We start from the raw sequence: 72,089 nt of genomic DNA, 5'->3' as shown, positions 1-72,089 counted from the left end.
TAGAGTGCAGTTACATTTCCATTTATGGGAGAGGTAGGAATGGAGCTGGGATTTGAAGTGTTCAAAGTTTTTATAGATTCATAGTGAGGATGGAAGTGAGTTCCATTTTTTGGCTAAGGAAAAGGATAGGAGAAACTGGCCAGCCAGATGTTTTGGTTTGTATACAGTAAGTAGATTTTGATGAGCAGATCTTAGGGGTCTGTGAGGTGTGTAAAATGGTAGGATATTTGTTAGAGCAGGGCAAGCAGTGAGTTTAAAGATTAATTTGTGGGCTGTAGTGAGTTGGAGATAGTCAAGGTGGTTAGGAAGCTCTCGCCAGTTTAGCATGTGGACAGAGGTACAATGGTGAGAGGAGTGGTTAGATTTAGTAGCGAATTTAGAGATTTTGTTGTAACAGATTTCTAGTTTTGCAAAGATGGTGGAAGAGAGGTTGGTTAGTAGTGGAGCACTGTCCAGTAGTGACGGAAGTAAGTAGGTAGTGGTGAGAGTTTGCCTTGTAGATGGAGAGAGAAAGTGAGAGTTTCTGTATAGCATACCAATTTTCTGGTGGGTTTTCTTAATATTTAGTTGGGCATGTATATCGAATTTCAGGTGTTCATCAATGATAACCCCAAGAAGTTTAGCAAAAGGAACAACTTCAATAGTAGAACTGGTATGGCTGATGATATTGAAGGATTGTTTTTTGAGAGGAAAGGCTTTAGAGGGGGAGAAAAGAAGGATTTTGGATTTATTGGCATTAAGGGAGAGATGGTTTTGAAGCATCCAGTTCTCTGTAGTTGTAAAGGCCAGTTGGGTTTTTGCCTGGAATTCGGGAAGGCTAAGGGCAGAGCAGACTAAAGTGGAGTCGTCTGTGTATTGCAATATTTGAGTGTTTGGAATAACAGTGCGGAAACCATTGATGAATATATTAAAGAGCATTGGTCCGAGTATAGACCCCTGGGGAACCCCGGTTGGGATTGGTAGGAAGGTTGAGGTACCAGTTTGCCATTTCACAGCCTGGGATCTGTCAGAGAGGTAACTATTGAACCATGTAATGGATTTTTGGGAGAGATTGAGTTTAGAAAGGTGATTCAGAAGATGGGTATGGGAGACAGTATTGAATGCCTTGGATAGATCGAGAAGGACAGTGGAGACAATTTCTCCAGAGTCACGGACATGGTTGACTATATCCAAAAAAGAGAAGAGAGCAGTTATTGTACTATGGCCAGGATGGAAGCTGTGTCATGTAGGGGTGAGGAGTTGATTGTTGATGAGGTAGGGCATAAGTTGCAGGTGGATGCATTTTTCTAGGATTTTTGAAATTGGGGAAAGAATGGCTATTGGTCGGAAGTTAGAGATGGTATTATTTTTGCCTCCTTTGTGGAGAAGCAAGATAAAGGCAGCATGCCATAATTTGGGGATATAAGATTCCTGGATAGATCTATTGATGAGAATGCTGATGGGGATGGTGATGCCATCTGCGGCGAGTTTGAGAAAGTGTGAGGGAATATGGTCAGGGGCATTGGAGCTTGGCTTAAGTTTAGTAAGATTTTTAATGTAGGAGTTTGGGATGGGTTTTAGATGAAAAATGGGGGAGGATTAGGAGTGGAGGGTTGTGAAGAGGAAGGAGCAGTGGGATGGGAAGGGGGAGAGGGGATGTGGTTGGGGAAGGTCTTAGTAAGTTCAGCTATGGAGCTGGTAAAGAAGGAGTTAAAAAGGGTGGGAATTTCAGTGTCAGTTTTACTGCTGTCGGGACAGGGATTGGATTTTGTACTAGAGTTCAAAAGAGAGTTGATGGAGTTCCAGAATTGTTTAGGATTCTTGAAGTGGGTAGCCTGTAGTTTAGTGTAGTATGACTTTTTATCATTAGTGACATACTTTTTGGTTAGATTGCGGAGTTGCTTATATTTAAGGAGGGTAGCAGGGTGTTTATTTTTGTTGTAAATTTTCCAGGTCTTGTCTCTTTGTAGCATAAGTGTTTTGGTGTCCTTTGTTAGCCAGGGAATGGAGTTGGGCTTTATTTGTTTTGTTCTAGATGGGGCTTGGGAGTTTAGGATGCTTAGGAAGGTAGTATTGAAGAAGTCTACGGCCTTATCTAGTGGAAGAGTTTTTACGTTGTCCCAATTTGTTAGTTTAAGGGTTTCGGAGAATATAGCAGGGTTAAAGTTTGTAAGGTTACGAGTATGAGTGTATTGGTGTTGGTGAGGGGAGTAGTGAGTAGCTCGGTGAATGAAGGCTGGGAGATGGTCACTCATTATGTAAAGTAGTATACCAGAGTGATCTTATTAGGGTGGGAGACTAAGATCCAGTCCAGAGTGGACCCTGGGGGGTTATTTCTGTTGGGTGTGGTAATGCTGTTTGTTAGTTGGGTGAAATTAAATAGATTGATAGAAAGGGTGGGATTATTGTTATTGATTCTATTCCAGTCAATACTAACATCACCTAAAATATATGTCTCAAGTTTTATGTTAGTTGAGGCCCATGAGAGAATGTTTTCTAGAGTGGTGGTATTATCTCCAGGGGGGATGTAGATGGCCATCATACAAATACTTTTATAGTTATTCATTTTGAGAATTCCTATGACTAGTTCAGCATTGTTGAACTGAGGAATGGGGTTCTGGTAAGGACAGAGGTTCAGTAGGCTGTTATAGATTAAGGCTACTCCTCCTCCTTTTTTATTTTGGCGGTCACATCAGAGTGCTTGAAAGCCAGGGGGTAAAAACTCAGAGTCAGTAATGTGAGGTTTTAGCCATGTCTCTGAGACTGCTACTATATCTGGTAGAGTATGATTTAGCCAAGCATGGAAGAGTGCTAGTTTGTTTTTTACACTCTGGGCATTAATGGTAATGAGCTTGAGGTATTTGTTGTTGGTACTGTTTGAAGAGTTAGGGGGAGTGAGATTGTTGTTAGTCTTGGGTCCAGGGTTGGGGTGAATGTCTCCTGCTAGAGCAAGCCAATTAGAGGTTGAATGGAGCAGGACCTTTGGTTTGCAAGTTTTGTTTGGTGAGACAGACAATTTTATTTTGGTAGTAGGAGGCTTTAATGAAATGGTTAGAAGTTTTAGTTTAAAACAGTGTAGAGGGTTAGGTTGAAGAAGACAGGGGGATATGTTGTGAAAGTGGGAAGTGATGGGGTGGGGAAGAGGGAGAGTGGAGGATGTAGGGGGAGAAAAGGAGGGGGTAGTTTGTAAGAGGAATAGGAGGTTGCACTGAAAACAGTTATTAGGACGAGAATGCTTATAGAGGAGATAAGTGAAGTTTGAGGAAGTGGGGAGTCATTTTTAATAAGAGTAAATTAAATTTGGAGCAGGAAGCTGGAGTAATAGGGGAGTGTTTAGTGGGAAGGGGAGGAGTAAGGCTGAGAGTATAGACAGCAAGGGAATAGAGATGGGGAGGGATTAATTAATTGAGGAATGTTGGGAGGGGGAGGGGTAGAGAATAGGATTGGCTATGGTGAAGGGGAGGAGATACAGGGTTAGAATAAAGGTAAGTGTACTGGGTGTGGGTGAGAATTGGGGGTAGGGTAGGGGAGCAGAGTGAGCCCGTAGGGCGAAAGGAGTGGGGCAGACCCAAAGGGCAAACACAGCAGGATGGTGCGAGAAACAATCAGTAAAGTCAAAGGTAAGTATAAGGGAAGATAAGCAGGGAAGGTAGGGGAAGGTGTTTGAAAAGAAGACTTAAGAGGCTTTAGTATAAATACGGACTGAGATATGAGAGAAGAAGAAGAGGAGAGTGAAAAACTAGGGTTTTAATTCTGTAGGTAGAAAATAACAAAAGGCATCAGAGGCAGGTAAAGTCTGCCATCTAGTGGTCAAAACCAGAAATTGCACAGAGAAGAGACACAGCAAAAGGCTGGAGATTAGAAATTCTGAAAGGAAGGCTTAAAGGAAATATAGCTACTAAAAGGCTAGGAAAACTTGGGTAAGGGGGGTTCAGACTAAAAGAAGGCAGAGCAGAGGGAGTATGGCTGCTTGCTATACTGGCGTGTTTACACTAGAGAGCTAGTAAGTTAGTTAACAATATCATAAGCATGTAGAGGGAGGTAGAACCTCATATGACATACTTTCTTTAGTTATTTTGGAGTTCAATACAGGGAGAAATTGTATCAGTTTCCCAGGAGGGGTGTAGGATAAGTAGGGATGGTGGGTGATGTCTGTAGGTCTTAGATGTCTAGCAGGGCATGACCAATGGCAGAGAAATTAGGTACAGCTGGAGAATACAAAAAAAATAAAGGGAGATGGTTGTAATAAGGAACACAAGGTGAATATCAGGAAAGAAGTAGGTTAGTCAACAAAATGCATTTTAGCTGGTTCAAAACATAAGCTATCTACAACAGATTAATTGTCTTTATAAACTAGGCACAACACATTGTACACATTTTGCACAAACAAAGCATCTTTCTTTGATGAGTTAAACAAGGCAGCTAGATAAAGAACTTTGCAGGCATAGAAATATGAGCGGTTTTCTTAAATTAACAGGCATCTTAAGTTTAAATAGTAATGTAAGCTAAAAAGCAGTTGCTTTTAAAACATTATAGCTGGTAATCAGAATCAGGTCGATCCTAGGCACAACAGTATGCACACATTTTCATTTACAATTGCTGGAGACTGCGTAGCAACAAGAACAACATAAGATACTATTACAGCTAGGGAGAGCTAGTAGAAATAGCAAAATCGCGTGGGCAAATCTACATCCACAGCATTGATAGTTTACAAGATAAATAAGGCTAATATGTAATTGCTGTTAGCAAGATAAGTAGCCTGGTGTTTTAGAGAGGTTATCTGCTACATAAGGGTTTGTGTCACGCTACTGTAGTTTACAAACGCATGAGTGAACCTAAATCTTCAGCGTGGATGGATAACAAGATAAATAAAGTTAATATGTAGTTGCGGTTAGCAAAATAAAGGAGCCTGGTGTCTTCCAGTGGTTATCTGCTACGTATGGGTTCGTGTCATGCTACTGCAGTTTACAAATGCATGAGTGGACCTAAATCCTCAGTGAGTATGGTTTACAAGATAAGTAAAGCTACTACTTATTTGCGGTTGGCAATCATAGTCATAATTGATATACTCTGCTGCCGACTATGATTTTTAACTCTGTTGACTGGCAGTATCTGCTCATTTCACCAGCTTTAAAAATATAGTAGTGACTTAAGATTAGACTCCCCATATGTATAGTTTTCATGATTTGCTTACTTTCACACATATATTATGTCTGTTTTTGTGCCTTTCACACTAAATGTGTATGGTTGCCTTTGTAACCAGCTTCCACCAGCATGCTTCTTTGCAATATATGTAGCTTGCTTTCTATGCCGCTTGCAATATCTGTAGCTTTATTTATATAGTTTTATGTTATGTAGCATTACTCTGTCTTACTGAGGATCAAACACTAATATCCCATTGTTGCCTTTATCCAAGTTGGACTGGCATTGACAATTTGACACTTAGTGCTTGGCTGTATTGCTGAACTGTTTTTACAATTTTTGTACACAGTGTTTACTTTCTGTGACCTAATGTGCTAATGTTCTGTTCTGTTCTGGTAACGCTTGTTTGGATTCTGCTTTTGCTCATCTTCTTATTTTTTGTTCTGTAAACAGTTGCTTGGACTAATACTGCTGGTTTGCACATCTAGCTAACTTTGCTGGAAATCGCCTACTGCAGAAAACTCTCAAAAGGTACCTTAATAGCACATGGATTTGCCTCTGTAATCACCCCACATGAATCCACCCCTTTTTCTACCACTATCCTCTCTACTCCTCCCTTCCCTACTACCATAACTCACTTAACAACTGCTCTGTATTGTGCCATTACCCTCCAAAGATATCCCAGTGTGTTATGTAAATTCATTCAAATGTTTTATTGTATATTTCTTTGCTAGTTTTTTCTTCAATGTTATAATTCCTCTTACTATATTGTACTGTGGAGCTTTATCTACATTTACTTAACTTTTTTATTGTATATTGTATTGAACTTCAAGTTTTGTAAATTTTTCTTGCTTACTTGTATTATGGAACTTTTCTCCCCGGGCTTCCACTGAAAAAGGGCCTTTTCTCAGATGGACTATCCCAGTTAACAAATGCCAACTAAATAAATAAATAACTATAACTCGGGACATACATTAAACACCTTGTATGTAATTTTCCATGCCTTCTCTCTTTCATTCTCTCACTTAAAGTACTCTCCTGCCCTATCAGTATATTATAAGCTTAATTCCAGTTCTCACTGTCTACATATGTACCATGTCTTCTTGACATTAATGTTGTTCTGTTTTGCATCCTTTACTTTTTATACATCTCTTTTTAGCCATTGTATTGTTTGTTATATTCCAGACAGTCATGGACAGCACTCTCCTGAAGACTACAGAGCTACAGGTTTTAGTTGAGTAAATGCAAGAACTAGCCCTGCAAAACTGACAGACCTAACATACAAACTTAATGTAAGAGGAATTTACTTGTTCCTTCTGTTATTGTTTTAGCCATGCTCTGCTCACAATGGTACCAGTGAAAGTTTAATGTCTCGACTCTGCTTGTCCTGTGCTTAGTGGTGTGCTGTTGGCAGTTTTACAGCACAAAATCAAAGATCTACTGCACCTCTGCACCTTAAGGTCCCCCTCCCCTTCCCTCTGTAATGAATGAGTTACACCCTACTTTAGCCCCCACTTCACCTTTGTACCTTATGGCCCCCTCCTCCTTCCTTCTGTAATTAATAAGTTACACCCTATTCTAACAGACAGCTTGTACTTTCTTAGTTGCTCTTTCCAACTACTGCATTTGTAAAACTCCCTTTTTTTCTGTATAGGCAGGTCTACGTTGGTTTGCATCTTTCATACTTTTCTATGTCTTGAAGATTTACTGATAATTACCTCCTCCATCATTATGTTGTATTTCTCCCATATTTTATTTTTTAACTTTAAATACCACATAGTCTAAGAAATGATTTTTGCATTTACACTAGTAAGCATCCTTATTTACTTATGAGCACACTCCAGCAGTGCCATTTCCATTATTTATTTTTGGTACCCCACAGATTCTAAGTGGCTGGAACCTACTCCTTTCAATAGATTTTTTGTGCCATGACTCTGCTCCATGGGTGGGCCCCTGTTTCATTAGCCCTTGCTGTGCTAGGGCTTGTTCCACTCCTATACCCTACCCCCATTCCCATACACCCCTACTTCAACTACATTTATACTTCATTTAACTCCATCCCTATAAAACGAATATCCAATTATTCTCAACTTCCCCTTTCAATAATGATACTCAAAACTCCCTCCCCTCCTCAGTCTCACTCCTCCCATCTCTCTCATCCACTATAACCACCTCCTCTTGATTAAGCTTTTACTTCACAATCTCCTCAATTTTTTAACCCCTCCCACCTGCCCTTCCCTCTAATACTCTTGAATTTCACAGTCACTTTTCCTAAAACTCTCTTACCTAGCCACTTAGTCCTATTTACGTATCCTTCATACCTTACTCCACCTGATGATGTTGCTGCTCCTCTTGCTTACCATCTCCCTTCTACTGCTAGCAAATACCACAGCAATTTACAATAAACCAATCTCACATAATACGCCCACCATTACTTCTCCTTTTTGTACTAAAAACAAAAAAAGTGAAATTTTACCAACTCTCCTTATCTGTACAATATTGACCTCATCTCTACCATTCAGAAAGTAAAACTTATCTTCAGAAGAACAAAATTAGGCAACACACCAATATTATGCTTCTTTAATATTTCACAATGCAGCAACATCCATCCAAAAGAAGGCCCACTTAACCTATCCAGTGCTACATATGCTACATCACCCTTAATGTTCCACTTATCAGATAAATACTATCAAGCAAAGCAAAGTCCTTTCTAAACCCTTCCATATATGCCAACCTTACACCCTCTCTCTACTCAACCAAATAAACTTGCTTCTCTCAGTCCCTCTATAGGTCCCACAGAACCTATAGTGACCTCTCATTCTTACTCTCCCACATTTAAATGTCCACCAAAAAACTTAAGTCTTATTCCTTTAAACTCAAATAGAATATGCAATAAACTTACTGAACTACCTGCCAGGGTCTCTTGCCACACACCAGACATCTTAGCAATCACTGAAACCAGGGTTAAACCCAATGTTAACAGTACATAACTCCTTCCACCTCAGGATAATGAGAAATGATCACATCAAAAAGAAATCAGGTGGAATAGCTCTACTGTATCCCAATACCTACTCCACTACCCAATACTCAGAACCTATTCCAAAATACCAGGATGCAGAAATATTCATCACCTTCCTTTATTTGAACAAGAGAAAGAGTATATATATTGTTGTACTCTATTTACCTCCAGGTAATAATATTTCCATACTGGAAGATATACTCTCCTGGGTATATAATTCCATTTCAAATGAAACTATCATACTAGGTGATGTCAATATAGACTGTCAGAACCTAAACACTAACTAACTACCCAACCACCAGTATAAACTCATTTGGGTTTACACAGCTCATTCACAGCCCCATTATATGCAACAAGTCACATGATAAAGGTACCATTCTAGAAGGGATATTGGTTTCTGACCCCTTAAATATTTGACTGCTGGTACACTTCATGGTGTTCTAAGTGACCATATCCCAGGATATGCCCTTAGAAGTATAACCCACCTGGCCAAATCACATCAAAATAAAACTACATGCACTGTATCAAAATTCAGCCAATAGGCATTTTTTAGCATTTGAACAGCCATGACCGGACTATACCAAAAACCCTCCCTTTAAATGATGCCATTATACACTTCAGCACCTTATTCTTAAACACTCTAAATGACTTCACTGTTCTCCATATAGAAGAATAAAATGTAACCACTCCCCTTGGCTTTCAAGACACACTAAGAAAATAATGCACATTAGAGTTAGGGACTGGAGAGATTGGCAAAATAACAAAACAACTAAGAACCTTCAAACCTTTTGGCAAATCCAAAACCAGGCAAAAAACAAGTTAACCTTCAAAAGAAACAATGTTATATATGCCCCCCAAACCAACCAAAAATATAATCCCAAAAAATTATGGCATTCAGATAATTCTTTACTGAACCCAAGTACAACAGAAGAACCTAGCTCATCCCATAATAATATCTCACGTCAAGCTGCAACAGATTTCAATGATTACTTAACTGAAAGCATTGACCCTTTAACCAAAAATCCAACTAACTAAATCAACAATTTGTTTGAAATACCCATAAATTCCATAAGCCTCCTAATGCTCCCCTGCATTCAGATATAAACAGTCTAAAGGCACTACTCACCCATCCTTCTCTCTAAGACAAGTACTCAGCTATGTAATAAAAACTACTACTTAAACTGAAATCATTCTCCACCTCCACAGATAACCTGCTGCCAGACTACCTAAGGTTAGCCACTGATGCCATGGCTTACCCAGTAAGCATCCTGATAAAGAGATCTATGCAGGAAGAGCATGTTCCCTCCATCTGGAAAATATCCTATATGGTTCTCCTACATAAAGGGGGAAAATTAAATTTCTGGCCCATTACAACAGTGTCCCCTCTAACATATTCACAAACAACTTCTCAAATATCTCCTTCAAAACCAACTCCATTCAACCCACACACAGCATAACCTCCACACCTCTATACTTCAAAGACACTGTAAATAAATCAAGGGACTCAGGCAATCTTGGCAACTCATAATTCATCTCCAAAGCATGTGATACAGTCTATCACTCTAAACTCGTATTACAACTATCCTCTCTTGGGCTATCACCCCTCACTATCAAGTGGTTCAATAGCTACTTGTCTAATAGACAACAATGCATAAAATGGCAATGATGTATCTCTCTCCATAGCTACCCAATCTCATTGGCATTTCCCAAGGTTCCATTCTTGGCCCCCTTCTTTTCAATAATTTCATTAATAACTTGCGCAATGCCTTTTGTCAAGTCTCACTAATCCAATACACTGACAGCTCTACTCTTTTATGCACATCTGATAACCTGTCACATCTCCAACAAATTACGCAAGAAGCATTCTCCTCCACTGAGACTTGGCTCACAAATGCCAACCTTCTATTAAATCCTAATAAAACCAAATTACTCCTATTCAGCCCAGAAAACTCGGTCAAAAAATACAACGCAATTTAAAATCTTTTCTTTTAATAACAGAAACTGAAGTTGTCTCCAATACAAAATTAAGATGCATGATAACAAATTACAAACTCAATCTCCACAGTCACAATAATATTAAAAAAAATATGCCAAGAACTAGGAATGCACTTCCTAAACATAGCTGCTAGAGCTACCCTTGCTGGCATATATCTCTTACCCTTTTATGCTTTATGGAGCTCCAGTTCTCACCAACTTACAAACTTCCCTAAAGACAAAAACTGAATATGCTATAACAAAATTGCAAAATTTGCAACAAATGCTTCTCACCTCACATGTAGCCTATGTACAACTACTTACAATACATAAAATTGTACGTATGCCATTGGGCTGTCCTACCCTGAAATCTCTTTTCCATAACTAACACCCAAACAGATCTCTATGGCCAGAAGACAGGTAACTCCTCTCTATTCATAAATCCAATAAAAGGGCAGGGCAAAGCCTCTAGTCCTGTTCCATAGCCAAAACTTGGAATAAGTCTGGAAGAGGCAATGAGATAGCAGGTAGACAGGGCACTGGGGTGCCAGGCCAGTACCAATGAGGGGAAGGAAGGACCAAAAAAAGCTTTCCTATTTTTAAACATACTCTAAACGACTTCTTTGTTTAACTCCTTGCTCCAGCCCACTCTGAACCCTTCCTACTGTAAAATTCCACTTTCCCTACCACATATAACCCTTCTCTCCATCTCTGCTCTGTCATTTTTCTCTGACATTCTTATAACAACTATTGTGCTATATAATCTAACTCTTCTCAAGCTGAAGTACTTTCTGATCTTTTCTATATCTGTGTAATAATATATCTGAAGTTTAAACACATTTATGATATCTTTTAATCTACTGCATATCCAGATTTTTTATATATGGACAGACAGACATTCTTCTTAACATCTCCTATCCATCTCCTTTATTTCAGACTCACCTTTGATATAGAAAGTTTTGCTGCTGTACAATATTTGTAAATAATGTTTTATTAATGTATTACATTTAATGTAATATATCTGTATGAGTTTGTAAAGTAAAATGCCTTTTGAAGTAATTATGTAATGTGTAATATTCATACAATGCTTTTTGTTTTGTAACTTGCAGCTTTCTCCCTGGACCACTGCTGAAAATGTGGGCCCAGTCAGACTTGCCTAGTAAACAAACAACAATCAATTAATCAATAAATAAATAAAGAAAGAACGGTTGCTAAATATGTCGTGTTTTAGTTTAGTGCATTATGTAAGTCAGGGCATTCCCCTGGGATCCGTTCTTGGACCTCACCTATTTAACATTTGCTTGTCTTACATAAGCTTTAACTAGACCATAATTTATGTAATTTATGCAGATAATATAAAACTGTAAAAGAAATAAATTCAGATTTTGATGGAGAAATTCTAAGGAAAGATCTAGTTTAATTAAGTGACTAGGCAATGTGTAATAAGAGGACTGTTGGCGTGGTAAAGTACAATGTATATTCTTTAGGTCAAGTAAATGTAGTAGATCATATACCTTAAATAATACAGTATTAAAAGAAGTAAAAACCTTTTGTGATTTCAGAGTGTTAGTTGATTAGAATTTGAACACTGAGAACCGTTCGTAAGTTCATAGGTTCATAGGTTCATAGGTTCATACTAGGCTATCTGTTCTAGGGCATTTATAAGCCTAGCCAGAGTGTGTTTGGCTTTCGCCACCCATTTTAAATTAATTTTGCTATGCCCTTTTTCGAGGTTAGTATACTGTGCCTCTGTCTAACAGTGACACAGAAGTGATACCCGGGGTAAACCTATGATCCCCCATCCACTCATCAAGATTCCTCTTGAAGACAGTCAATGAGGGACTCTGCCTAACCTGGACTGGGATTTTATCCCAGAGTGAAGGGAGCCTCTGGGTTATGAATCTGTCCCTCCAGCATGTCCTATTTATTTCAGTGCTGAGGTTCAAGTCTCTCGACCCGGAAGCGAGATGGGATTTGGATTTTCTGAGGTGCAGCATGTCCATTAATTCCGGTTGGACATGGCTTTATACGTCAGGCACAGATCGCCTCTGAGCAGGCGGTATGCCACTGAGTAGAGCTGGAGTTTCTTTAACCGGGCAGCATATGGCATCTGTTTGAGCCCTTTGATCCTCTTGGTGAGGTACTTTTGGAGTCTTTCCAGTTGCTGCAGGTGTCTGGTAAGGTACATCCCAAAAGGGGCATTGTACTCAATTATGGGCCTGATGAGGGATGAGTAAAGAGGCACAATGACCTCCCCTGATCTAGATGTGAATCCCTTCATGATTATGTGGGCTATATAAAATGTTTTTCTAACCACTTTGGCCACGTGGTTGTCAAATGAGAGATTGCTATCAACTTGGATACCCAGGTCCCTAATTACTTCTTCCGTACTTAATGGATTACCACCTATGTGGTAATTTTTGGGCACTTTGTTTTTGCCAAAGGGGATGACTATACACTTTATGGTGTTTAGCTTGAGGCCATGGCTCTGGCACCAGTTGTCTGTTTCTATGAGGCCCTTTTGGAGGATGCTTGTGTCGGCTGGAGAGTCAATTATAGCGCCCAGTTTGCAGTCATCTGCGAACTTGGTCAGCCACAGTCCTTCCGTGTTGGCCTGTACCTCTGAGAAATATATACCGAACAGGAGAGGTCCCAGGACTGAGCCTTGTGGGACACCAATTGTAACTGGTTTGGAGTCTGACATGGCTCCAGCAATTCTAACCATGTGGGTTCTGTCCTTGAGCCAGTTTGCAACCCATCCAGTGACATAGGGGTTTATATTTAAGCTGGTGAGATTATCTATAATGCCCGAGTGGGGTATTGTATCAAAGGCTTTTGCGAGGTCCAGGTAGGCTGTGTGGACCACCTTCCCCTCATCAATGGCCTTGGTGACTGTTTCAAAGAAATCAACCAGGTTTAAGAGGCAGGATCTGCCCTTAACAAAGCCGAACTGGGTAGGATCCAGTGTCTGTAGGTCCCCAATATCTTTTTTTATGAGGTCCATGATGATCCCTTCCATAGCTTTGCAGACCAAGCTAGTCAGGCTTATGGGGTGATAGTTTCCAGGATCCGTTGAGGCACCACCTTTGTGGAGAGGGATCACTGTTGCTGTACGCCACTCTTTGGGTACATATCCTGTGGTAAGGCTGGGATTGAACAGTAGTTTTATGTTTGGGTATAGCTCTTCTTGGAGTTCATGTAGGACGCAGCCCGGGACACCGTCTGGTCCCATTGATGCTGTGTTTTTTGCTTTGTTGAGGGCGGCTCTTACCTGAGCATCTGAGATGTCAGGGGGGCAGCACTCTGCTGGGATAGATATTTGCCCTTTTGGTGGGGAGGGGGGGGAGAAGTTTGCGCTGAACCTGTCAGCTAGGATGTTGGCAATGTCTGTGGGTTCAGTGTATTTTTTGTCATTTTGGACTAATTCTGAGCATATCTGGGAATTCCCACCCAGGTTCCTAACATAACTAAAGAAAGCCTTGTGATTATCCTTAGTGTCCTGTGCAATTTTTCTCTCAAAGCTGGCCTTAGATGATTTTATGAGTGCCCGTAGTTTTTGCTAACACTGATCAGAGATGCCTTCCCTTTTTGGGATTTTGCTCTATCATTTAGTAGCTTCCTCCTTCTATTGTATAGTTTGTTTATGGTTGGGGTCCACCAGACAGGACGTCTGCCTTTGGAGGACTGGGTCTTGGTTTTATTTGGGATTGCATGATCCATGCATTCCTGAAGGTGTTCATAGAATGCATTTATAAAGGATTCTGCGGGGTGGGGCGTACTTCCCACAGGCGCGGGGACTTTGAAGGATTCCACCTCAGTGTTGAGGAGTGTGAAATTTGCTTTAGAAGTTTTTCACTGTGGTTTTCTGGGCAGGTGGGGTCGGGATGTGAATATCCAGTGAGATTAGTTTATGGTCTGATCTTACCAGTGAGGGATACACTTCTGGTCTGGAGCATAGAGTCCCCATGTTGGTGATGATCAGGTCCAGTATGTTTTCCCCTCTTGTGGGAGTGGTAAGAAGTTGTTCCATAGCATTTGAGTTTATAAATTCTAGGAACCTTTGAGCTAGGGTGTTGTAGCTAGAGTAATGCTCCCAGTCTATGTTTGGGTAGTTGAAGTCACCCAATATAATGGTGTTTGGAGAGATCTTCATATTTTCCAGTGTTCTCAGGAAGGCCAAGTGGGGTTCCTGGGTTTGGGAGGGTGGTCTGTAGCAGGCTATAAACTGGAAGGCAGTTTTACCCACTGTTAGTTGCACATGGATAGTCTCTGATGCTTTGTGCTGTGCCACCAACCTGGAGGTGTGGGTATCTTTGACGAAAATTGATACTCACCCTCTTTTTCTGGTTCAGTCCAAGTTTTGGGGCCGAAAAGCATGGTATGAGGTATAACCTGGTAGTGCTGGGGTGCTCTCGGGAGCCTTGAACCAGGTTTCTGTTACTGCACAGATATCGATGTTCTCCATGCTAAGGAGAGTTTCGAGTGCATGCATCTTGAGGTTTAGACTTCTGGCGTTGAGTAGCATTACTCTTAGTTTCTTATCCCTTGTGATACCTATGGAGGTGGGTTTGTCTTTTGAGCCTTGCCTAAAAAAGGCACTATGGGGGTAGCAAGAGCCTTTGCCAATATCCGAAAGCCCAGGGGTGACAAGTGCAAGCCGTCCCTAGCGAAGCATCATGGCCTGTCGAGCATGTCATCCCAGGCTGACAGGCATTGGATCCCCTTTGAATGACACCAATACTTAAGCCAAGCCAAGCTGGTAGAATATTAAGATTATTTCAAGGAAGGGAAGAACAGTTGAAGAAATTGTCTATAGCTTTTGTCAGATCAAGATAAAAAAATAGAGCTTTGATGTGGTATCCTTGGAGATTATTTACATTCATAAAACAGAACAGGTTCAGAAAAGATTCACCAACAGAATCAAACAATCCATCAATATGAAGTACTAAATCAGTTTTCCTTGTTTCACATCACACTAAGGGGAGATTTGATTACTGTACATAAATGTTATTAGGAACCATTTTATCAGAAAGTATAAGACTGATGAGGTCTTTAGGTGGGAAATACAGGCTAAGACAAACTTTTTGTACACATAACTTAATTGGTTTTCTAAGAGTCATGAAAGAATTGAATAAATTATACCTGAAAAGTATTTCACATACAAAACAGTTTTAAAACTAGACTGACCACTTGCTTTAGTAAATTCTTACACAAAGAAGTGAACGGTGCCAAAGTCATGACTTAAACTCAATGCAAAAAATGTATTATCATCCCTTTCAGTAAGTGCAATGTTCCTGCTAGCTACCACATCAATAGCAATGCCCTAAGTACGCACTCAGTGGTGAGAGACCTGGGCACAGAGGTTGACAGTAATCTTACCTTTGATCACCATGTGTCCACAGTGGTAAGAAGGGCATTCTGTATTGCTCATCTCACAAGTAACATCCCTGCATCCAGAAATAAAGAAGTTATAACCTCTCTGTACTCTTCCCTCATCAGGCCAGTAATTGAGTACAATACCTTTCCAAGCACATGCAATAACTGGAGAGACCACAAAGGTTCCCCACAAGGAAAATTCAAGGTCTTCAGTATCTGTCCTATGTGGATCATCTGAAATCACTGTCACTTTATTCTGTTTCATACAGACTACTCAGAGGTGATCTCTGCCTTAAATATAAGGCAGTCTTTGACCCTGCTTTATTGGAAATGCATATTTGCAACTCAAATGGTACACAGGTTACTCTTTCTAAAGACATTAACCTGGTATGTGACATTAATAGAACCTGCCGGAGGGACAGATTTGTCTCCCAGAGGTTACCACACCTTTGGAATAGACTTCCACTTCATGTCAAACAAATCACCTCACTGGCCCTCTTCAAACGCTGTCTGAATGATTGGATGGGTAATCATTAAATCACCCCAGGTGTTCCACCTGTGTCCCTCTTGGACAGGGGCAATTTGTGCTGATCATTGAAATAAGGGTACAACTTGGCTAGACTTGTAAGGGCCTTAGGATCATTAGCCTAGTAACTTCTCATGATCATATGATCCTATGCTTTATGGTGTAATGGTGGGCAGTATGGATCAATTTATATTGATCCTTGCCCATATGTTTGTCTTACCTTACACTACTGCCAGGTTGAAAGCTATGAAGAACTGAAGAATTCTACCAACCTTCCATAGGAATTGTGTGTGTGTGAAGTGTGTGTAAATAATAACCTGCAAGACAGTTACCATCAGTAAGGAGCACTTGTAGACACTAATGTTCACACAGAGAGTAGTGAGAAAGGGGTCTGTGATGCAAGGACAAAGGTAGTATGTAGTTCTATTCTGGATGTGGATGTTGGAAGCCTATTCCCAAAGCAGCAGTGCATATTCCCTTTACGCTCTTAGGTTGCATTTGGTGAATTAATTAGTGAAGCAGGCTTATGTGCACTTTTTTATTTTAATCTGTTTGGTACTAGTGGTGTGACTTGAAAGACCATCCCTGTGATGTTCCACAGACCTGCTTGCAACATTGGAGTCAACCCAAGGATCATATCACCTGCACACGTATCAGCGTGACCATTGTATAGCAATCAAACACTTGTGTCAGCATGGTTGCCATGACTTCTTCATTTTGTTTTTCATTTTGGCTGTATAAAGCTTCGTCACACCTCCTTTTCAATAACATCCATGTGCTTTGTGCAAACATCTTAGCAGTATTCTCAGATTCTGTTGCTATAAGATCATTATGGTAGCCATACATCAAATTATCATAAGTTTCCTCTAAATATAACACCAAATTTTTCTACAATCAAATCCTAATCCCAGAAAATCTCTTTCATTCAAAATAGAGATGATTGTCTCTTCTACCCCGCATCTATCATACATACACATCCTTTTTTTTTTTTTTTACTTTATACTTTATGTTTTCTTTCACTGGAATTCTCTCATGAAAAAGTCTCCATGCGAAATACCTGACTGATAGTTTCTTCTATTTCTTCTACAAACAGTAGCTTGTCTTAACCTTTCATTCTCAGCTTGGACTAACATAAAATTTACTATTTCTTCGTAACCAAATCTTCCTGTTTTAAATGTGTAACTTGAGTGTATACGTCCATAATAACAACTTCTTTTCTATATCCATAGTGCATAGAACCTTTTAACTTTTTTCTTTACTTCCTTTCCTACTAGTTCACACAAAACAAAACAAACAGAAATCATTTTGAACAACTAGTGAAATAATCTTTCCTGTACTATCAAATTTTTCACAACCATTTATAAGTGTAAGAAGGCTAAAAATGCAACTTGACAGCTAATATTTAAACAATCTTTCTTTTTGCATATAACATGCCTCTCTTAAGTACGTTTAAATGTAGCACCAATGTAACATAAAAATGAACATAAATCCAATTTAGTCTCCAATTACATAGAATACAGCATGGCAAACTAACCCACTCTACCTGAAATAAAGAATTTTATTAAATAACCTTGTCTATAATGTACCCCTTCCACATAAAGAGTGAGTTTTCTTTCACCTGATTTTTCACATCTGCATTTGGTATAATCTCTTATAAAATGTCTTGTTGCTCTATAAAAGAGCCTGTCTCTATATGGAAGAAAGTCTGTCTCAGTCTTGCACAATTATAATAGTTTGCATATGACACAATACCTACTTTTCTATAGATAAATCTAATAAAACTTTTTGTCACCTGTCCAAAATTCATTTTAATCTCTTCCTTTATCAAATGCTATATATTTTTTTCATAGTATTCAGACAAAGAAGTTCTTAACAAAGTTGCTGTCACGTCAGATGACCAGAATTAAATAATAACTCATCTTGTAACTCATCTTGTAGTATTAATACCAAAAGTTTGTAGAAATTTGCCCAAGACAGTTTGCCTGATAACTCAGTAAAACATCTTTCATAACAATGTTTTTGTTTTCTACAGCTATGTCAAAATCTTTTAGTTTTCAAAACATCTCCTGAAATGAATGTCTATCTGGAGGGGAATCACAAAAAAAGTTAAATTACAAAATATTTCTACTTGGTTACAATGCCTCTTGACTGTTTTGCACACCTCTTGCATGGCTGCAAAGTAAATTTTGGCTCTTCCTGGTTGTCTGTCCACATCCTCTTGAGAGGAATATTGAGTATGCTTGCTAGTATATGCGCAGACACTGTTTCAGCCCCTTAAAATATGCCCCTCATGATGCTCATGTCCAACTCTGTTCATATGCAACCTCCAAGAAATCTTAGCTTCACTATGCTCACTGTCAGCCTGTTGTTTTAACTCCACATCAGAGAATACACTACATGATAGCTCCACTGTTTTTACTTCGGGGTCCAAAGAACATATGGAAGTACTCTCTATCTCCACATTCTCCCTCCGTATCTCCATTGTGCTTCCTCTTTTCCTTACTGAAAACAAGAGTAGGAGGGGGAATTTTCCAGGGATTTCTAGCCAAATTTCCTTTGTTATTATAAATACCACCTCAGGTCTCCCATGAAAATATACTATAACTAATTGAACTAACCTGATCAAACAATAAATAACTAAATAAATATAGTACAGCATAATCAACAAGCTGATGAGGATTGGCTCCAGAGTCCTAAACAAGCATAAAGGATACAAAGAAATCTAAGCTGAGCAGTACTACTTTATTATAACTCACACCAGCGCTTTCACAAAATATTTCATCAGGTGTATAAAATATTGCAAACACCTACACCTTAAATACAAGGTAAAATAATCACATGACATACTCTAATTAATTTTTAAAGGCACCATTATAAAACTCTATTATAAAAATAGTTACATATGTATTTAAACAAACAATAAAAATAAAATGGGTTGGTAAATAACACTTAACCATACATAAATATATATAAAACTCAATCGATAATCAGAGAAAAGCATCAAAAAACATAAGACATAGATTATCTAAATAGAGCTCTCTTGCTGAGTACAGGTTTCATGGGCACATGATCATTTAAACCATGTCCTTGATTTGCTCTTAACATCACTATCCACTTGGCCTCCGTCTCTTCAGTTCTAGCTCTAATATCACCTACCCTTAAATTCTCATACGTCCTAGATACAACCATAAACAGGAATCTATGTTGTTCCCCTTTACTTAAAACATGTTTTGCTAGGGCATTATTGCAACTACCTTTACCAATATGGTAATTATGCTCCCTTATTCTATCTTTCAAAGCACGATCTGTCTTGCCAATATAGAAACATTTGCAGATGGTACAATTAGCTAAATAGACCACGTGCATAGTTTCACAATCAGCCTGTACCCTAACTTCATATACTTTACCAGTGTCTGGATGTACAAATGATGTCTCTACATTGATGAACCTACATTGTGAGCATTTACCACATGGTCTGGTACCAAATGAATTAAATCTATTCTTCATTCCTTTAACATTACATAGTCTCCTTTTCAGATTTTTCTTGTTCTTATAAGTAAACTGAGGTCTAGGGCCTATGATCTCACTCATCTGTGGGTCTGTCAACAAAATATCCCAATGTTGATTAATAATATCAGTGTATCTCCTTACATCCCTTGAATAGGGTATACAAACCTTAATTTTATCATCCTTCTTGTTAATCTTGTTGGAAGGTCATTCTGAGAAGTATGGTTTGGCTCTAGATTCTCTCAGTTGTGAGACTTGAGTAGCATTATGTTCTATTAGCCTATGATCATATCCTCTCTCAGTGAGTTCATTGATTGTTCTAAGCTTCTGCTCTTCAAACTCACTATTCTTTAAGCTTAATCTTGACGCTCTATAGAATTGATTCTGGGCTACATTTCTAAAGACGTATTCTGGATGCATACTATCCCTTGCTAGAAGACTGTTAACATAACAGTCCTTCCTATACAGTCTGGTAGATACCATACTGGTATTATCCTTCTCCACAACTACGTCTAAAAAATTAATACTGTAGGTTCATCAATGTAGAGACATCATTTGTACATCCAGACACTGGTAAAGTATATGAAGTTAGGGTACAGGCTGATTGTGAAACTATGCACGTGGTCTATTTAGCTAATTGTACCATCTGCAAATGTTTCTATATTGGCAAGACAGATCGTGCTTTGAAAGATAGAATAAGGGAGCATAATTACCATATTGGTAAAGGTAGTTGCAATAATGCCCTAGCAAAACATGTTTTAAGTAAAGGGGAACAACATAGATTCCTGTTTATGGCTGTATCTAGGACGTATGAGAATTTAAGGGTAGGTGATATTAGAGCTAAAACTGAAGAGACGGAGGCCAAGTGGATAGTGATGTTAAGAGCAAATCAAGGACATGGTTTAAATGATCATGTGCCCATGAAACCTGTACTCAGCAAGAGAGCTCTAGTTAGATAATCTATGTCTTATGTTTTTTGATGCTTTTCTCTGATTATTGATTGAGTTTTATATATATTTATGTATGGTTAAGTGTTATTTATCAACCCATTTTATTTTTATTATTTGCTTAAATACATATGTAACTATTTTTATAATAGAGTTTTATAATGGTGCCTTTAAAAATTAATTAGAGTATGTCATGTGATTATTTTACCATGTATTTAAGGTGTAGGTGTTTGCAATATTTTATACACCTGATGAAGCATTTTGTGAAAGCGCTAGTGTGAGTTATAATAAAGTAGTACTGCTCAGCTTAGATTTCTTCGTATCCTTTATGCTTGTTTAGGACTCTGGAGCCAATCCTCAGCAGCTTGTTGATTATCCTGTTCTTTATTCTTTATTGCTGTGGAGGTTTCTGGTGCTTGGCTTTTTGTGTTTTTTTGCTAAATAAATATAGTGTTTCTACCTTCATACATACTGTATAACTGTAATCCAAGTGTGTGTGTATGTGTATTTGCATGTGTGTGTGTGTGTGTGTGTGTGTGTGTGTGTGTGTGTGTGTGTGTGTGTGTGTGTGTGTGTGTGTATTTGTTGGGGGGCTTACTAGACTGCCATTCGTTATAACGTGCTATTCTATTCTGTACCGCATGTGCTGTCATCCTGCAATTTCTGCTGTCAGCCTGTCATATCATTAAACATGACAGGACATCTTAATTTGTTTCACAGCAGTATCTCCTCTACTGCCTTACCTACCACACCACCAGCAGGACACTGATTAAAAAAACATGTTTCATGTATAATTATATACTGTGAGAATTGAACAAGTCAGCAACAAAGAAGAGCATTTCTATAACATCAGTCAAAAGAGTGTATTAATGTCAGACTAAGTGGGCCAGGCCACAATCTAATTTGTTTGTAGTTTACTCTATAATATTCCATATTTTATAAAGATCTAGCTACAGCCATGCCACCATCTGATTTGTTTATAGTTTACCCTGTAATATTTCATATTTTATAAAGAGCTAGCTACAGCCATGCTACCATCTGATTTGTTTATAGCTTACCCTATAATATTTCATATTTTATAAAGATCCAGCTAAAGCTAACTACAGGATATATTACCCATACAACTCTGTTAACTCTGTTGGACTGCAGCCAAACACAGTGCATATGGATGGAAGTGTATGTTAACATTTGTTTCATAAAGACTCACTGCTTTTGATTCCTATATACTGATAGTATGTCTTGATTTGTGATTTGAAGTAAAGCATTATTATATGATTCCTATCATGCCTCTCAGTTTTACATTTTTTTGCAGAATGCCCAGATTTTTGTCAAATATTTTTGGCCTCTTACTCATAAAATTGTGTTTTTCTGGCAAATCATCGCCAAATCTTTGAAGACTGAAGTCATAAAATAATGACAGACATTTGAGATTCAGATGTCATAATCATCAGAAAATGCATGCTAATTCAAAACCTGTTATTCTATCAATGTTCTAAGTTTGTAAGAGCATTATTTAAAAATTATCTGTATTTCTGCCCCCCCCCCCAATTATTTGTCTAGATTTCTTGCTCTAAGAGGTTGAGAGCTATGATTCCAATTCAACACCTGTAAGCAGTGGAGTAGCTGTGAATTCTTTTTTGCTCATGTTCTGTTGTAAACCACACATGGTGTGAAAGTACACTTTAGTGAAAATTGGTGACGGGTTACTCACAGACCTCAGAAAATGCTGAAAAACATTAATCAGTGCTCAACCTGCAAAGAACACAATTTATTAAAGATTACATTCTTTCATTGGGCCTGTTTTTATCCCTAGCTATATATACTGTGCAGTGCCTGATGAAGTTCACAAAAACATTCTCATGTGGCAGATAAATTGGTTGTGTTATTCTCCTAACCTACAGAAAATATATCCAGCATTGTTTCAATGAAATACTGATTTAAAACTTCAGTTACATCAGTCACAAGAGAGTTCTGACAGCTGGTGTGCTTAACAGCATTGTAAATGTACTCACCAAAAATGCATGCTTAATTAACTAATGTCACTCCCTATTAACCTTTGAAAATTAGACTAATGAATGGAATCATCAAAGCTGAGAGGCAACTTCTTAGCAGCTACAATTCCTCTGACTTCCACGCTTGACAGGCTTCATTGGATGACATGCTTTGAGGGTGTAATGGTACACTAGAAAAGGAAGAAAATCTTTCACTTTCAAAATTAGATATAAAATATTATGCTGTAAAAACAGATAAGCAGAAGACTACATACTCAAGTTGAAAAAAACGAGGGAGACCATGAATAGCTTTATTTGTTTCCTTCAGTCACAGAACACTGTGATTAAGTCTCTGATCATAATCAACATATTCAAGACATAGACAACATCAAGAAATTAAAAAGAGCGGAGCAAAACTTGTGAGGCAGTTCTTGAAATATGTGTCAAGAACACATAACTAGTGAGTTATGACTGGAAAGATACAAACAATTCTTTGTAGTATACAGAGCTTTACCTGCTTCAAAGTACTAGGTAACACAGAAAAAAAAAGGGTAGAAGCATGAATGAAGTGTTTTACAGCTGTGAAAGCTGTAAACACCTGGCACTGCCACACAGATAGCAGCTTGAAGCAAAGTGAATCTGCATGTCAGTTAATTGGCAGACTTAATTCTTAAAATCAGAATGCGAATATATATGCATTTTTTCTTGTTTGGAAAACTAATCATTTTGTAGTAATGTACCCAAAAGAGGACTATTGCAACTTTGAAGACAACTGTACCCATTAAATTGCAATGTGTATAATGCTGATCCTTTTTTTTTTTTTTGGAATCTGATAGCCATAAAGCCCCTGAGTGCCGATCTTTTTCTGGCTCCAGTTATTTGTATAACTGTCGGACTTGCTTTAGGTTGTACCCCTGTTTCTTTAATCTTGGGTAGGGCAGGTCAGTGTTGACAGGTTCCTTGCAGAGTTTATTTATTTACCATTAGTATTAGTTAGGAGGAACTTAAGAAGAAGATGTGGAAGTAGGATGCACAAAGTATTTAGCCGGAAGTGATTGAATTATATATGGATAACAACTTAGATTAGTTTTAGAACAGGTAGTGGTCTATGTTATGTGGAATGATTTGGGTACTATACTGCTGTTTTAACACATGTATCATCCAATTTATTTTTCTGATGTTAAGTGTACTTGATTACATTATTGCTGTGCTAGCCTTTACAAATTACCTAGCTAAAAACCTCCTTATGTCTTCCCTGTAGTGATGGTTAACTATTCTATTTAACCGTTGTGAAAGATTTTATGTTAATGTGTGGGCTGAATGTGTAGTAGGCCACAGAAAATGTACTACTGAATGTAACAGTATTTCATGTATAGGAAGGTTGTACAAACTGTAAAACTGTTGGGTTCATTTTTTTTTACCTTTAACTAATCCTTTCATAAATATTTAAGATTTACTCGAAATTGACTTTAATTGTTTCTTCTTTTTCCCTATGTGCCACACAATCAGTTGCTTGGTATCTATTGCTGCCTATCTGCATTTGCGCTGTACTATGTCTTACCCTGCACTCATTACTGACCTGCACTCCTTCCTTACCATTTCACCTCCTACTGCTGCATAGACTTTAACCTATTTGTCATCTTATAGTCTTACTTTATTTCTGTCTCTTTCCAGCTTTTCAGCCTTGTGCTTGAGTTACAGGCTGCCCCTTTTTCAGCAACCTAGCAAGGCAAAGGAATCCCATCTGAACAGGAGGGAACATCCAACCGGAAAACCCTACGTGAACTACCTAGTCTCTCCTTGCTCTGCCTCACAGTGTAGGTGACAACCTACAGTTATTTTAGGTATTTAAATTGTGAGTGCTTTAAAGTTGTACTATTTTTAAGGGCCAGCACACCCGTGGACCTACCCCTTAGGCTTCTATTAAGCTATTAATATACTACTTTTTTCCTCCCCTTAGAACTACCCCATAGGCCATCTATTAAGCTATTAATATACTACTTTTTTTCCTCCCTTTACCTCCTTTATTTGTTATCTCATGTAATTTCCAATATATTCCACTAGAGGGCAGCAGAACTCAGGGCTTGTAAAGTTGTTTCTTATTGCCAGCCAAACTCCTCTAGCCCTACGTACTAGCCTCTCACAGTTACCCCTGTTAGTACTCATACTACAGGTAACTACCCCCACCCCTTGAAGGATTGTAAAAAGAATTTAACCTTGCTAGCCTTAATATAAATAAACCAGACAACTTATTCTATTATCACTTACTACCCCAGTTATAGAACTACTCAATTGACTCTCTACATAACCTACTTTTCCTGCTATAGAACTCATTATTTTTCCCTTTTCCCCTACACATCTATACTAAAAACTCAACCTCTTATGTCTTATGTTAAGTAGATAAAGAAAGTGCCTCTTACCTACTCAAAGCTTGTAGAACACAGTCTCATTGTATAACTGATTGCTCCCCAACCACTCTCAGCTGTGACCCGCTCCGTTTGCCCTACAGGCTCACTCCACTCCCCTACCCTACCCCCATTTCCTACCCACCCCAAGTGGTCCTAAACTTATACTTCTTAAACCACACCCTCTCTCCCAATCAACCAATCCCTTTCTCCTTCCTTATCATGAAATTACCACACCCTTACATTTTTTTTCCCACCAGAAACTATAACCCAATACTTAGAGTATTTTACCATATCCCATTCCTTCTAGCAAACAAGTATTAATTCCCTGCTCTATACAATCTTCTTATACAATTACCACCTTTTTTAATTTTAGACTTAACTCCTAAAACTTCTTTACATATCTCTTCAAGATACCTTTAGTAGTAATAACTAAAATGACCAAACCAATACTCTTAGCTTTAATTTCAATTGCTCTCACCTCCACCTACCTCATCACCTCCTTTTAAAAACTGTACTATTTCCATTTCAATTATTCCCCAAAACAAACAGCTATACTTACTCCCATACTCCCTAATATTCAAACGAACATCACTTTTGTTCCCACCTATCTACAACCTAAATACCATAGATTCTCCCACATTAAATACAATAAACCCACAGTAAAGAAAGTAAAATATCTAACCAACTTTACAAATACTTCTACAATCAAACTAAGCAATCCATCCTTAAAAGACAGTGACATCCACCCTAACCCTGGCCCTACAAATCCTGCTACCCTAATAACCCACCCTAAACTACCAAACTCTTTCCTAATAGGACACCTAAATATCCGCAGTATTAAAAACAAAGTAGCCCATCTCCACGCCCTTCTAGATATTCACGGCTTTGACATCTTCCTGACAGAAACTTGGTTAAAACCAGACACTAAAGACAATGAAGTCATTCCTCAAGGATATAATATATTAAGACAAAACTGAATAAAAAGCAAGGGTGGGGGAGTAGCAGTCCTATTCAAAGATGGACTTCAAATCTCCACTTTACCATACAACCCACCTCAGCATAGTAAGGCAGAAGTCCTTATTACCAGATTTCAAATTAACCAAAATGAATCTTTATATATCATTTGCATCTACCTACCCCCGGTAATAATATCAATACTATAGAGGATATTCTAAGCTGGGTGCCCTCAACCTACCCTCAAGAAACAATAATACCTGGTGATTTTAATACTGACTGGAAAGCTGTTAACACTGATAATCCTACCTCACATATCAACCTTCATGGCTTTAGTCAAACCATCACCTCCACAACTAGAATCAATAAACCAAATAAGAAAGAGAGCACCTTAGACTGGATACTTATAAATAAACAGAAACAAGCTTACAACGTAGGAACTCTGCCAGACGATGTAAGTGATCATTCATTGACCTACATCCTAAGGCAAAAAAACGATATCTCTAACCCCCCAACATATAGGATTGCACATTCCAACAAACACTTTAACCCAGTACTATTCCAAGATGAATTTAGAGCCTGTGACTGGAACCCTTTAAAAACCCTACCACTTGAAGAAGCTGTTAAATACCTAAACTCAAAATTCTTATCGATCCTAGATAAGCACGCACCCAAACGGTCCATTAGAATAAAGTCCAAGCCTGCCCCCTGGCTTTCTAAAGAAACCAGACAAAAAATGTTACTTAGGAACAAGGCTTGGGCTAAGTGGAGAGCTAACAAAACTATCTCAGATGAACAAACTTTTAAGCATTTAAGAAATATTACAAAAAAGGCAATACTTACAGACAAAAAGAACTATTACTGTAAGTTACAGCAAAATCACCAAAACAATCCCCAAAAGTTCTGGTCTAGTATAAATAAACTCCTAAACCCAGGCCACTCATGTACACCTACCCCATCCCAGGCCGAACAAAACACCCCCCACCAAACTGCCAATACCTTCAATACCTTCTTCACAGAGACCATACAATCACTAGCCAGTCAACTAGTCCCTGACAACTCAAGCTTCCCCTCCACCATACCTGGCACTCTTCCAACATTCCATCTGAAACCCATCTCAACCACTCTCATCTATAAATACATCCAAAAACTTAAACCTTGTACTCCTTCTGCTGACCAGCTACCATCTGAATAACTGCAAAAGCAGCCAAAGTCATTTCTTATCCCATATCCATCCTCATAAATAGAACCATTAAAGAAGGAATAGTTCCAGACATCTGGAAAATCTCCCATATTATCCCCCTACACAAAGGGGGTACCTCTAATGATTATTCCAACTACGGGCCAATAGCTCTATTATCACCCCTAGCATAAATTATGGAAAAATGCATTCACCAGCAACTTTTAAACCATTTATCTCAACATAACATCATAGCAAACTGTCAGCATGGCTTTAGGCCATCCCATAGCACCACAACTGCCCTATTATCCTTTACAGAAGCCATCAATAGAAATTGTAATAACAACAACCTCTCTTCTGCACTCTTTATTCACCTGTCAAAAGCATTTGACATGGTAAACCATACCCTTCTTATCAACATTCTTGAATCCTTTTCCCTTGACTGCCTGGCAGTTACATGGTTCAAGTCCTACCTTACCAATAGGCAACAGGGCTGTATTCTAGGTCCACTTCTTTTCTCACTGTTTATCAATGACCTCCATGTAGCCAATCCACAAGCCACCTGCATTCAGTATGCAGATGATTCTACACTAATATGCTCAGCAAACTCCCCAACTGATCTACATTGTCTTACGCAGAATGTTTTCAACATAGTTGAAACATGGTTCACTAAACGTTGCCTCCTGCTCAATGCCAAAAAAACTAAACTCCTTCTCTTCACACCCACCAGCAAATCCTCCCCCATAGAATTCTCTGTCATCTCCAATAATGGCACAAGTATATTCCCTGATTCTACCACTAAATTGCTAGGAATTACTATTGACAATAACCTTACATTTGACAGCCACATAAATAACACCATCAAAATGTCAACAGAAAAATAGGCTCCTTGCATAGAATTAAACCTTTCCTAACACTAATAGCCAGAACTAAGATTGCACACTCCCATTTAATTTCAACTCTTCTGTATGCCTCACCAATATACACTAATCTAAAGAAAAATAATCTCATCAAACTAGCTAATTCCTATAATAACATTGCCAGATTTGCCCCCGGAAATCCTTTTAGAACTCACCATTGTCTGAATCTAACGCAGCTAGGCTGGCTTGAATTTCAAAACCAATTGAAAGTCTCCCAACTCACCATTGCCCACAAGATATTATATAAACCTAACAGCACTCCTATACTCTCCAATCTCATAATCCCCTACAAAAATCTAAATTCTCTTTGCTCTTCCAGCAAACTTCTTGCTAGCATAAGCAAGTCTTACAACATGGCTGGAGATTCTCTGTTTTCCAACTCTGTGGGAAAAAACTGGAACCTACTGCCTAATGACCTAACTTTAATTTCTTCACTGCCTCTCTTTAAACAAAACCTCAAAAGACACCTCAAAACACACTGGTTATGCCCCTGTAGCAACCTTGACTAATCTTCTCCTTCACTACAGATATTTCTCCTCTTGAACCTCTACCTATTTCACATTCTTTGAAGTAGGACTATAACTGCTTTACAGAATTCAACATACTGATGTAATCTATCCTGCTTAATGTTCTGAAAATCTCTATCCTGTTTAATATACTGATAGTCTACATGCATCTCACTGCATATTGAATTATCCTATACATATTGTCACCTCTACTATTGTAAATACCTACTTTACTCTAGTAATACTTCTGTATTTTTTTTGTATTCTAATTACTTCCTGCTTTTTGAATAATCTTCTATTGAAATCCATTCATTTATTATGTATTAATATTGATTTTTAATTTTTAACTGTTTTTTAATTTTTAAATGTTTAATTTCAATTTTTATTTGTTGCCACTGGAGCTTTTCTCCCAGGGCCTCTACTGAAAATGGAAATATATCCAGTTAGACTAGCCCGGTTAACAAATGTAAAATAAATAAAAAATAAATAAATGTTTTGTGCTACCAGACATAACACAGAAAAAACAGTATGGCAGTCCAAAATCTTCTACAGCCTTTAAAGATGTTTTAGCTCCAGCCTCTGTTATGCTGTAGCACAAGACCCCAGCTTCACAGTGCTATAAGGTTCTGTACAAAACCTTTCTATCAGAACAATGTTGTTTTTTTCTGACTCTGGATCATAACTGCATTACTCCATAAACTTCAAGAACATTATTAATAAAATGATACCTCTCTAAAGATTGCTAGCAATTCCATACTGTGTATCAGTGTGAAGATTCAATATAACAAAATGACAGTTTTGTAAACATAGTTTCAAATTTTAGTTATCTTTTTGTTTTTTGACTTTATATGTTTGAATGTCGGCTTGAAATGTTCATGTAGTTGTTTTTCTTTAAATATTTTGTTTATGTATTAACTATATATGCTTAAAAAGCACAAGTATCCATTTTCAACAGACTCAGAAGCACCGTCTGTTTAAATGTTTTGCTCAGTCACAAAATAAAAACAGGCAGGTTTACATGTAGCTCAGTAATTACAGTGATGAGCTATAAATCTGATCACAGACCAGGACTAGGTTCAAAACAGTCCTGTTGCATACATACTAAGATACCATTATGAAGCAGCTTCACTGCATCGTATCTCATGAATTACATTGGAAACAGCCTTTCAGGTTTAGTAAACATCATATAGCTAAACAACATGTCCTCAGGTTGCCAAACTTCACAACCAAATGTGACTTTGTACCTGAATTGATAGTGCCAATGATTCCTTAAGTCACTTCTTAGAGATTTGTTAAGATTTTGCACTTTCTTCTTCTTTAAGGGTCCATTTCTTCACTCTAAGTTCCATACACTTTCGGTCTCCTGGATGTATCGCATCTGTTACTACTGGACATATGGAACTTATATCCTTTCTCTGGACTTTAAATTACATTTGAAAACTAGATAATGTATAAAATACAGAAATGGTCATTAGGAATACAGATGTTAGACAATATACAGAACACGCCATCATATATCATACACACTATGCAACATATAGGGATTGCCATCTAATAACACAGATGGAGGTTTATCAGACAAATTGGCCACCAGGTCACATGACAAAAAGTTTTATATCCATATAGCACAAATGATTACTCTGAGCAACTGCTGAGGTTTACCATGTAGTCATGCAGTTTGCTTCCCTCAGAGTCCACTTACAGATAGTATAATTCTAAATAAGTCACCTAACTATTCATTGCATTAGGTTTTCCATGAAATAATGCACTTGTGCCTAGGTGGTTTAATTAGTGAGCAAATTAATAATACAGAAGTAAAATAACAAGCTCTCTGCAGGATTCATCAGCAAAAAAATGCAATTATGTATTATACAGCACAGGCAATGAGATAACAAATATACATACTGTGTGCTGCATATCACTGGCTTTTTGACTACAGAAATATTCATTAATTCTACATAGGATTAGCCACACAGAACCAAATGCTTTATGGATAGAATAAGTAAAAGAAACAGTAAGATGTTCAAATGTACAGGATATGAAACTGGATGATGTAATGGCCAAAGAAATTGAAACAAAATTAAGAAAAGCTACTAATTGGAAAACCCCAGGCCAGATGCAATACCTAACTTCTGGCTAAAAGTATTAACATCTTTACACAAAGATTTAACCTTGAGTAAGAACTTCTTAATATGTGCATCCTGAACAGACACCAACCTGGTTAACAGCAGGCAAAATGATAGTCCTCCTTCAGAGTGAACATAGAAGCTATAAACTATAGAGCAGTTACTTGCCTTCTGACAATGTATTAACTATATACTGGAATTGATGCTGATAGAGCTGATTATCCTTTGGAAGAAAATTCAGTCATAGCAATAGAACAAAAAGGTAATAAAAGAATGTCATATGGAACAAAGGATCATTTGTTGTTAAATAACGTCATAATGGAGAACTGTAAAAAGGGGAAGAATCTAAGTATGGTAAGGTATGGAAAGACTACAAAAAAGCATTTGACAGCATCTCACATTCACTGATAAAGGAGTGCTTACTGATGTATACGATACACCCTACAGTGATCAAATACATTACAGTGGCCATGAAACAGTGGCAGACCACTCTGCAGCTGAGCTATGATAAAGGACTAATCATTATCTCAGGGATAAACATTCAAATAGGGATATCCCAGGTGACTCTCTGTCATTGTTGCTCTTTTGTCTTGCCCTTAACCCATTAAGCAGTCTACATAACAGAATATGTCATGGTTACAATGTGTCTCCCAGAAAACAGCAAAGTGTAAAGACTTTTCATCTTTTTTTGTGGATGATTTAAAACTGTCATCTGATGAACTATACAGTTTTAAATCATCCACAAGTCTAAGATGACTTCCCTGCTTAGTTTCATAGAAGCATATATGTGTCAAGTGGGAATGGAAATCAAACCAGAAGCAGACAAAAATCAGGAAGCAACAGAATGTGCCAAAAACAAAAGAAACAATATAACATGAAGAATCAGAGGAGAAGGCAAGATATGTGGAAAAGGCATAAATATAGTTTCAAGTACAGAAAACTCCTGGAACAACCTCATGTCAATCAGGATATGATGCAGGAATGGTTAAGGAGAGGTAAATTTAAACAAAAGTTGAAAAGTTAATATTGGCAGCCCAGGATAGTAGACTGCATACACGTTGGTTTACAAAGTCCATTGAACATGCTGGAGAAACAGACAACTGTAGGTTTTGTAAACCAGAATTGGAAACAGTCACACATCTTGTTGCTGGGTGTGATACACTAATAGCAGAGGGTCTGTATACTGAAAGGCATAATAATGGGGCAAGACTGTTGCACTGGGGTTTCTGCAAATGCTCCAGTATTGAAGTAGCTGAGAAGATTTGGAAACATGAGCCACAAAGCAAATGATAAAGTTTATATCACATAGGATGATCCATTACCAACAGTTCAAAAACTGATGCAAGAAAACCAGATGTAGTAGTTCATGAATAGAAGAAAACAGTAGCCTTAATCATTGAAATTGCTACACCCAGTGATTAGTGTCTTACATACAGAGAGAGGGAGAGACAAAGTCATAAAACACCAGGATTTGCTGGCAGAAATGATGGCAATGTGGAAAAATGATACACAGACAGTTCCAATAGTAGTAGAAGGAGCCATGGGTCTCATATAAAGAATTTACAGCCGTATTTAGATATGCTACCAATACATGTAACTCCTTATGAATTGCAGGAGTCAATTCTGGGCACAATGCAGTTGCTGCGAAAAGCACTTTTGGCTACCTGACTGAGACAATACTAATTTCATGACCTTTAACCATATTTTGACTTAGGAATGGGAAGCATTCCATTATGGTATTAGAAATGCAAAAGTCTTGGACAAATTAAACTGAAGGAATCCAAATAATGTATGCCATACAGGCTGCTCACATGATAACACTAAGAATGAAAACTGTAACAACTTGGTTTCCAGTAACACAAATACATGCCTCATAGAAGTGCCCATCTGATATTGCAGATAATATGAACTATATTGGGCTGGGCATCAAATAATGCAAGTAATGCACAATACACAGAACACCCTCTGAATAGCATAACAATTAATTTCATCTCACGCTGAAATGACCATCTCATAACACAAATAATGCATAGCCAGAGCAAATAAGGTATAATATGATACTCACCATCTGACAACACAAAAATGTATTATAGAGATTAAAGTTATAGTAAAAAGACACACAGATGTGCTACCTTTAGTGAAGGACCACATTTTACAGACTTGTCTGACCATGACTGAACATATGAAGTAATCCTAGAAAAATACAAAGTGTTTTTTATGTCTTGTTTTGCCCCCACACTTTCATTTCTATGAGAGGTCCTCCTCCACTGATAACTTAATATAACAAAATAATTCTACACCTCATGGAAAATTACATAGCAACCTGAGAGAAAACAAGACTCTCACAAATGGCCATCAACACATGGGCTGCAACAAAGTAGTCTGCAACTGAATATGAGTTCTGGACTCCAGCATATTACCCTGACAGAGAACATTGTTTAATATCCATGCTCCAGCAGTTTCTAGAAAGAAACTCCAAACTGACTTTAAAAAATAAGTGTTGTTTTACACTATACCTAGACTACAGCCTGCTGAAGTCATTTAGAACATCAATGCCACTCCTACCCAAAAGTGGGTGATGTTACTATATTCAAACATGTAGACTTACACTGTACTTGTCCCATCTTTCTCTGTTTTTCAAGCAGTACGTTAAAGAGCACTGGTATACAGCTTGGAATATTCTGCTCTGTCTCCAGTTACCTTTCACTTTTAGTAAGAAAAACAAGTAGCTAGAATATGAAAAAAAATTATACTCCTAGTGGACTTCCAAGATGGCTGCACACTGATCAGTAGGTTGGTCAGGAATCTCCTAGTGTGAAAATTGAAACTAAGTGAAAATGCCAGTACAATTTATCAATCTGGGTAAAATTCTGTTATAAGATAGAGACTACACTGCCTGGATGACAGCAAAGAAGACATCTGGAGAAAGTAAGAGAAAGTAAAACCGAAACGGAGAAGAAAAAATTCTGGTTAGGTAGAATCTTCCAGCTGTTCAGTAGAAAAAAAGTTCAGGTTTTAGCTTTGATATAGGAGATAGCTTTCAGTAATTTAGAGGCAAAATGAAGCAAATGTACTTAAATGTGTTTAAAATAAGTAAAACACTGAAGAAATATGTAAAGTCAAATAAAAAGGCTGGAAAAATAGAAGCTTGAACTAGTTATTCTGATACACTGATAACATTGGAAATAGAGGCTGAATGTACAAAACAGGATGGCTGAGCATGACAGCTCTCAAAAAGAGCTATTTAAAGAAACAGCGGAACTGGAAGACAGCACACAGAAAACTTGAGATTTTCTGCTATATCAAAGAAACTAGAAAGAGCACATTGCATTAATTTTATAAAAGCATAGATAAGCAAATGAACTACCGTTTTACAGCAAGGTTTGTTAATTGAAAGGGCGCATCATGTGTATGATTCAAATCTGGCATGTATTAATAAAGATGCAGTTCTACCAGCAGAAAATTTACTCCTGAAATAAATATTGTGACAACAGGTAAGAGTATTAAAAATTGGGACAGCAGAGTGTTTGTGGAAAAAATGATTATTCACTTTAATTTAGACAAAAGAGAAACAAGTTTATTCAAGCAGTCAAGGAATGTCAAGAGGTAGGTGTGAGATTCGGGTCTATATCAGAATAGCGAAGAGGCATTTAATCGAATGCCTTTTCGCCGACACATAAACAGTGAACGCACTAAAGTGTGAATGCTCAGAACACCGATTTCTTTCCCCAGGAAAGAAATCGGTAGCACTAACAAACAAACACACACTATTTCAAACATTACAATATGGGGGGCTTTAACCCCCCACACCCCTTAACTTAATATACCAACACCGAGATCACACTACAGTGGGGAAAGAGGCAAACACACAGGGAAGGCCAAGCAATTTCTTTCCCAGGGAAAGAAATCGCTGTTCTGAGCATTCACGCTTTAGTGTGTTCACTGTTTATGTGTCGACGAAGAGGCGTTCGATTAAATACCTCTTTGCTATTCTGATATAGAACCGTGAGATTCATGGTGCTGTGTCCAGTTTTCTTCAGAATATTGTTCCTGGAGAATCAAATATACTTTTAGATGCAGAACAGGATAAGGAGGACATAAAAATTTTAGCCAAGAAAAAGTGAGCCTCTTCGCTATTCTGATATAGACCCGTGAGATTCATGGTGCTGTGTCCAGTTTTCTTCAGAATATTGTTCCTAGAGGATCAAATATACTTTTAGATGCAGAAAAGGATAAGGAGGACATAAAAAATTCAGCCAAGAAAAAGTGAGCCAGCAAGCAAAAGAGGGACTCTGAGTCTCATTCTTCTTACAATAATAAAGCCCACAGGGAACTTCTGCCAGTGAAACATTTTAAATTGTTCCAGAGGAAAATGCTTGAGTGGCAGAAAAAATATACAAGAGTTGACTAGAAGAATCAAGAGTACCTTGAACTTGAACCAGGGACTTGTGTTGGGAAATAGACAGGAATATGAAGAAGACCAACATCAATGTAAAAATTAGTGAAGAAATAGGAGACTATAAATCATCAATCCCATTATATATAGGAGTAAATGTGTGTAATGTAGCTTTGCAAAAAGAAACAGAAGAATAATTACAATTTTGTTGACTGTTTTCAACTTGTGGGTTGTAAAGTATATACCCCATTTTATGTCATTAATGCTTATAAGGACACTGAAGGGGAATGAAGAAGTAATTTCAAGTAAAACAGTTTTTGTTTTTACTAATTGTATAAAAATTGTATAACATAAATAGCATGTTGTATTATAAGTACTTGAGAAATATCATTTCAGCTTGTCTTCAATAATGACTCCTTGAAAATGTAGAATAGTTTTCAAAATATTAATAAAACCCAGCTGCCATACATAAAACATTCAATGTATGACTCACTTACGTTTTCCACATGAGAGCTAACGATCTGGTTGTGTGAATACTGGATCTAGGCAATTTGGTCACTTTTGATGTGATACCTTGACTTCCATGTACACAGTGGAAAGAAAGGGGTTAATGATAATGCCACCTGTAACAGATTTGTATAGTGTGCAATTAAGAGTATTTGAAACATAAGTTTGGTGAGTCTCATCAGTGGCTGTTTTATAAGTTAAAAATATTAAAGCGAGGAAGTACTTTTTCTTAGTTAAAAGGTATCTAGGCTTTATTTTTGTTAAAAGAATGCAAGAAAGGTTGGAGAGAAGAAAGTTAAAGTTAATATAATGTTGTGATATTGGGCTGGTGGGGTGGAGGATGTAAAAGTGTACTGATCACATTATATGTAGAATTAAGATATTTCCCCTATTTTTGTACCAGTGGATGTCTAGATTAATGTCCTTGGTTAAGGAAATAAGACATTTTTAAAAGATTATAGGCATGAAAATAAGAAAAAAATATGAAAGGCATGAAAAATGGTTGTTCTTTCTTGTGTATGCAAAGTCATTAGCTATTTTTTTTTCCATTAGCAAAGGCTTTAATTGGAAGAAAAGTCTAAATGTGCTGGCAGTTAATTATAACAGGACTAGACAGTGTATTCTGGGGGAACTTTAAAAACATTATTTTATGCATCTGCAGAGATAAAATCTATTGTCCCCATTACTACTTGTGGAGAATTATGAAGGTCTAAGCAATTAACCATGAGATGTTTGAATACTTATCTGCCAAATAAATTATTTGTGGTACAATATAATTTGCATGCAAAGGTAGATTGGCAAGCCATTCAGGAAAAAATTAATTAAATCTCAAACTATAAGAAGTAAGTTATACAAGGAGTTGATCCCCAGCAGCCTTTATGCATTAATGCATCTTCAATAACAATGCGCAATTTAATTTCTTTATATAAAGGTAGCCACTTTTTCTTACAGCTAAAAGTCAAGGTTTACTAAAAACAAGATAGCTGTTTTTCACATCTGGGAAGGGAAAAGAGATAAAAAACAACAGACAGGAGACTGTAAGTAAAAGTATAGTTATGTAAGCAAACTTGCCATAACGGTAGATGTTCAAATGATCAGTGCTACAATAGACTTAGGTATATGAGTTAAATACTGCATAGCATATAATAACTGGCCAGCTTCCAAAGCTTTAGGGCACCTTCAGCACACCCAAACTATCATTCAGCTTGAGCCAAGCCTTTCAGACCTTTCATGCAAGCAGACAAAGGGATGTTGAGCTATGACAGGACATTCTAGAAATCGATCCAGCCACAACCCCTTTCTTCCATTTTTTCACATGTGGTTGTGGTGTCACTTTAACAGTGATAATCATAAGAGCCAAGGTTCACACCACTGGGCATCTAGCCCTGTTGCTGCTGTTCTTCTGTACCACACACTCGCATGTGCACACACACTTATGGCCAATTTAGAGTGTACAACCACTTAAATGCATGTCTTTGGAATGTGGGATGAAACCTGAGAACCCTGAGGAATCCCATGCTGTCACAGGGAGGACATGCAGACTTCTCACAGAAGGCACCCCAGCCAAGAATTGAACCAGAAACCCTTTTGCTGTGAAGAGAGAACACTATCCACTATGCCACTTTGATAATTCCAAAAATAACAAAAAAATCAATGCCCATACTCTGGCGTAAACAACACATCAAAAACATGGGGATGGAAGGAGAGAATAGCTACCGCAGCATTGATCCCTCGAACTTTAACTACTATGTTAAGTTTACTTGCACAACTATTCTATGTTCATCATACCAACCACTGCTGCAGTAACCTTAGCCATATGGGTAGATTAGTCTAGCTTACTAAGTTTGGGAGGTTGAAGAAGGAGAGTGTAGGAACTCCTGGAGAATGGTCCTAGCAAAGCCTAATCTAGACCTAGAGACAGAATCAAGCTTACAGCTTCTAGAATACATCTAGTATGCAACCCTTTCCAAAAAGCCATAGATGAAGCCAAGGCCCTGGTAGATTGGACTGTGACCTTGCCAGGAATAGTTTTATTGTGGTAAATGTAACAAAAGATAATACCTTTAGATAACCATTTGGAAATAGTCTGTTTTGACAAAGGTTATCCCTTCTTCTTACCTTCACAAGAAATGAATAATTGCTCTGAAGATCTGAAGAAATTAGTTCTGTCAAGAAAGTACCTGGGTTGTCTATGGACAGCCAAGGTATGGATATTGTAAAGATCTTTCCATAATTCTCAGCAACTCCTTTTGCAAAGACATCCCCAAATAATTGTTTTATCTCTATGAAATGATTTACTATAAGTCAAATTTTGATAATGTAATTTCAAAACTATATGTAATTCTTATAAAATACAAGTCACTACTGTATGACAGATACTGGAATCATATAATTATGGGTCATATCTCTCATTTATTCTTAGAAGGTAAAACACAAATGTTATCTTCTCTTAGAAATACATCCTGGTCACAATATTGACATATATTTCCATGGAAATTTATAAATAGAGCATTTTTAACCCCAAAGAAGTAAGTTAATTTTGGAAAGAATTAAAAATATTATTTGTTGGTGATGTCTACAGACATGCAATGCTGCATTAAATCATCATTTCACATATTTCCTTGGCAGACTTGCATCTTCTAATTGCCCCTATAGTGCCATTACATTACCAATGTCAGGAGTGATAGCATCATTATATATCTACAAGCGTGGCTGCAGAAATTATGAGGTGGCCTAGCTGGGTGGATGTGACAAAGGTTTATGGGGAAAAAACACATAATAACAGGTTTCTTTGGTTTGTACAAATTTCTCTTGTAGATCAGATGGACATATAGATCAGTCAATATGCTTAGACCATTATAAAGTTTACTTTGCTTGAATCATACCTGTAAACCTGATAAAGAAAGAAATTTGGAATAAAGTCAAAAATAATGGGTGGAGGGGCAAAGGCCTAAAAAAAGGGACAAATTTTCAATACTGCTGCTATAAACTTACTAAGTTGGAAGAATAACAGATTTTGTATTCCCTTGTATTTTTGGATTGATAGGAAATCTGAAACATATATGCCTCTCTCTATTTAGTGATGTTATTCTGCTGTGATTTCCAGATGGCAGATATTTTGTGAGGAACATACTGAAAAAACATATACATAAATCTGGTCACTCAGTGAACTTATGGACAGCCTAGAGGTATGGGCTGAATGTGTTTTTCTTTACTAACAAACTGGTGCATAAGGCAATCAGACTTAGCAAATGTAATGCTTATCTACTTAAAAAGTTGTTAAAAGTCTGCTTAGGGGTACGTAAATGTGTTTTGTTTCAGTTTCTTAATATATTGCTTAAGGTAACTGTGCCTGGGACAGTTACCCAAAGGGCCACCTTGGAATATATCAATCAATACTGACATTGTGTTTCTAACATTCTGTTGTACATGTGCATGTATGTATGCAGACACACACACTATTATAATAGAATGGTATGAATTTTTCTTGTATATAATTATAGTTACATTCTTGTTACTTAGTAGAAAAGGTATTTCCCCCCAGCTTTCTTAACAAATATGAAAACTCTAAAAAAAACATAAATTAAAATTAATTACTAATTAGCGCATATAGTTAATGCCATCCAAGGTCACAAGGGCAAATGTAGTTTGGCAAATAGGTAGCAAGGAGTAAGGCTGAGACGGCTTGTTAATGTCATGGCTAAAGCAGCAGCAGCACACTTTCGTTCATCAGTGGTGCTGCACTATTAACTTACCAATGAACACTGTCAATATTGCATATTACACATCTTGTTAGGGAGAAACCCCACAAGAGAAATGGGTGTGCATGTGCTGATATTCAGACAACCACAGCTGTTATTCTTAGAGTACCAAAACTGAAAATCTAAACTTTGAGTATATATACTAAAACTAGGCTAGGATATTTCTGAGTAATTCCAAATGAGTGACAGTGAGCTTCAGCATTCATAGGTTCATGGGTTCATAGGTAGGTACTAGGCTCTCGGCCCAAGGGCCTAGCCTAGCCAGCAAGGTACCATAGCTTACTCCACCCAAGAAAGTTATTTTCTTGTGCCACTGTCCAGCAGAGACACAGAAGTGATCCCCGGGGTGTATTTCCTATTTTCCATCCACTCATCAAGATTTTTCTTGAAGAGTGCTAATGAAGAACTTTGCTTGACATAGATGGGTAGCTAGTTTCAGAGTATAGGAAGTCTCTGGGACAGGAATCTATCCCTCCAGCATGTCCTGTTTATTGTGGTGACAAGGTTTAGGTCCCTAGAGCGTGTAGCTTGGATGTATTGGGATTTCTTTAGGTGTAGCATGTCCAACAGCTCTTGCTTTGACATAGCTTTATATGTTAGGCAGAGATCACCTCGGAGTAGGCGATATGCTACAGAGTAAAGCTGGAGTTTTTTGAGGTGGTCAATGTAGGGCATTTGTTTGAGGCCAGTAATCCTCTTTGTGAGGTACTTCTGTGGCCTTTCCAGCTGCTGCAGATGTCTTGTGAGGTACATTCCAAATGGGGCACTGTACTCTATAATGGGTCTAATGAGTGATGAGTAGAAGGGAACAATGACCTCTTTTTTCCTGGATGAGAACCCTTTTATGATGAGGTGTGCCACATAGAAGGACTTCCTGACTACTGTGGTGATGTGACTATCAAAGGAGAGACTACTGTCCACCTGGGTCCCAAGGTCTCTTATCACGCATTCAGTGTTAAGTAGATTGCTGCCTATGTGGTAGTTCATGGGTACAGAGTTTTTACCAAAGGGGATGACACTGCACTTTTTGGCATTGAGCTTGAGGCCATGGCTCTGACACCAGGCATCTGTCTCAGTGAGGCCCTTCTGTAGGATGTCCACATCATTTGGGGACTTGACTATGGCTCCTAGTTTGCAGTCATCTGCGAACTTCATCAGTCAGAGGCCTTCTGTGTTAGCCTGTACTTCAGAGAAGTAGATACCAAACAGGAGAGGTCCCAAGACAGAACCCTGTGGCACTCCACTTGTCACTGCCTTGAGGTCAGATTTAGAGTCTACAACTTTTAGAGTGTGGGTTCTGTCAGTGAGCCAGTTGGCAACCCATCTTGTGATGTAGGGATTTATACCTAGTTTAGTGAGTTTAGCTATAATTCCAGAATGGGGAATGGTGTCGAAAGCCTTGGCAAGGTCAAGATAGGCTGTGTGAACCACCTTACCCTCATCCACAGCTTTGGTGACTGCCTCAAAGAAGTCGATCAGGTTCAGGAGGGATGATCTGCTTTTCACAAACCCGAACTGGGTGGGATCCAGAGTTTGGAGGTTACCAATGTCTTTGTTTATGAGTTCCATGATGATACGTTCCATGGCCTTGCAGACCAGGCTCGTCAGGCTAATAGGTCGATAGTTCCCAGGATCAGTGGTGGCTCCCCCTTTGTGGAGTGGGATAACTGTTGCTGTGTGCCATTCAGTGGGCACAAAGCCTGATGCGAGGCTATTATTGAACATGGTGCTTAAGTGGGGAGCCAGTTCGTTCTGAAGTTCATGTAAAACGCACCCTGGGATGTTGTCCTGTCCCATGAATGCTGTGTTTTTGGCTTTAGAGAGTGCAGCTTTTACCTGTGTAGTTGTGATTACAGGGACTCTGCATTCTTCCTGTATAGATATGGGCCCTTTAGAGAGTGAGAGGGGGGGTAAAGTTAGCACTGAACCGATCTGACAGGATGTTGGCAATATCAGTTGGTTCTGTAATTTTCATGCCTTTGTGCTGTAACTCAGAGCAGATCTGGGTGTTGCCATCTAGATTCTTTACATAGCTATAGAATGCTTTGTGGTTGTCCTTGGATTTAGTGGCGATTTTGTTTTTGTAGCTAGCTTTGGAGGATCTTATAAGGGCTCTCAGCTTCCTACTGAGGCTGACCAGGGAGCTGCTCCACTCATGGGATTTTACTCTCTTTTGCCACAGTTTCTTCCTTCTGTTGTACAGTTTGTTTATGGCAGGGGACCACCAGATTGGCTTCCTTTTTTTGGAGGATAACGTCTTTGTTCTGTTTGGGATAGCACGATCCATACACTCGTGTAAGTGCTTATAGAGTGCATTTTTGTAGGATTCAGCAGTTGTAACTGCATTGTCCATCTGCATGGGTGTCATGAAGACACACCTCTGCCTTTGGTGTTTAGGTCCAGGTTACATGGCTGAAAAGTGTGGTATGAGTTATAGCCTGGTAGTGCAGGGGTGCTGTCTAGAGCCTTGAACCAGGTCTCAGTCACTGCACACATATTGATGTTCTCCATTTTAAGGAGTGCCTCGAGTGAGTGCATTTTGAGATTTAGACTTCTAGCATCGAGTAGCATTACCTTCAGTTTTTGTTTGCCTGTACCTGTTATGGTGGTGAATTTGTTATTTGAACCCTGCCTAAAAAAGGCACTATAGGGGCAGCAAGAGCCTTAGCCAGTATCCGGAATCCCAGGGGAGACAGGTGCAGGCCATCTGTGGCAAATCATTGTGGTCTGTCGACCACGTCATCCCAAGCAGACAGATACTGGATCCCCTTAGAATGACACCAGAAGCTTAACCAATTGTTGAAGTCAATCATTTTGTCCTTGTACTGCGGTATCATTCTGGGCAATGGCAGAATGCTACTCAGGGCTAGGGTCATACCTGCCTGGGCTACAAGATCGGAGAGCTCTTCCATGTCTCTTTTCATGTAGTCCAGGGAGGTACATCTCAGGTCATTCACACCAACATGGACAATGACAGAGTCATATTTGTACTTGGTGTGGAGTGACCTGAGTGCATGGGTTATGTGGCGGATCCTGGCACCTGACATGCAGCTGACAGTAACCTTCTCCTTGTCTAGCCTGGTGAGTGGGACTTCAGTGTGCCTGACTATAGAGTTACCTATGACTAGTGTGTTGGGTACGTTGTTTTGCCTTATTGGCTGTGGTTGAGTGGCACACTGAGTCTGTGGGCTATGTGTCATTTGGGGGATGGCGGTTGCTTGAGTTTCTGCTTTGGATGTCTCTGTTGCTTAGACAGATTATTATTGAGAGCCTCTGCGAATGTTTTTGTGTTAATGTGTGTGGATTTTGGTGGTGTAGATTTAGTGAGACTATGTGATGAGTGTGGTGGGGTGCATATTCCATATTCCATATGAACTCCAGATGTGAAGTTATTATATCTCGCCGTTCATTCTTACAGATGGGTTCAGAGCCAATCCCTTGGCTCCAAGTTGGCCTACTAGAAAGCGTGAGGTCTTCAAACAGCTCGAGGCCAAGTCCCTATCCCATGATGCACCTAGAGTTACCCCAGATCTAGCTTGCTGCTGCAACAGATAGGAGGTTCTCACTAGCTCAGGCCAGTAAAACCTTACTTTTACAAATATTTTTCTTATTATATTGACAACTTTGACTAGTTAGTAGTTTTAGATACTTTTATAAGCTCTTATAGCTTGATAGTGTATTTCCTTTTCCCTTGGTGTACTTTTTTAAAAATTTCTATTTGGCCTCTTTTTTTCTAGGCCTAGTTTAAAGTGTGTTTATCAGTGACTTTTCTGTCACTGCTATATTGTTCATAGATTTAGAGTGTGCTTAGTTAGTGACTTTTTGTCACAGTTTAGAATAATTAGATAAGGTTTAGTTTAGTGTGTGAAATAGCAGCTATCTTTATTACTATAGTTAGAGTGTGCTTAGCATTTAATATTGTGTGCTTTTAGACAGTGATTTCTGTCACAAATTAATACTTTATCTGTGTTTAGATAAATATTTGTGTGTGTGTGACTTTAGGCCTGTATTTTTCTAAGGGCTTTTTGGCTGTGTTACTGTTCAAATTTTCAGAGTGTTCAGTTTGATAGTAATCTTGTTTGATACTGTGTTTGGTACAATATGTCTGACCAAGACAATCATCCTAAGTCAGGATTTATAAAGTGCCCCAAATGTGGCCAAAAAATGTCTGTCACTGACAGTCATCTCAACTGTGTGTATTGTTTAGGAGCATTACATTTACAAGATAGCTGCTCCATATGCCATTCTTTCTCTTCAAGGGTTCTCCAGGAGAGAAAGAGGAAGGTGATTGATAGAGGTTTACTGAAACCCTCTTTCCAAGAAGCTTTGAGTGACCAAGATGGATCCAGCAAGTCCTCAAAGTCTTCTAAGACTTCTGAGAGTAAAAAATTCAAAAAGTCTTTGACATCGGCTCCACAGACATTGGAGCCGACCGTCTTATCTTTTTGGAGCCGGTCCCCAGTCCTGGAACCGGTATCCGAAATACCTAAGTCTCCTTTGTTACAGTCGGTGCCACCTTTGATCCATTCATCTCGGTCTTCTATTAGCCTTTCTGATCTGGATGTGGATCATGTGGTGCAGAAGCTTTTACAGGCATCGGCCTTTGCAAAATTTTTATCGGCTCCAACCCAAGTGGCTTCGAAGCCGAAGACCCTTATGCCAGCTACAACTCTTCCTCCTCCAAGCCATACTGGGCCTTTGAAGCCAGAGGAGTTGGACTCGAGGATTGTGAAGCCTTCGGAGCTGATGCCTGCTCCAGTATCTTCGGATCCATTTACTCTGATGTCCTTGGTGCTGATCGAGGACTCTAGGAGCGGACACTCTCTGGTCGGGTCCGGGGAGGATAGTCAGACTGACTTGTCAGTTCTGACTCTGCCTCACGGGGCTTCGGCTCGAATGAGCTCTGCTCCTACCTCTGGCTTGGAGCCCAGTGCCCCAGTGCCAGAGGTATTGACAGTTTCCTCGGATCTGTCAGTCCCTTCACATCGGAGCAGGGGTGCCTTTGAAGCCATGAGGAGAGTTATGTCTCCTAAGACATCCTCAACCTCAGGTCTGGCTTCTTCCTCCCCTAAAGCACCTGTGCCTACTTCTGCTTCACAGATCCTGGCCAAGCATAGAGACCCAGAGCTGCAGGAAGCCCCACTGGGTGGCCCATGATCTTCTGAGAAGATGAGGTTCCTAGGAAGAGAGTTTGTAAGAGGAAACATCTAGACTCTCCACAGGAGTCCCTGACATCTGATACTGACTTGGATGAATCAGAAGGGTTCCCATGGTCCCCCTCTGAGGATATCTCATTTGCTGAGATACTAGAAATCCTTAGGCAGAGGGGTGACTGGCAGTCCACAAACCCTAATGAAGATGAGTCGGTTCTCCTGAAGGCTTTTGGGTCTCAGCCCTCCACCTATTGGGTGTCTCCACCCTTTGATGAGCTTATGCAACTGGTCTCATGAAGGGTGTGGAAGTCTCCGGACACCATGGAGCCTGTCCCTATGAGGCCTAATAAATTTATCTCTGCTCCCCAAGACAAATCCTTTCTGACCAAGGGTGTGCCAGTTGATGTCATGGTGATGACGGCAGCCACCAAAAAGGAAATTTCAGAAACTTCCTCTTCTATCCATCCTCCTAACAGAGATTCCAGGATTATGGATAGATATGAGAAGCACACTTATAGTTCAGCGACTTTTGCACTCCATTCGCTCAACTACCTAACCCATTTCACAAGACTGCAAAGAGATCCCCTTAAAGAGTTGGGAGATACTCTTCAGGGTACAGTAGCTGCAGGAGCTTCAGACAAAGTTGTCTCCCAGCTTCCTACCCTCAACTCCATTGTTAACTCCTCCATGTGCCTCATTTTGTATGCAGCTGATGGAACAAGAAGGGCAGCGGGTATAGAAATTGCTCTTAGGAGACACTCCTGGATGCACTTGTTCTCCTTCTTGGAGCTCATCAAGTCATCCTTTGTGAATACCCCTTTTAATGGCTCATCCCTTTTTGGTCCCAAAGTTAAGGAAACTTTGACCAGGTGTGAGCAGGAAGGAAAGACTCTGTCTGCCGTCGGAGTCTGTTTTTCCACCTCTACCAGACCCTATCCCAAGGTCAAAGGGGAGGGAAAATGTGATTCAGAAAATCCCAAGAAGCCTTTCAGGACACATGTGGTGAACCCCACTCAAGAGGCAGAGGAGGAGGCAATAATGGAAGATGCCGCCCTCGTGGCAGAGGGGGTCCGCAAAACCAGGGTGACAGAGATCACTTCTTTGGGAAGCCCTACCAGCGCTCCTGAAAGGAGGCACGACTGTTCTACTCTGGGGGAAGTCGGGGGTCACTTATCTTTGTATCCAGATGCCTGGCTCAAAATAACAAACAACAACTGGGTGCAAAGTATCATTTCCAGAGGATACTTCATTCCTTCCACTACACTCCTTCCACCAACAAGGAAAATCCCGGACGTTCTACCCAGTTACAGGGAACAGGTAACAGAAGAGGTCCAAACATTGCTAAGAAAAAGAGTCATCCAACCAGTCCCACCAGACCAGACAGGATCTGGAACTTACTCAGGATTCTTTTTAGTTCCAAAAAAGACAGGGGACTGGAGACCTATATTGGACCTCAGCAGGCTAAACAAATCTGTCAAAAAAGAGAAGTTTCGGATGGTCATGTTTTAGTCGATACTTTCCTTCTCAGGGAAAGGATAGATCTCCAGGATGTGTGCTACCACATAAAAATGGCCAGACCATCCAGGGATCATCTGCACTTCCAGCTGGGAGCCAATCATTACCAGTTTTGAGCCCTGCCCTTTGGTCTCACTACAGCCCCCAGAGTGTTCACCAAATGTATGGCAGTGGTCACGGCTCACCTGAGATGTTTAGGATTCCAGATGTTTCTGTACCTTGACGATTGTCTCCTCACTGCCACCACCAGGCATAAACTCATTCAAGCCAGGGACTCCACTCTGTCACTGGGCATTACAGTAAACTCAGAAAAATCTGCCTTGTCGCCATCGCAACATAATGTTTTTATTGGAGCAGGACACCACCACCACCATGCTAAGACTTCCAGTAGAAAGAGTCTTACTACTCCGTCAGCAGGTCCGCATTCTGATATCCAAAAACCAGGCACCAGCATCAGAAGTTCTAAAGTTGTTAGGTATGATGGCAGCTGCATTTCTTGCCATACCACTGGGTCGCATGCACATGCAGATACTGCAATGGCTGTTATTCACTCAATGGTCTTATCAAGAGCTTCCCATGTCTCACCTGATAATGATCACAAACTCTTGCAAAAAGGATCTTCAGTGGTGGTTGACCTCACTTCATGTCATGATAGGACATCCCTTTGTTTTACCCCCACCAGCAGCCACAGTGACCACGGACGCTTCCCTGATAGGGTGGGTGGGGCATTTTCAGGGAAGGATAGCCCAAGGCACATGGACCGATCAAGAGACACATCTGCATATCAATGTCCTAGAGATGAGAGCAGTACTTTTGGCGTTGCAGTACTTCCAGGACTCTCTTCCTCTGGGTACGATTGCGATTCAGACAGACAACATGTCAGTGGTCTGGTACTTGAACAAACAAGGAGGAACCAGGTCATATCCCCTTTGTCATGAGGCCCTAAGAGTATGGCAGTGGGCTATATCCACCCAGCACTTTCTGTTAACAACGCATATCCCAGGGAAATCCACTGTGATAGCAGACAAGCTGAGCAGAGCAATTTTGTTGCCCCACGAGTGGTCCCTCAAGAAAGAAATAGCAGACAGAATATTCTGCAGGTGGGGCCAGCCTTGCTGTGACCTTTTTGCCAGTCACATGAACACAAAATGCAGAAGCTACTTTGCCCTGATTCCCTCTCTGAGAGAAGCCCCACGATTGGCCTCCGGGTCTCCTCTATGCATTTCCACCAATCCCATTGATACCCAAGGTTCTACAGAAAGCAGAAACCCTGGGAAGGACCATCATTCTAATAGCCCCTCATTGGCCTCATCAGATTTGGTTCTCCTTCCTTCAACTTCATTTTTTGGAGGATCCTTGGATTTTGGATCCAGTTCCAGACCTTCTGATGCACTCATCAGGAGAACTTCATCCCTCTCTACAGTCCCTGAAGCTGACAGCTTGGCTGCTCCAATTCCCATCATAGCCAGGTTCTATAATCTTTCCAATGAGATGAAGCAAATTCTCTTATCCTCTCATAAATCTTCTACGAGGAAGCTATACCTTAGCAAATGGAAAAAACATTCTATATTGGCCTCTAAAAACAATATTGATCCTTACCATGCCCCTATGGCCTCCATTTTAGACTTCTTGACCATGATTTTCAACAAAGGAGCTGCAGCAGCAACAGTCCATGTTCAGCTTGCTGCCATTTCTAATTTTCATCTTGGATTTGAAGGATTGAATATTATGTCACACAAATTATCCAAAGCCTTTCTCAAAGGGACTTTTCATCTCAGACCACCTGTGAAATCTCCCTATTCCCTATGGAATCTAAATTTTATGCTTTCCCACATTATTCTCCATTTGAACCAGCTTCCTCATGTGACCTCAAATTTTTGTCATGGAAGACTATCTTTTTAGTAGCTATTACTTCTGCCCGCAGTGTCAGAGCTTCAAGCCTTGCCCATTGAGCCTCCTTATTTGATTTTCCATGCTGACAGTCTCACCTCGAACAAACCCCTCATTTTTGCCTAAGATTTGCACTGAAGCTAATCTTTATCAAATTATTGATTTGCCAATTTTCTTCCCCAATCACTTCAACAATCTAGAATACATGCTGCACAAACTTGATGTTCACACACAGCTCAGATTTTACTTGGATAGAACAAAAGATTTTAGGAAATCTGAACAGCTTTTGTTTCCTTTTCAGACACCAGGAACGGTATGCCAGTGGCTAAAACAACTCTGTCTAAATGGTTATCTGATTGTATCACATTTGCTTATTCAGCTGCCAATATGCCCTTATAACACAAAATTAAAGCTCACTCAACCAGAGCAGTTTCTACATCCTCTGCCTTTACTGCCAGACTTCCTATTGATAACATTTGTGCAGCAGCCACTTGGTCAAGACCTCATATCTTTATCACTCATTACAAAGTTGACAGGGCCTCTTTTAGGATTACTGTCATGAAAAACATACTCCCGTGAGCCACCCGAGATAGATGGTGCTTGGGACGCTACCCATCTGTAAGAATGAATGGCGAGATAGAACAACTTCACATAAAGAAGTTATGTACTTACCATAACGTTCCATGTGAGTTGTTCATCTCGCCTTCATTCTTACTTCCCTCCCTCCTACCCCCTCCTGGGCTTTTAGAAGACCGAGATGCTGTATCCTTCCTGGTTGCACAACCCTTCTATACTTTCTCTTATGGAGTGATAGAATGACATATGATATTATTATACGCAGCAAACAAGATCTGCGGTAACTCTAGGTGCATCATGGGATAGTGACTTGGCCTCAAGCTATTTGAAGACCTCGAGCTTTGTAGTAGGCCGACTCGGAGCTGAGGGATTGGCTCTGAACCCATCTGTAAGAATGAAGGTGAGATGAACAACTCACATGGAACATTATGGCAAGTACATAACTTCTTTTTTTATGTTTTGGAGTTGTAGAAGGTGCAATTATGCATCTCAAAGTTCCATATGGGAGCTGAAGTGAGGAAGTTCTTCATGACTGGGATAAGTTGTAGCCTAATAGTCTTTACTCCACCTGTTGAATGAATATTTTAATGTATGTCATGCACCTGTTATTTGTTTTTCATTGTGCTATCCAGCTGAGCAACTCATTTTCAGTGGTGGGAAGGAAGCTCAGTTACAGACATGGACAAGATACATTATATTAAGTTATTTACATTATAAAACATTTTTAGCAATTATTTCACATGCATAATTTACATGCATATAGTGGCACTATGTGATGATTTTACAGTCAAGGTAGGTGACAATTAGAATATTTGTATTTTATTTAACATTTTTGCATAGGCGCATGTTTTACCTTCTGAGATGGTTTGTACAGATTTGTACAGGTAAGAACAGGTGTCATATAGGTTATTTGTACAACAGAACTTTTAGTATTAGTATGTAACAATGCAAGGAACAAAAGTAGGAAGTTGTACATCAGTATGAACAGTATCAGCATTACATGCATTTGAGTACTAAAGTAATTAGCAGACAGCAGAGTTTTTTTTTTTCTGATGGACATTATAATACAGTAGATTAATGTATGTTAAGTTAATGCAGTTAAATAGTTTGTGAGAATAATTGTAAGAAAGTAGACTTAAGAAGGTTGGAAAGATGGCTAAGAAGTAAAGGATTAGAAATTGGGTGCAGCGGATAGAATAAGTGTGCTGATTAGTGAGAGTAAAGTAATGAAAGTTGATTAAGCAAGTTTGTTTAAATTCAGTAGAGTGTATGTCAACTGATACATATTTTTGACAAAATTGTCAGAGAATAATGTGAGTAGGATTTGGCAGATATTAGTCAGAGTCTTCAAGTTATGCATTTGCAGACTTATTGACATGACATCTGTTGTTTTTAGGTTTATAAAAAAATTAAGTGAAGTCTCTGTATTGTGTGTGGATAAGTTTTATGTGAACGAACCTGGGTAAGCCATGCATAATGTATTAGGTTGGGTGATTAGTGGTTCAGGGTCCTTAAAGCATCTCCTTCCCTTAGGATGAAGTCACTCACATTGAGAATTTAAAATAATGCATATGTTACCCCTGATTTTATTAACAGAGTTAGGTTTGGGACATTTAATTCATATGTTATATGTGGAAAGATAGCTTCTTATCTGGAGAATACGTAATGTTCCACTGCAAACAAAAGCAGACATTTCTGGGATATGGCATAGATGGCTGCAATAACTGCATTCTGTGTGGACTGGATGTTTAACCATAAAGTGAGTATACTAGGGATATTTTCAGGTGGGTTTCTTATCTGCTTGTCAGAGAGCTATGGATATTCTCAGTTATGGACAGGCTTAATGTTACATTGCATACATGTATTCTCTGCACTGTATTTAGAACACTGCATGTTATTGCTGTGATTCATAGCCTAGACTGGGCTCCCATTTGCAAGTCTAAGACTAGATAATGCAAGTCCTAAACATTATGAAATGTTAAGTGTGAGTTAACAAAAGTGATAAACCTTGAATGCAAGTCCTAAACACTGTGACATTTTAATTGTGATTTAACAAAAGTGATAAACCTTGAATGTTGTGGTTAAACAATTATTTCAGCCATTTGTGCAGGGAGCAAGCACCCGTATATCCCCCCCATGTGGACAGCTGCACCTTCATTATAAATATATATATATATATATATATATATATATATATATATATATATATATATATATACTAGCTCTGAGATTGCTGTACCTCTGAGAAGAGGAAATGCTCTGAAATACTGCAGTTTCAGAGTTATAATACATTTATGTAATCTCACAGTTTTTCTAGTTTTAAGGATCACACGTATTGTCCTCAGATATACAACACAATCCCCTGCCACAGTGAAGAAAGAATTGCTAGGTCTTTGAATGCTTAACAGTGTATACAGCAAACTGCAGTCCAGTGTCTCAGAGTGAATTGTTGTATAGAGGTATAGCGCAGTGACCAGGCACTTAATAATGTAGCTGCTTAGTAAAGTACAGTGTGGTGGCTACCTTAATAAGTATCTGTGCCCTGCTGTGCTTTGCTCTGCTTCCATACAATGCAACAAACCAAAAAAGTTTTGCATGATGGTGGAGCTACTGTCATTACCATTTTATAATAGTGTGGGGGATCAGCAGTTCTCATTGATGACAACTTGGCAAACACTGGGTTGGGATGATGACAGGCATGGTTATGGTAAGCAGGTTTGCTTGCAACACAGGGAACATAGTAACTGAAATTTTAACCATTTTTTTGCTGCTGATCTGCTTTGTAACTAAGCAACACATCATCAGGAAAAGGGGATTGTTGCAATTATAACCAGTACACCATCTGTCAGTACATGGTTCTAGTCTCATATGCTTCCCCTGCTGGGACTAGCCTTATGCAGTTTATGTAGCAATTGTGAATCACATGTGGTCTGGGAAGGGGGACATTTGCATGTGTGCTCTTTGTGCAGAGTGCTGTTGCTAAACATTGGACTAGGACTGCATACAAGGACTTACCTCATTTTGTAATCTGTATAAATCACATAGGACTTTGGAACACAATTCTGCTGAGTATCAGCCCAACTTAGTGGGTTACGATGTTCATGAATATTTCCAAGAATACCACCGTTGGGAACTGCTTTGCTTCCAATAGTTCTAAAAAAGCCCTTTTTAGCACCTTTATTAAAATCATTTGAGACATAAGCACATATGCATTAATGCAAAAGAAAACAAACCATATCAACATTTTTTCCATGTACACACATTACATATTGCATGTTTTCTTTCTTTATAACAGCTGTCTTTCAGTCCAACGTTACATAAGTCACTCAATACCTGCCTTCCCTTAAACCTCACACCACCTCCTGAACATTATTCTGCATGTATTGGTCCCACATATTTCATTTATTTTTAGGTTATTTGCTTCTTCCATTTCCTAAATATCCCTCTTCCACTCCCTTTATTTCTTTTACAATATCCAGTATTTCAAATACTCTTTGTTTAGATTTTGATTTGCATTTTTAGTAATTGTTTATGGCAGCCAACAGAATTAAACTTAATATAACCTTACTATGTCTAGACAATTTAGATCCTGTGTTCCAGCTCAAAAGAATTATTTCCTTAGTAGAGCTATTTGCTGCCTCAATATTTCTGACAGTGTACTAAGTAGGGAATTTTTTTAAATCTGCCAAATCATAACACTCCCAAAAACCATGCTGTCAGTTGCCTGTTTCTTCCCAATCACAACTCCCAACATTTGCTGTTCACTTGAGATAAAAAGTCTTTGAAGTCTGCTTGCAGTATGAAAATACATATACAAGCACTTCCAAGCAACATTTCTAAACCTTCTGGACATTGTTGCATATGTGGGAGCCATACATATGTCCTCCAAATGTTACCTTGTAATTTGCTTTTTCAGTCTATCTTCCCAATCTTTTCTAAACTCCTCTGATTGATTCTTATAATTATCATATAATATTTTGTATGTCCTTTAAATTGTCTCCTTTTAACACCAGCTTCTGTTCTAGATTCAACTTAAAAGACTACTAGAGCAGGTCTTTCACTTTACAGTCTCCTATCCTTTTCTTTTTGACTATACTCTATTATCAATACCTGGTAGGGAAGGCAGTCTTTAACTTGCAGTCCAGAGTTCCTCTTGGCCTCATTTCACTCTATTAACTTTCCCTGTCTAGTTATTTGCTCCCAGTACCTTGGGTCCTATGCCAGTTTTCTTGGGTAAATTCAAAACCCCTCTTGCTTATTTTCTTCATTTGTTCATTCATGTGTTGGCTTAGATCTTAAAATACCTGCTTCAACTTTATCAAAACAATATTCTGTATAGTGGTCATTATTTCCTTAAGTATATCCATCGAAAATCCCACTCTGTGCCCCCTTAGTTCTTGACCCCCCCCCGATTCATCATCATCCTTTTCCACTTCGAATGATAAGCTTCTTCTTGTGTTACTTATAGGAGCCTTAGCTGTGTAACTCTAAAATATCCCTTCAAATCAGATTATCCTAAACCACCTTGTTCTGTTGAGAAGATCAGCTTATCCAGCTTAACTTTTGCCCACTTCCCTTCCCTCATAAACTATTTCAACTTTTTATTACTGTCCACAACTTTTCCTCTGGTTAATAAAAATATGCCTGAACTGTATATAAAACTAAAGGGACTAGAGATATTTTCTTTGCTTGTATCTTACTATCTATATCCATAAATAAGTACTTCCAGTTTCTTAATTTTTATATTATCTTTTCTTCAGTCTCTTCCCACATACCCTTAGCTGCCATAACAAAAACCTTTTGAATACATAGTCCTAAATACTTAATCTTATCATGCACCTATTAACTTGAGTAATACTGAACCAAGTCATGAGTGGGTACATAATTTACAACTATAGCCTTTGTTTTATCTTCATTAATTGGATTTCCCAAAAAGAGTTGAAACTGTCTCAAAATGTTCCACAACACCAAAATGTCCTTCCTAGATTTATCAAGTACAGAATAATATCATCTGAAAATAAAGCCAACTTTTCTTGATTACAATACCAATTATAACCTTCAATTTATGAATCTCTTATTCTCTCTGCCAGTGGCTGTAAATATAAAACAATTAGGAAAGTGGAAAGAGGACATGCCTACCTAGTTTCTCTGTTCAAACACAACTTATTGGAGATGAATCCTCCCCCACTTTAATTCTTGCCTCCAATCCTTCATATATCCTTCTCATTAACATTATTATTGTATCAGTGTAAGGAGAGGCTTCAATTGCCCTATTCATAAAATCCAAGTTTACTATGTCAAATGCTTTCTCTGTATCCAGACACACCAACAACAGCTGTATTTTCTTACATTCTACTTCTGTCTGAATCATCATTCTTCTATTAATGTTGTCAAATGTTTGCCTGCCATCCATGAAACCATATTGATCCATATCTATTAATTTTGTCAACGCCTTTGGCATTCTTTTAGCTAGTATAGACATTAACATTTTAAAATACTGGTTTAAAATTGCAATGGGTCTATTTGATGCTGAGTCTGGTAGGTCTTCACTCTCTTTCTTCTCCCAAGATGCAAGTGCTTCCTGCCTTTTCCAGTTTTTAATACTTTTCCCTTCTGCCACAGTTTTGTCAGGATCAACTCTTTCTGCTGGCATGATTTTGTTTTTACTAATTGTCTTGGATGCTTTCCCATGGGCAGGTTTGGAGCAGACACTCAATGTGCCCTTTCAATTAACAAATCCTGCTGTGGAACAACAGGCATTCCATTTGCTTATTTGTGTTTTCATAAAAGTAATGTAGTCTGTTCTTTCCAGTTTCTCTGGTACAGCAGAAAATCTCAGGTTTTCTGTGTATGCTCTTTTTTCTAACACTGTTATTTTTTTGAAACCATTCTTCTTTAGAAGCCCCTTACCTAACCAGCCTTTTCTTAATTTCAACCTCTTTTTTTGCAGTTTTATCATTTTATTTGAATAGTTAGTTAAAGTGTCTTTTTTCCAGCCTTTTGTTATTTGAGTCAATTTTCTCATTCAGTGTTTCATTTATTTTAATCACCACCAAGTTCATTTGCTTTATTTTCCCCTAAATTACTAGAAGCCATCTCTTGAACCAGAGCTGAAGCTTGAACTGACTTTTGATGAACAGCTGCAGGATCCTTCCCAGTTAGTGCTTTCGCTTCATCTTTTCTGCTGAATTTCTTTCAGTTCTCCAAATTTCTTCTTTGCTGGCATCCAGTCAATGTACTTACTATCCAATACCTGAATTTTACCCAAATAACAGATTCAATGGCATTTGTTTTTCTCAGTTTCCGTTTTCACACTGGGAGAGTTGAAATTAAGCTGTTGATCAGTATGCGGCCATCTTGGAAGTCAAAGACCTTGTTATATCTAATCTACAAGAATGGAAAGTTAAGATAATAATTAAATCTGTTGACTAATAAACTTATGTGGACTGGTGTCAGTGGTCAAAGAACATATTATCTGTAATCAATTGCTCTTCATGATAACTTAAATGGAAAGTGCTCCATCTGGTATTATGGGGTAAAGTAATAATTACTGTCTTGGAGATAGGCTCAGGATCTGAGGTTCTTTCTTGTACTACTTTGCTAGTTTAAGCTGTAATAGTCAAGGTAGCTATCAAAGTGTAACAAACCAACCACTGAACTATTATCCCTGTACATAAATGTGGCAATTCTACAGACACAGCTGACTTCAGACCCCTTGCTATCCTATCCCCTCTCTAAATTCTTTAAAAATATATATATATATATATATATATAAACAGCTAAGAAAAAAAATACATGTACCGAACACAACAAAAACACTATTCCAAATGAAGGAAGAATGTACAACTGCAGATGGAACAATACTTTTATTAGCTAAGTGCTTTCATTCTTATCCAAGAACTTCATCAGAACTATTAACATAAAAAAAATCACATTTAAATATACATTACACACCCTAATAATCATTTACAGCCAATTAAATATCCAATTATTAAATTAAAAATTTCCAATTGAAACCCATTATAATGCTTTAACCTTAAGACAGAGCTAATTGAACAGGCATCATTCAGCCCAGGCCTGCTCATGGCATCTAATCTAAGTTGCCAGCTAAGTTCACAAATATCCAAATGTTCATCCAAAATTTTTCCTCAGAAATCCCTATTAACTTGCTCAATATCATTAAAACAAAAACTATCCCAAGAATAAAAGTGTTGTTCCATCTGCAGTTGTACATTCTTCCATCACTTGGAATACACAAACAGCTACTTGATCACCTCAGACATAATCAACTGCTATCTGCCAGTCAGCATGGCTTTTGTCCATCCCATAGCAGAACAACTGCATTACTGTCCTTTATAAATACTGTAAACAGGGGGAAAGACCCTGCCAAACTGGTCTCAACACTATTCCTTGACCTATCTAAGGCTTCTGATACAGTTTCCATTCTATACTCTTGCAGCAGCTATTGCCCCTAGGTCTTTCATCCCACACTCTCCTTTGTTTCTCCAGTTACCTTACTAGTAGCCAACAATCAGTAAAATGGCAGGATGCTCATTCTCCATTTCTAGTTAATACCACTGTTGTATTACAAAGATCAGTCCTTGGGCCACTCCTCTTTGACATTTTTACTAACAATCTCCACGTCTCCTGCTGTCAAGGCTCCCTTAATCAGTCTGCTGATGACTCCACTAGTATCTGCATATATAGCAGTCTAACTCATCTGCAACAAATAGTATTCTTCTCCACTGAGAACTGGCTGACCAGTGCCAAACATATATTAGCCCCTCCCCAAAAAACAAGCTACTTCTTTTCAATCTCTAAACATATATCCCCAATTACACCAATTTCAAAATATTGTCCTTTAATAACACATAAATTGAGCTAGCTCACCATACTAAACAGCTAGGCTTGACTATTGACAATAAACTAACACTTAATCTCCATATACTGAATAATATAAAAAATGCCAAAAACTGAGAATGCTGTACAGACACAAACAATTTCTAACTGCATCTTCCAAAATTACTCTCAACAGCACTTTTCTACTGCCCTCCCTCCTATATGGAGCCCCTATACTAACCAACTTATGGTCTTCTCTAAAATAAAACCTAAAATCCTCTTACAATAACATTGCCAAATTTGCTACTAATGCCCTTCAGATCACTGTTGCTCTCAAATGACTGGAACTCCCTTATCACCTTTACTGTCTTCAACTCGCTTTGAATCTGCTTTTCAGTACTGCAGCCTGTCCTGACCTCAGTAACATGCTTCACTCCTACCACACTAATAGACCATAGAGGTCCACAGACAAACAACTCCTAACTATCTCTAAACCTAATAATTCATCTGAAAATAGCCTCTGCTCCTACTCTGTAGCCAAAAGATGGAATGCCTTACCCCTTCCTATAAGATCTATTTCCACTCATCTTACTTTCAAACTGTAATTAAAGAAGTTCCAAGCCTCCACCTGGCTTGACTCAGGTACTCCCCCTGAGTTATTACCTATGTACCTCTATCCTGCAGTCGCCTATCATTCTTGGTCCTTGTTATCTCAGCTCCCTGCCTCTCCCTCAGGTCAGTTAGCAGGAACTGGTCAGAGTTTGGCGACTTTAGCCAGAGGTCTGGAGCGCATCTGAACTGAAACCAAAGGCATCCACTGAAATCAACTAAAAAAGAAGCATTTTCAAAGCCTGCATTGCACTTTGTGAACTGTATTTATTTAATCTGCTGTTTAATTTTTTGCTGTTTGTGCTTGTGACTGCATTTTTCTGCACTTAGTATCTGCAATACTACTGCCTTATATAGCATACGCTAGATTCAAACTTGCTGAATCTAGACTGTTTGGAATCTCAGATTATGTGTTCTAGGCAGATATGTCCCTAGCACTAAGTAGTATTTTACCTTCACCCAGGATGATGCTACAACACAAACAGAAAATGACTGACTTCAACAATTGGCTTAGCTTTTGTTGTCAGTCCGGGAGGATCCAGTATCTGTCAGCCTAGGAACACATGGTTGACAAACCATACTGCTTTGCCTGAGATGGTCTTCACTTGTCTCCTCAAGGCTTTCGAATACTGGCTAAGATGCTTGCCTCCCCCATAGTGTCTTTTTAGGCAATGTCAGAATAACAAAATTCCCAATGTAAAGAAATCCACTTGAGACAAACTCAAGGCTATACTTCTTAAAGCCAAGAGCCTAAACAGAAAACTGCACTCCCTGAAAGCACTCCTCAACTTGGAAGATGTTGACATCTGTGCAGTCACTAAGATTTGGTTCAGGGCCACAGAGAGCACCCCCACCATGAACAAAGAAAAGCATACCACCTACCTGGACTTGCTAGAATCACTCCCTATATAGCCAAACACTTTGGTCTTGGGAGATTTCAACTATCCTTCCATTGACTGGACAACATACACAAGCACAAATGAGATTTCCCTGAGGTTCCTGGATTTTGTTAATTCAAATGCATTAAAACAGTTAGTCAGCACCCCTACAAGGGGCTCAAATGTTCTGAAATTGGCACTCATCAACATATGAGGTCACTGCACTACCCCCTGTGTGCTACCCACCCTGGTAAGGTCAGACCATAAATCTATCTCACTTGAAATAAAGATCAGACCTGACATTCCTGCAGGAGCAAAAAAAACTGAAACATTTCTCCAAAGCAAATTTTTGCCCACTAAGCAAAGGTATACAAAGTTTCAAACCCCCTGTTAACACAGACAGCAAAGACTCCTATACAGAGCAGTACACAAATGCCCCTGTACAGACATTTAAACAACTGTATAGACTCAGCTGTACCTGACAGCATCAAAACCAGTTCCTCCCAAAGAAACAGGCCATCATAGTGGACTGTAACTATAAACAGGTTATATAATAAAAGGAAGAAACTGTTATCCAAGAACAAGAGGGAACTTGCTCAGCTGAGAAAGAATACCCTCCATAGCTTGAACAAGCAACTCAGATACCTTGTTAAATCCTCTAAAGCTAATTATGAGGCTAAACTAGCATCTCTAGTGAAAGACAATCATAAGACTTTCCTTAGCTACATCTGAAATCTTAAAGGGAATGCCCAGCTATGTGCTGAACTTATAGTAGATGGTACCACTCACACAGAACCTGAAGAAACTGCCAACCTGCTGGCAGACAGAGTTTGAGCAAACTTCACCCCCTATCTCCACCAGACATACCTCAAAGCATACCTGTTACCAGTTCTCCACCTAGCATCTCCATAGCCACCCCCTCCAAGGCTAAACTATCTAAAACAAGACCTAACATAAATGCTTGGCACTCTCTTCATCCATAGCCTGAGCGCTGGCTTTGCACCAACAGAGTGGAGAACAGCAACAGTAATTCCCTTAGACAAAGGGGGTCCATCAATCAACCCTAGGAACTATAGGCCTATAAGCCTAACCCGCCTTATCTGTAAGGCCATGGAAAGAATCATCAATGACCTTATCACCAACTACATAGGCGACCTCCAAACTCTTGACTCAACCCAGTTTGACTTCATTAGGGGAAGATCTTCCGTATTAAACTTGACAGACTTCTTCAAGAATGTCAGCAAAGCCCTGAATGAGGGCAAAGCAGTACATGCCACCTAGCTTGACTTAGCTAAGGCTTTTGACACGATCCCCAACTCAGGTATCATTGAGAAACTCTCTCAACTGGGGATTAACCCATACATTATGAGATGAGTATCAAGCTGGCTCATCGACAGAATGCATACTGTCACAGCTGGGGATTTCACCGCCACCTGTAGGGCAGTTACCAGTGGTGTACCACAGGGATCTGTGCTGGGCCCTCTACTATTTGGACTCTACTTCTGGGAAGTCCAGGCAAAAGTAGATGGCCTGTGGCTTACCAGGTGCACAGATGGCTGCAAACTAGGTGCAATGATGGAGTCCCCCAATGATGCTAACATATTACAAAAGGGGCTAACACAGACAGATGGCTGGTTCAAAACCATGAACTAAAGCTAAATGCAAAAAAGTGCATTGTTATCCCCTTTGGCAAAGAAGTAGCCCCTGCAAATTACACTATAGACAGCACCATCCTAAGCTCAAACACAGTGGTGAGACACTTGAAAACAGAGGTTGATAAGCAATCTAAACTTTGATCACGATGTGTCCACAGTGGTAAATAAAGCCTTCTACACTGCACATCTTGTAAGTAAGGGCTTTGCATCCAAGACTAAGGATGTTATAACCCCTCAGTATTTGACCCCCATCAGACTACTAATTGAGTACAATGCTTCCTTTTTCTTGTTCCTCACCAGACACCTGCAGCAACTGGAGAGACCAAAGAGGTTTCTAACCAACAAATTTCAGATCCTCAAATGAGACACCGAGGCACTGTGATTGGTTCAAGTTGTTTATTGTACATAAACACATCAGGAGCTGTAACTGGAACATATATTTAAGCTGACTGACTGACTCGTTACCTCAAACACACTGGCATGTGCATCTCCATTCATGCCTGCATTCACTCGGACTGACTATATAAATAACACTGGTCTTGCACATGTTCAGTAACTTATATGCACGTGCTATCTAGCTACATTGGCTGACTAGGTAAAATACATACAATGATCTACATCCTCCCTCATTGATTTGTTCAACATGCAATAGGAGAACAAGATATTTTAAAATCTAGATATCACATCAGACTTTTAACAACAAATTTATTCAAGTCCAAGTCGCTGTCTATCTCGGAGTGAGTCTGGAAATGCTACGCAATCTGATCACATAAAAACTTTGGCTGGGTTTAGCAACAGGGACAGCCTGTGGGGATTCTATTACAATTGGAACTTCAGGGATTACATCAGGATTACTTGAAGAAAGCACATTGTCCTCTGGAATTTGAACAATTGTAGAGTTGCTCTGAGAAATAGAGTCTCTGGCACAGGCAATCTGCTGCATCACTGGTTCAGAGACTGGTAATATGTGTCTTCAATTCCTTCTGAAATGCATTTCATCAGATTGTATGATGTAAGATCTTGGTTCTTCACAAATATATTTGACAATTTCCACTCGGTCATATCCTTCACATGTTTGCATTCTCACAATCTCACCTTGTCTTAATGGTCTGAGGGGTTTGCTGGATTTATCGTAGTACAACTTTTGTGACTTTTTCAAAAGTTGAGCCTTAACCATTATGCTGTTCTTTGCATTTGGTATCAATAATTCTTTACTGATCAGAAGAGTTGTTTTAGTCTGTCTGGACATCAATCTCTGAGCAGGTGAACCAAACAAATTATCTCGAGGAATGTTTCTGAGATTAAGTAGTGTAAGAAAAACATTGGTACCATCTCTCCTGGATTTCTCCAACAAACATTTCTCACTTTGGACTGCACTCTCAGCAAATCCATTGGACTGTGGATACTCAGGACTACCAGTAACATGGACAAAGTCCCAAAACTCAGTAAATTCTGGAACGACTGACTTGTAAACTGTGCATCATTGTCAGATGCGACTTTGTGTGGACTACCATGAACAGAAAGATGTCTCGTCCATTTCATAATGACAATGCTGGATGATAAGTTAGGAAAAAGGTCAATTTCAAACCAATTCGAATAAGACTCTATTAACACTAAATAATGCTGACTATTCTATTCGAAAATATTAGCAACAACTGTCGACCATGGTAGTTCAGGAATTTGGCTTACCTGAAATGGTTCTTTTTGTTGGTGGGATTTATTACTGTTGCAAATAGAACATGCTAGAGTTTCCTTCTTATATCTTTTGACATAGAAGGCCAAAATACTATGGATCTTGCCCTTTTTTGGTTGAATCAATATTCGGGTGACCACGATGTAAAGTTTTGATATATTCCTGGTGTAATGCTGTAGGAATTACCACTTTAAGACCTTTCATGAAGATTCTGTCTTCCATCATGAGCTCACCTCTGTAAGGAAAATAGTTCTGTATGTCCAGTGGTAAACTAGTTTGTCATGCTGGCCATGCTTGACATCTGGCGAATTGGGTCTGAAGCTGTATGATTTCTAAGTTTATCAAGACATGATGAGGAAAAAGTTTTGATTTCCATAACTTCAAAGTCTGCTTATCATGCTGCTCTGTTGTTTGTCTGGTTGCTCTTCACAAAGCATCAGCAAGGTATAGAAATTTGCCTTTTTTATAAACAATATTGAAATTGTACTTTTGCAATTTTAACATCATACATTGCAGGCATGCTGGGGCTGTATGTACTGGAATTTTTTATAATTGTCACTGTAGGTTGGTGATCAGTCTCCAGGTGTGCCATAAATATAATCATTGAACTTTGAACATGCATACACTACTGCCAAAAGCTCTTGTTCAATTTGTGCATACTGCATTTCAGTTTGGGTTAATGTTCTGGATGCGTAGGCTACTGGTATGCCTTCTTGAAGACATGCTGCACCAAGACCATATTTTGAAGCATCACATGAAAGCATTACAGGTTTGTGAACATCATAATATTTCAATGTGGGTGGACTGGCAATTTTCTGTTTCAGAATGTTAAATGGTTTTTGGTGGTGTTCCAGCCAGGACCAGTTTACATTTTTTCATGTCATCTCACATAGAAATACTGAAAGCTCACTCAGATCTGGGATGAACTTTCGTAAATAGTTGACCGTACCAAGAAAATGTTGGGGGTTTAGTTTAAGATTTATTTCACGAGCATGTTCTAGAACTTTCTTGAGGTTTCTTTCATGTTCGACTTCGCCATTGCCCCTACAATACTGCCGTCTACTACGATAGCACATGGATAACCAGAAAAAATTTGTTCCATCGCACATTGAAATACTTCACTGGCAGAATTTATCCCAAATGGCATGCTCAAGAATCTATATCTAGCAAATGGTATACTAAAAGTGGTTAACAATAAAGATTTGCAATCCAGCAAAATTTGCCAAAATGAACTTTTTGCATCTAAGACAGAAAACACAGTGGCATTTGGTATGAGATTCACCACTTCTTCTACTGTGCACATCAGGTGATGAGGACATATAAGCTCTTTGTTTTTTTTAATTTCTCAGATTAATATATATTAAAATAAAATCTGAGCTTTTCTTATGAGCTACAACCATGGAAGATATCCATTCAGTCAATTCCTTTACTAGAGTTCTTACGCCTAAATTCACTATTTTGTCTAGCTCTGCTTTTACGTTGCTCTGCATTGCTACTGGAACCTTCCTTGCTGGTCTGACAACTGGGCTTACTTCATGGTTTAACTTCATGGAATACATGACAGGATGTTTGCCAAGCTTGTCTGTGAAAATATCAGCATATTCACTAAAATATTCTGTGCAAAACTGTCATTGTTGCTCAGACGTATATGGTGGACCTCTTTATTAAATGAAATTGTTCCTATTCTCTAACTGTCTCTGAGGCCTAACAATGACTGCACATGTCTTTTGACTACATAAAACTGTAAGTCATAGCTGTTCCCAGCAGAATGGCATGTGAAAACTACTGCGCCATCTGTTTGAATCACTTCACCACTATAAGCAACTAGTTTTGCACACTTTGCTGAATCAAGTTTCTCACCAGCTTTTACTTTGGCAAACATTTGTGCTGATACAACATTGCACTTGGATCCAGTGTCTACTTTAAGCTCTACAGGTTTCCCATTAATCCGAACAGTACAAAATATTTCACTCGTTGCTGCCAACTGATATTCTACTATTTTAATGGTTTCATTAATCACAGAAACATCATCAACATAAAAAGTTTGCTCACTGCTCTCTATCTGATCTACTTACTTCTTTTGATGCTCTCTTTTAATAAAAGCATGTGCCACTTTAGACTTGCAAAGTCTTTTGATTCCATTTTTTACATTTATGACACTGCTGACTGAAAGCTAAGAACTTCTCTCATTTAGGTTCATGACTGCTTCCACAATTACGACAGCTAACAATAAAGTCTGGGGTAGCAAACAACCTTTTCAGTTCATATTTCTTTTTCATCTTAGCTTTATGTTGTACACTATCAACATTTGCACTGGTAGATACTGCATGCATGTTTTCTCATTTCTAAACATATCTGTATGCTTTTCTGTAAACTCATATATTTGACAAATCCCTATGGCTTTGCTCAACATTAAATCACTGTCTCGAAGCAAAATCTTTCTCACTTCATCATTATTAACACCACACACAAGCCTGTCTTTTATCAGCTCATCTCTCAGATCACCAGATCTGCACATTTCACATTTTTGCTTTATTTCTTAAGTCACTAACATATGCTGTTGTAGTTTCACCAGTCTTTTGATTTCTTGTGTAAAACATGTGCTTTTCCATTGCAATATTCGTTTGAGGTTCACACATTTCTCTAAATTGATGTTTTAAGCACTCTAGGTTTTCCTGTGTTTCAGCCTGTATCACAATATGGTGGTTCTCCCCCTCCCCTGCATACAGGGCTGGTGCATACACAAATGAACATGCCCTCTCAATGGTTTCTGAGCCAGCTAAATTAAGAAGTATAAATGCTTTTGTACGTGCATCTTTGTCAGCAAATGCAGCTTGTATGAAAATATATTCTTGCTCAAACACTCACCAGTTCTCAGCAATATTATTACCAAACACCAGTGGTCCAAGTCTGTGAAATCCCTCTGTCACAGCAAAATACGTTTAACTATAAGCATAGCCTAGGTACTTCTAATTATGCTCAAATGCACAACAATCTCTCTGAAAAGTCTTTCTCACTTCATCATTATTAACACCACACACAAGCCTGTCTTTTATCAACTCATCTCTCAGATCATCAGATCTGCACATTTCACATTTTTGCTTATTTCTTAAGTCAGTAACATATGCTGCTATAGTTTCACCAGTTTTTTTGATTTCTTGTGTAAAACATGTGCTTTTCCATTGTAATATTTGTTTGAGGTTCACACATTTCTCTAAATTGATGTTTTAAGCACTCTAGGTCTTCCTGTGTTTCAGCCTGTATCACAATATGGTGGTTCTCCCCCTCCCCTGCATACAGGGCTGGTGCATACACATATGAACATGCCCTCTCAATGGTTTCTGAGCCAGCTAAATTAAGAACTATAAATGCTTTTGTACGTGCATCTTTGTCAGCAAATGCAGCTTGTATGAAAATATATTCTTGCTCAAACACTCACCAGTTCTCAGCAATATTATTACCAAACACCAGTGGTCCAAGTCTGTGAAATCCCTCTGTCACAGCAAAATACGTTTAACTATAAGCATAGACTAGGTACTTCTAATTATGCTCAAATGCACAACAATCTCTCTGAAAAGTCTTTAACACTGCAAACACTCCAGACACCAGATTAGGGCTGTACAGAATATTCGCTTCATATTCGCTTTGGTTCCGAATAGCAGGCTGAATAGTCTATTCATATTCAGCTGAATAGTGCACTCAGACCGAATATGACTAATGGTCACATGTCCATATCTACAGTCCTGTATGTGAGCAAGCTCACTGGCGCATCCAGTTTGTAGCTGTAGCAGCAGCATGGTCCGTGTCAACTGGTGGGCCATCAGTAACGCAGTTGTACTTGTAAAGTTTTGCCTACCTTAACATGGAATCAATGGGATGCTGTGAAAAAAAAAAAAATCTGTGGTGGAATGTATTGAAGGGAAGTGGCTGGCATTATGTTAGATCTTTTATGCCTGTGCATGCTAAGCCGTGGTTGCGCCAGTGTGCTTACTGAAGTACAGGACAGTTATCAGTGTATAATTGACACTGTGCTACTTTGTAGCCTATTTTTGTATGATCGTATTATAGCTGTAAGTGAAGATTACATTTGGGTAGTAGTTCACTGATGGATAAGCAAAGTCCAGTTTAGAATTATTTCAAGATATGTAATGACGAAACGAAAGCAGTGTGCCAGTTGTGCAAAGCAGTCATCTCTCGTGAATGTGGGTCAGCAAAGTCATTACATCTCCACTATTTGTCCTATAAGCATCCTGAGGAATACAAAGAAGTTGTTAACAAGAAGAAAGCAGCAACAGCAAGTTGGACGTCTTACACTCAGCAGACTAGCAAGGTTCAGCAAACACTGAGCGACATGACTGGCAAGAAAAAAACATAGTCCATTCATAGTCATGCCATCACAAAAATGATTGCTATCGACATCCAGCCATACTCAATTGTTGATGATAGAGACTTTAAAGAATTGATTGGTGTACTTGAGCCTAGATATGTGCTACCAAGCTGCAAATACTTCACTGGAAAAAAAATCATACCAGAGATGTAGAACAGTGCGGGGCCATATCCAGATTGCTATCAGAGAAGCCCAATTTCTTTGTCTAACCACAGACACATGGACAGCACAGACAACAACAGAATCTTTCATGAGCTTAACTGGACATTAGATTGATGAGACATTCCCATGCAGATGGACAGCACACTGGGTCTTGACTAGCTGATGCGCTACTTGACATGATGAATCACTGGAATATTGACAAAGAACACGTCCACTTGGTCTTATGTGATGGAGGTGCCAAATGGTCAAAGCATTACGAGATGCAGATTTGCCCAGTGTCAGTTGTTTTGCCCACACTCTGCAGCTGGCTCTGAATGATGCAATTCTGACACAGCCATCTGTTGCTGACTTGCTAACACTGTCACAGAAGATTGTGGGACATTTTTGGAACTCTTAAAGTGCTACCTCGTGCCATCATACCATCCAAGAAGAATTCTGTATACCAAAACATCAGCTTCATCAAGACGTCCCCAGGTGGAATTCAACGTATCATATTTTGGATCAGTTTTGGAGCAAAAGAGAGCTGTGTCTGTGTGCATTGCTGAATGTGGAGACAAATCTAGCAAGGCGCTGTCCCTGATGACAAGCCAGTGGGCTTTAGCAGCAAGAATTGTTGCACTTCTTCACCCGTTTGAACAACTAATACATGAAATAAGCTGCAACAATTCCTGTTTTTCAATGATCCTACCAACTGTTCAGGCTGTCTTGTTGTATCTGCAGAAAGCCATAGCTGATAATGGAATCAAAAAGACAGTCAGCAAACTGATAACATCCTTAAGGAGATTTTCCGACTTTTATGAAAATGGCATTTACACAGTTTCGCCCGGCTTGGATCCATGCTTCAAACTGCATTTCCTGACACCTGTGCAGCAGGTAAAAGCCAAAACAGACATTGTCACTGCAACATTACTGTGTCAGCCTGCAATTCAGCCTACAAATGAGCCTGCAAATCAGCCATCTGAAGTTGTTTCTGAAGTGACTGAAGTGAATGAACAACCACCAAAAAAAAAGACAAAGACAGCAGCACAAGACTTTTGGTCATCTTGGGATCAAGTGCAGCCTGTTCAGGCACTGAAAATTGATAATTCTGTCTCCACAGAAACAGAACTGAACAACTTTCTGAGAGTCCTGTGTTCTGAGAGACACTGACCTACTGAATTGGTGGAAAATGAACATGTCCAGATTTCCAACATTGTATCATATGGCTAAGCACTACCTTTCTGCACCACCTACAAGCGTGCCAAGTGAACATCTTTTTAGTATGGCTGGTGATAGCTTCAGTGAAACAAGAAACTGTCTTAATGCTGACAACATGGAACAAATGGTGTTTTTGAAAGCTAATGCAGTATTCCTGAGTTAAATTTACATCAGTAAAAAGCTTTGACAGCTACTTGGTAACATCAGTAAAAAGCTTTGACAGTTATTTGGTCATGGCTCCATTGTGTTTTTTTAGTTTATAATTGTTTTTTGGTTTTGTGGTGAGTTAAATGTATGTACAATAATAATTTCTTACTTTTAGCCCTCACCGTAGTGCACAGACAGCAGAACACAGCACAGAACAGTTTGCAAAACTTGACTTGCTGTTTATTTAGTGCTTAGTTTTAGTTCTTAGTTTACCTCATGACTTGACTAAAACAACTCTTTGTATTCGTATTCATATTCAGATGAATAGTTGGTACAACTATTCGTATTTGGCCGAATACTGTTAACCCTCTGTTCGGTACAGCCCTACTTCAGATATTTCAAGAAGTTTCAGTTAATACAAAACAGTAGTACATTGTGAAAAAATGCAGTTGTCTTAGCCTTTTCATACATTTTAACACTTTAGAAATTATTTCAAATACTTTTGTATTTATTTCAAATATTTTTATCAGTATGTCACAATTTTGGACATTTCATTTATCTCAGTAATTATTTTGAAAGTTTTGAATGCTTCGACACATATTCAGCGAATGAAATAATTTAAACAAGTTTAAGCACCTTTGAAGAACCACTGACCTGTTTGCAAGCTGGCTCCTGCATATTCCTCCACTTCTAACTGCGTGCCTCATGGTTTGCTAGCTGCTTCAATTTCAGATCCCATTCTGACACCATGTCACGTATCTCGTGTATTAAATTGAGACACTGAGGCACTGTGTTGGGTTCAGAATGTTTATTGTATATAAAAACATCAGGAGCTGTAACTGGAACATATATTTAAGCTAACTGACTGACTCATTACTTCAAGCATACTCACATGTGCATCTCCATTCATGCCTGCATTCACTCTGACTGATTATACAAAATGGCACTGATCTTGCACTCAGTAACTTATATGCACGTGCTATCTAACTACAGTGGCTGACTATGTACAATACAAACAATAATCTACATGACCTACATGGAAAGACTGAAGGCCCTGTCTCTGTACTCTGTATCCTACAGGCTGATGAGAGGTGAGCCTGGCCTACACAGTGATCACTGACCCTGTACTAATGGAACTGCTGGACGTCCGCAAATTAAATGGAACAAGAGTCACTCACTCTGGAGATCTCAACCTAGCCTGTAACATAAACAGAACATGTTGAGGAGATAGATATGTCTCCCAGAGACTGCTACTCCTCTGGAATAAACTCCTCCTTCATGTGAATCAGAGTTCCTTAATGACCCTATTTAAACGCAACCTTAACAATTGTATAGGAAACTATAAATTCATCCTGAAGTTGCCATCTGTGTTCCTCATGGGCAGAGGCATTCAGTGCTGATCATAGATTTGCTCTGCTATGGTCAACTAGGGAGCAATGGTTCTACATGGCTAGGCTTGTAAAGGCCTAGGGCCATTAACCAAGTAACCTGGCATGAACCTATGAACCTATATCTTTCTTTGCTGTATTTATCATCTCTACATTCTATATAACCTTTCACTTTACCCTCACCCTAACCTAATCCTGTCTAGAAACTATCAAACTGGTCTAAAATACATTCATACACCTTAGCTATGCTTTGAATTCATAACCTACTGCTCCTCAGTTCTGAACTTACATTTTACCTCTTCATTTTTTCATTGCTTATTGCAAACTAAGAAACTTATTCTTAAATTATTGTAGATTGTGTATTTACCACTGTTATCTAGTCTCTTCCTATGTAACTGCATTGTGTCTTGTAATTTATGTTGTTAGTAAATCTAATTGATTTGTGCCTTGTAATGTATGTTGTTAATGGAGCTTTTCTTTCCAGTCCTCCACTGTAAATGGGTGGTTATGACCAAGTTGGGCTTTCCCAGTAAAGAAAAGGCAATAAATTAATAAATATATATATATATGCACCCCCCAAAGCAAATCAGCCGACCCATTAATTTGTGTACACATCACCTATTAAGCAGTGACAGAAGTGAGAGTTCACCCACTGAAGGAAGCTGTAATCCAGGCAACCACGGGAGAGCTAATGCTCTTTGTGCTTAACTCTCCACTCCTTTTGTGGTCCTGACATTCATGCTGTCTGAGGTCACAGCAGCTGTACATGAATGCACTGTGTTCCTGCATATGTGCCATGTCCAAGTATAGTGTTTACTATTTTGTTAAAAAATCTTGCATCATGACGTTGTGTGCTTCTTCACTCCTTTCAAGCCTCCACTTTTGTTCAGTCCAACACTGAGTCAGACTGTCACATCATTCCCCCCTGAGATGGGTGAGTCAGGGTCATTCACATAGTTTCATCTCTTCTCTCTAGCTTCTCTAGCCACTGAGTGGCTAATTGATCCTTTGACATCTGGATCATAGAGCTTCATTCTTCTGTAACACAAAGCCTGTGTGTATAATTCTTTTGTTTCTTTATAAAAATTCAAAAAAGAGTATCAAACTGAACAAAAAATATATATAAATGTGAATAGACCATTACCTTTTTTTCTCTGTCTCCCTCTCTGTCTGTACGCTTGCTGGGCTAAATCACTGTAGATAGAACAGTGCAATAGGTCATTGATGCATGCAGTGCAGTTTTAAACACACAGTACTACTAAGGAGTTTGTGTTACACACACAGTACTACTAAGGAGGCTGTGTTACACACACAGTACTACTAAGGTGGCTGTGTTACACACACAGTACTACTATGGAGGCTGTGTTACTACACACACAGTACTACTAAGGAGGCTGTGTTACACACACAGTATTACTAAGGAGGCTGTGTTACACATACAGTACTACAAAGGAGACTGTGTTACACACACAGTACTACTAAAACCAATGTAAGCACTTTCATGCTTCATCAGGCTGATGAAGTGCTTTAGAGCATGAGCACCACATTATCCCTTTTTATGAGGGCAACAGGTTCATAGCTCACCAGCAGCATTAAAAATTTCTACAGTTAACTTTTTGGCAACATCAAAATGTAAATATTAGATTTCATATTTTAACACCTCTAAATTAAGCATTTAAAATTTGTATCCATGTAACGTAACTGTTCATTTATCATTATAAAAATTACTTAACAAGTCTGATTAGTTTCATTAGTAGTTATACAAGCACATAACTATACTTATTACTAGCGAACTTAGAATAATCCTTTACAGCATTTCACACTGAAGTTTTACAAAAATACAAAATGTCATTTAGACATTTAGCTAATCTTACAAAGTGCAAGTATTTTAGCTGCGTTAAATATTTTTTTCAAACAACAGATCAACAGAAATAGATAAATAAATAATAGCCAAGCCACCATTATCCCAAAGTAGAGTCCTGAAATTGATATTCATTTATTAATGGTGGAAAATTTTTGAGACTAATATTCACAAAACATATATAGACAACCTTCTCTACAAAATTATTTCAGTACACCTAAATGTAAGTATTTGTATGATATTGTTAATTTTTAATTTTCAAATAAATTCAAGCATTTGAATATGTCAGTCTTATCTATCAAGTATGCCCTTCTAGAGTTACACAGTAACCACATACATATATGCATACATCCATCCATATTAATCACACAACCTTTTTTGGCAGTAGAATGCTCCTTTTTATCTATCCATTATTTTATTACATCACTCACTGTCAATGTCATCCTTGACTTAGTTTTTTGTTATACCTTTCTTAGCTATCAAAATCGATAGTAACAGTAACAACCTTTCTACTTTAGTACTTTTACATTTTTGTCATTCTCTGATAACATTAACAACTTGATAAACATATTGCTCTGCTACACTCTTCTCAGTATGTGACTCATTTCCTCACTGAAAGTATCAAAAACAATGTATTACCAAAATATATGTTTCCTTGATACAAGAACCTATTATTCGTATCTCCAACAATCAGGGTCAGCATTTAAAAACATCCTTCCCAACCTTTGTGGAGTGTAAAAATACTATGTAAACACCTCCAAGCAAAAATTCTAAATATCCTAGGTTTGGTGGCATATCTGGGTAATTGGCAAATCCAGCGTCAATCTTCATCTACTTTTTTTGTTAAATAAAGTACTCAGTATTTATTTATCATGATAGTTGCCTTATTGTTGAAAGACATTAATGCTCTGCATAAGTAGATAATCAAGCACTTCACTGCTGGGTACTCGTCTCTCAAAACTAATGATACCACTACTGAAGGTATTACACCTAATAACTCATTGAAACCCATACTTCTTTCCATACCAATTAAACCTTTTATACTCAACTCTTAAAAAGTGAAGCAACTTCAAACCTGTATTCAGGTACCCCATTTGGAATTAAAACACAGCCGTTCACAAAAGATCACTGCGTTTTTTCCTATTTTCCAGTTCTTTAAACTCATCTCCCCTGTATTCCCTATTTTCTATTTCCAGTAAGCAGTAATAACTGTGTTCAGGGTTTAGTATTTACCTATAATAGAATGTCATGTTGGGTCACTATTGTCTGCTTCATCACATAAGGAGGGGTAATTATCCTGATAGGGTCTATATTAGAACCGCGCAAGTCCTATTCACCAAATACGTAAATACTGACTCATATTATGAGAACTGCGAATACATTGAATGCCCTAAACCGCGAAATTCAAAAACTCGAACCGTCATAGTTCTCCAACCCCACCGTCCGCTACATACTACCTACCCAAACAAAATAAATAAACCACATACATATACTAACCAAAACCCTACTTCTAACTCTAAACTAAACCCTACTTCTAACCCTAAACTAAATCTTGCATATACTACCATCTATGCACTTATCTTAACCCGCACCCTAACCCTAAGGTCCGTAACTATTGCACACTTACCCTAAGAAGCTATACCCAAACAAAATAAATAATCCACACACATACACTTAACAAAACCCTACTTCTAACCCTACACTAAACCTCACATACATTACCATCTATGCACTTACCTTAACCCGCACCCTAACCCTAAGGTCCATAACTATCATGCACTTACCTTACAGAGCTATACCACAGAAGGGCCAACCATGATGATTCGACATTTCGGATTTCGCACTTCAGGACAATCAGTGTTTTTGCAGTTCGATGAATATGTGTCGACTTTTCCATATTCGGGTAAGTGGACCTTCGCT

The sequence above is a fragment of the Protopterus annectens genome, chromosome 2.part0 (genome assembly GCF_019279795.1).
Source record: "Protopterus annectens isolate FY-2018-M chromosome 2.part0, PAN1.0, whole genome shotgun sequence".
Taxonomy (NCBI): Eukaryota; Metazoa; Chordata; order Ceratodontiformes; family Protopteridae; genus Protopterus; species Protopterus annectens.
Note: the sequence above shows the minus strand (reverse complement) of the source record.